Below are 59,891 nucleotides of genomic sequence, written 5' to 3'. Positions count from 1 at the left end.
CAAAAATTTGAGAGAGGAGGTTAACAAGATGTCCCAATAGAAAATTCTGAATGGGGGATAAAATATCTCAGTCTTTGTTCTATGAAATACGAGATGGCTGTAACTCTTCTATGAAAGCTGCTACAGCAGAGCAGCTGGTATACAAACTAGAAAGTGCCAAGTTAAAAAAATGTCTTTGCCAGGAATTCAGTAGGCTAGTTAGGGTTCCTACTTTTGGCCCAAAAACACCAAGCCCACTGACCATTATGAGGAAGAGCAGCATCAAGTGGTGGTGAATCTGAGACTTGGGACCACTTACACACGGTTTACTCCACAAACAAAATTCACCATACAGATTTGTCTCCTGCTCTCAAGTTAGAATGTAACAAGTTCAGGCATTTGTTAACATCTTCAGAACTGGCAAAAAGATTCATTTTCCACCCTCTTGAGAATAGTTGGGGGGGGAGAGAATGGCGGATTCTGTTGGGAAATAGAAATTTTTGCCAGCTCTAAAGAAGTGGGAAATGCCTAAACTTGTTACCCTCTGGTCCTGCAGCACGTTTAGCCTGTATATTTTTCGGCACAGATAGGAGTCATTGGAACACGACCTGTAAATTTGGTTTTCTGAAACCGATGGCGAAACTGTTAGTTCCCAAAAAAGCATTGTGGGATTAGTAATACAGTGCATGGGGTTACTGAAAGTATTACAAAGTTGAGCCTGCACTTACAAATAATAAAAACGGGAATTTGGCTGTCTCCCTTTTCTATTTGGATTTGCACTTGAAGCTAAGCCAACAATTTTTTATTATCCCCACAACACTGTATACGGGATAATTCTTCTTTAGGGCAAAAACTCTTTCTATTGCATGAAACCTAAATGAGCATGTTTTTTTTTCTTCCTCTAGTCCATGGGTAAGCAACCTCGGCTCTTTTATGACTCATGGACTTCAACTCCCAGAATTCCTGAGCCAGCTATGTTGAGGGGAATGGGAGAGGTTTCCAAGCTGAGCCATGCTGGCTCAGGAATTCTGGGAGTTGAAGTCCATGAGTCATAAAAGAGCCAAGGTTGCCTACCCCTGCTCTAGTCTATACACTATTTTAATCCCACAACACCTTGAATATAAAAGTCTACAGTTATCCTTTCATAGATTTCCATACTTTCTAATCTAGTAAGATATATTCCCCGTTTCTGCCTATTATAGTACCGTACCTTTCTCTCTTAAAAACTGGATGGTACTGAAATAACATAAACTTGAATGTAACATAAACCTGAATATTCTCCAAAAAGAACATTTACATTTGATCAAAACAGCTTGCTTCCATCAGCCAGATATTTTTGGTAATAAAATCATGAGACTGAAGAAAATATATCTTCAGAAATATATATATCTGGGATATTAGGTTACTTTTAACATAATGTTTTCTGTTTTACCCAAAATTCATTCTTTCAAAATAAAAATGCCTTCCAATCATTCTCAGCCACCAACATCCACTGAGCAAAAATTGCAACGGCGCATTTATTCGTTGTCCAAAACATGATGATCAGTAATAAGGAGCACCACCACTCTTATAATTTGAGACTGAAGCAAAAATGCATTCAGAAAAGATGGGGAAAAGTTTGGAAAATTACAGAGGATAAGAGGAAAACAGGAAAATGGACGGTAAATAAATGTACACATCTGAATTAAAATTGGATGTGTGCATGAAAGGCACAGTACAGATGGTGATAACAAGAATATGATAGTGGACACATGGCACTGGAACCCAGAACACCCATCCTGTTATATTAAGAAATTGAATTATGTCACTTAGCTCCAAAGAGTTTCAAGGTTATTACATAAAGCTTTATTAAAGTTGCAAACCAAAACATGTGTCTTTAGATACAAGCCCCAATAAAATCAGTGAGGTTTACTCCTCAATAAATGTGTTTCAAGAATAAACACATGTAGAAGTTGAACCGTTTGTTAAATATAACGTACCTCTTTATAGGACAGGGCTAGACATTTTCTTTCCTTCTTTTTAAAAATTCTTTCTCAACTTTGGAACTCTTTCTTTTTTCTTCTTCCGCACAGGAAAGTTGGAAAAGAAAGGCAGATCACCATTATAGGGGTCTTCATTGTTTTCCTTCAGAGTGATTTTAATACTAAGGGAAATTTGCCTCCTTTTATTTGACATTAAACTTGACAGAAGTTATATATTAGCAGAGTTAGGAGAAACTTATGACTTCAAGGAAAAATGAGCAAGAGTTACCTAATTTACAGGTTACAGATTATTCCACAAATGTGGATAATTGGATACAAAAAGTGGGGTTCAATTTATCATTCCCTTGGGCAGTTTTTTTTTAAATCCGGTAGAGGATCTCAGTAATGGAGATAAGAGGCAGTGACCAGCAGATATGAACCTGCCTCCCTACTTCTCTTTTGACAATTTACCTTATCTAAGCAACTAGTCAAGAAAAATTGCAAATTACCATCTCTTTAGTATCCTTAAGCTTCATTAGCTAGGACCTCACATTGTGGATGAGTAACATTTTTGGCTGGGCTAAGAGCCACATTGGATGGAACCCATTTCACCGGGTTGTGGGGAAAATAGGAGAAGGAAGGCATATTGGATATGTTCACCATCTTATTTGTAAAAATAATAAAGGCAAGATGCAAAATAAATAAACATGATGCAAAGTAGGGGAAGCCACACATAGGTGGAATTGGGATTTTCCATTTTTTTCTGGGTTTCATAGTACTTAACTTTTATTTTAAAATAAGCCTGTTTCACGATGCACACTATAATTTTGTTATTAACCAAAATTGTGAGAAACTATACGGCTAATTTTTGGAAATCATGGACAGGAGATTCTGAAGGATGATGGAATGATGGATTCAAGTTGCAGATGGCCCGGCCATAGGAAGATGATTTAGAGATAGGGTGGAGATCAAAGGGGAATAGGAGGAAAGTAAAGGCAAAGCAAAAAGTACTTGTAGGGAATGTGTACTTTGAATATGCACGGCAACATGGGAAGAGTATTTGTTAAAGAGATAGCATAAACTATTTTAATGAAATTGTGCTGTACGCTTAGAGTAAAGGAAAAAAAATCCAAAGAGGTTTTGGGTAGTTTCCTTTCCGTGAACTAAGTCTCTCCCTGCTTAGTTTTTCAGGATTCAAGGTCACTGAACTGGTAAGATACAAGTAGATTATTGGAGTTTCATTGGATTTGAAAATTGTGAATTCAGGACTTGCCTTATAAACCTCTGACATCATATGGACATTTTATTCATGATTTGAAGAATCACTATTTTGCCTTTTTTTTTTGAATTTTTAAAAATCATTATGATTACCATGAATGGGTTCTCCCACAGTTCAGCCATTTTACAACGGCACCCAACAATACCTTTTCAAAATTCCAAATATGCCATCTAATGTAAAACAGTTGGAGCTGTCACACACATGAAATCAGGAGCCAAGGCGGTTCAGATGAATACAGGCTTAATGCACATTAACACTTTCCACAAGAATCTGAACTACTAATGGTGAAAGCAAATTGGTGGTAGAGAAGAGTCAATGGAATTCAAGATGGGCTGGACTTAGATCTCTTGTGGGATTCTAAATTGATGATGTGCTTGACACCTCCCTCAGGCTCAGCCTGGTCATCTTCTACAGGACCATCTTCATTTAAAACTCTGCCATTCTCTCTCCAAATTAATAATTAGTCTTAAGGAGAAAAGAAGGATATTTTGTGTGATTGCTACTCAAGGAAAGGAGTGAAATTCTAATGTACATAAAATAAAGGGAGCAGTAGTGTAGGACAATAATCACCGACTTAGTGATTTCCAATCTTGTTCTTAAAGTACTTTATAGCAGTGCAAATCCCACAGTAGCCATTAATTAAGAGACAAAGATAAAGAAATTCTGTGTCCTTTGTCTTTAGCCAGTTTTTATGGAGAAACTTTGAAACATAAGTAGTTCCAAAAAGTTCTATTATTTATTTATTTATTTATTTATTATCAGTTTTCCTCAGTTCTTTCATGGAAATGTTCACATCCACAGACTTAATAAATCCAGGTTTAGATTTTGAACCTTTTCCCCCAATGTATGGACTCTTCAAAATGTAGTTTAGAAATCTAGTTCCCTAAGAACGATCAGGAATTTCTAACAATTGAAAAGGGAGAGCATCTTTATAGACAAATATCCTTTTTTTTCCTCCAGGAATGAGAGAAGTTGTAATGTGTATCTGTTCCACTATCACTTTCCTTTAGGCAGTCAAGCTCTTCTCAGCAAAATCTTGAACCTATCAACGTTGATGAAGCCGCCTGCTTTTGCTGGATAATTGCTCTAGGAGGAAGTGATACAACACAGCCTCTGAGCTGCAATTACACAATTTTGCTCACATCTTTGATCCTCTGTACCACTGTTCATTATTTGAACATACCAACTATCTAACTTAAATATCACTTGTTCCAGTGTGGGAGTTCAGTATATAGCAGTGATGGCGAACCTTTTAGAGACCGAATGCCCAAACTGCAACCCAAAACCCACTTATGTATGGTCGGGTGCCGGGTGGGCGTGGCCCATTGGGTGGGTTTGGCCAGTTGGGTGGGCATGGCTGCAGTGGTAACGGCAGACTGGGTGGGACTAAAAAGTTCAATCCATCAATTGGAGATCTTTTTTTTCCCCGTGAGAAGTTGAAATTGATTGACTGATTGAACCTTTTCTCTTTTTTTTTTTGCACACAGCAACGCAGGCCTAAAGCGAAAAAGTTTTATAAAACCCACCTGAAAGCCTAGGACTGGGGCGGCAGGGAATTAAAGATGCAGCTAACCACCTGTAACATTTGTACAAGAGGAAATTCTGAAACTGGACTGAGGACGATGATTCTTCTGGGGGGAAAAAATGTGAAGCCCCACCATCTGTGGTCTTCTGTGTCTAATTTAACTTCGACCGGGTGTGTGTTCAAAAACCTTCCTCACCTGAAAGTGTGAATAGTAGCCAGAGTTATGCTGCCAGGCTCCAAAAATTCCAGGATGGATAGGAGGAGGAGGAGGAGGAGGAGGAGGAGAAAAAGGAGAAGAAAAAGGAGGAAGGGAGAAAGAAGAAGAAGGGAGAAGGGAGAGAAGGAGGAGGAGGAGGAGAAGGAGGAGAAGAAGGAGAAGGAGAAGGAGAAGAAGAAGAAGAACAAGAAGAAGAAGAACAAGAACAAGAAGAAGAAGAAGAAGAAGAAGAAGAAGAAGAAGAACAAGAAGAAGAAGAACAAGAACAAGAAAAAGAAGAAGAAGAATTTAATTTAATTATTATATTTGTATACCGCCCTTCTCCCGAAGGACTCAGGGCGATGAACAGGGCACATATAAAAATACAGAGTACAAAAATTAAAAAAGAATTAAATAGGAGCCCGAGCTAAAACAATAGATAGTAATATAAAAATCCACAAAAAAAGAAGAAGAAGAAGAAGAAGAAGAAGAAGAAGAAGAAGAAGAAGAAGAAGAAGAAGAAGAAGAAGAAGAAGAAGAAGAAGAAGAAGAAGAAGAAGAAGAAGAAGAAGAAGAAGGCTTCTTTATCGGATTTCAGACCACCCGGTTAATCCTACAGAGGCACCTGGCCTCGTCTACTGTAAAACATCAAACTAAATGGGGAAGGGCGGCTATGTCTCGCCTTGGCTCTCTTCCCACCATCCTAGTCTGGCTTCGGGACCAACGGGAAAAGCTCAGTCCTACCGGTATCCAGAGGAGAAAAGGACCAAGGACCCGGACCTTAACGAGTCTGACAAAAGAAAGGGAGCCAGAAAAAAGGAGCCTTTTTTTTCCCCTCGGGCTCTTCAGCCGCCGGCTCTTTCTCCGCTCCCGCTGAGCGGTTTTCCACTTCCTCTCCGCGGGAGAGGAAAGAAGAGGAGGGCGGCTGGGTTGGGCTGGAGGAGAAGGTGGCGGCGGCGCTGTTATTTGCCAAAGACTCTCTCTCTTTCTCTCTCTCTCTCTCTCTCTCTCCTTCCCGGCGGTGTCTCTCTGTCTATTTGTCTGTCTGTGGGCGAGCGCGCGCGCGCGAATGGCGCGGGGAGGGGACTAGGCGAAAGAGGAGGCCGCCGCTGTCGTGGTCGAGCGGGGTGGGTGGGTGGGGGGGGAGGCGGCGCTTAGAAGCTGGCCTGGGGCTGAGCGAGCTTACGAAGTCACCGTGTCACGGCGGCGGCACCCGCCCGCTCGCCTGCCTCATTGCTGCTGCTGCTGCTGCTGCTAGGGAAGGGGGGGGGGAGGAGGAGGAGGAAACTGCCGCCGCCGCCGCCGCTTCTCTTACCCGGAAAGGCCTCTCCGCTCTGCTACCGCCACCATCACCAACCTTCGCTTCAGCCGCTGCCGCCACCGGAACCGAGTCTCCTCCCTCCACACACACACACACACACCCGCGCCCCCCCCCGGCCCGGCTCGCCCTCCCGAGCCGTGCACAGCAGAGGGGTCGACTTGGGGGCCCAGGCTAGGCCAAGACGGGCCGGGCCCAAGCTGCAAGAGCGGGCGCCGAGCAGCCAAGAGAGAGCCGGGGGGTGGGTGGGGGGGTGGGAGGGAAGAAGGGTGAACTGGAGCCCGGGACGGGCCTGGGCTGGGCCGGGACAGGCCGCTGCCGCCGTCTTCTCCTCTGAACTAGGATGTCCCGACATGAAGGTGAGTGCGAAGCCGGAGCGGGCCGGGAAAAGGAGGGGTGGTGTGTGTGTGGAGGAAAGAGGAGCGAGGCGGAGGTTGGCTCATCATGGCGCCGCCGACGCTGCACTAGGAGTGGTGATGGGAGTAGTTCGAGTCGGCTGGGAAGGAGCCGGCAATCGAGGCCGTCCGAGAGGGCGAGCCGCAGCGGCGGAAGGGCGGGCCGGCCCCGCTTTGCATTGTCATGGGGCCTAGGGCCGTTACGGCTCCTCTTTCGCCCCGATCCACGGGTGGCCTGAGGTGCGGCCTAAAATAAAACAAAAACCACAACAACGAGGCAAGGCCGTTCCGGGAGCCTCGGGGCCGGGCCTGGCCCTGGCCCCACCCTAGGGGGGAAAAAAAAATAGTTTCTGAGCGAAAGTTTCCCCGCTTCCCGGGACGATCTCTGCGTTTTTCGGGGGTGGGCGTCCTTGAGAGAGGAGGGAAAGGGGACCTCTGAACCGGCCAGAGCCAGATGGCAAGAGGGGTAAGGAAACGGGCCAGGATGGACTTCGGGATGGTTGGCGTGTCGGACCGAGTTGGAGGGTTGTTCTGCGGCACATGGGAATGAGGCGCTGACATTTGAAGGGTTAACGGCGTAAAAGTGTGGCCGAATGAAAATCGGAGGGGGTTTGATTGGGAGAGCTGGGTAGGCCACATAAGAGGGGGAAAAGTTTCCCGGGCAAATGTGAATCTGTGTGAAAGGACAGACGTTGGGGGAAAGGTGTGGAGGGGCTGAGGCACTTAGCTGGCGTTGTATTTGCCGGAGAGGAAGGGATAACCGGGAATCCACCGTAGCCGGTTAAAGGTGTGGTTGGGTTGGGCGAAGGAGGACGAGCTGAGGTGGAGAACGACTCGCAGCAGGGCCGCTGGAAATGCCTTTCAGGAAGGGAGGTTAACGGTCGGAGATCGTAGGCCCGAAAAAGCGGGGCATGTACCTTGTGTAACTTAGGGGAAAGTGTATTCAGAGGTAGTTGTACTGAGGTTAGGTGCGTGTATACAGGAAAATGGGAGATTTGAAGAGGAAGTTGGTATTGAACTTGGATCAAGTTCACACGTTGCAGAGAATGCAGGCTTCCTTGAATTCCAGGAAAGCATAGTGCCAGAGAAAAGTGGAAAATAATTTCAAATGGATTCCAGGAAAGCATAGTGCCAGAGAAAAGTGGAAAATAATTTCAAATACATGAGAGACCGATCAAGTGGCATATTTAGCTATCGATGGATGGGTGTGTGGTATGTGCAGTTGGTTGTGAAAGTGTTGCGTTTTTAAATGGTTTCCAGCAAATTTAAAGTTTTATAGTCTTTTTGTCCAGTAATGAGTAAAATAGTCACTGTTTAGGTACTTCTCTCATCAGGCATGCTTGTATCTTGTGGTACTTTATAGATATTGGAAGTATTTTTTTTAATGAAAATAGTTCCTTGAGAAAATCTTTTTGTTGACAGAATATAATAGGAACTCTTGCTTTACTTACAAAAGTAATAATTCAGCTTTCTCTGCATTTTCATTCTTGAAATAAGGAGAATTTGGAAGAGAATATCCTTAAGAAAGAAAATTAAATGCAGGACTGATGGATCATTCTTTCTCCTTCTATTTTGAAGATGTTAATAATCAGAAGTTATTTGTTTAAACAACTTTTGTCTAAATTTGTACAAATTTAGTACCAGGGAAAGCAAACTACAGGGTTAATTATCGGTGGGCCTTACATATTCTTATTGAAATGCATGACAGGCATTTGGGGTACTCTGTAATGAAGAAGCTATGACAAAACAGCACTTTAATGTTTAAAGGTAATTGAAGAAGTTAACTATGTATTTGAACAAAGATTTTCAATCTTTGCTCTTGGTTGTTGTCTTTTATAATTGAAATTCCATCAGTTGATGGGATTTATCAGAAAATAGCTATCTTTATAGTTTAAATAGCTTAATAAGGGAATTCATGAAAGGTAGCTCATAATTATTAGCTATTATAGGTTAATGCAGGGGACTTCAAACTTGGCCCTTTTATAACTTGTGGACTTCAACTCCCAGAATTTGTCAGCCAGGCACACTGGCTGAGGAATTCTGGGAGTTGAAGTCCACAAGTCATAAAAGGGCCAAGTTTGAAGACCCCTGGGTTATTGGATCTTTCAAGTTTGTAGGCAGAATGACATTGGATAAAATTAGTTAAAGACTAGTTAAATTTTTGGTTTGTTTCAGGAAAGCTGTAAAACTGCATATTTTACTACTGTTGTCTTTTTGAGGAATGAATGGTTTTTAAATTGTTTTTAAGGGCTGCAATCAAGTTGTATGGAAATTTAAAGGATGTTAGCAGAATAAAGTACCATTATAGTTCTGCTGATTAAAATTATAAAGGAGAGATGCCAAGTACTTGTGAGGTTTGTAAATATCCTGTTGATACCAATACTTCAACATCTGAGTGCTTTCCATATAAATAGCAATAATAGTGATTTTTCTTTTTAAAGCTCAATAGATCTCGGAAAGATTGTAAGCATATACAGTAAAATGGAAAAACAATTTCAGATTGCTTTTGTAATTTGTAAATGTCTTTAGTTTTACAGCTGAATCCTATGCTTATTAACTGAGAGGTGCCAAGTCAGCGTTCAAGAGACTGCACTCTGAAAGTATTACCTTCAATAGATTTTAGTGATGAAGAAAGTTATTCTGAACAATTTTACAAAGTATTGATATTTTCCTCAGTTTTCTATATAAATTATTTTGACTAAATTCATAAGAGAAGCAATATTGAATACAAAATGCAAGTATAACTCTGCCACTACTTTCAGTGTATTTAACAATAGTAGAGAATCAACAAAATTCTCTTAGACTGCTGATTTCCTTAAGTAGAAGTCTGGTTCTTATGTTTTGGACAGGTGTCATCAGCAAGCAAGTAATAATGTCTCTTTAAAAGTTTATTGTTTTGTTGTTTGACAATTAACATGGGGAATTGGAGCCAGAGAACCAACAGTTGATATGGCTATCAGGGCCATATTGTTCATTATTTACAAGCAGCAAGGCATTTGAATTGTACATTAGAGCAGGCCTTGATATTTTTTTAGGGAGCCAGTTTACTGCTGATACAGTTAATGTTGCACTAGTATAACAACCTCTTTTATATACTGGCTGCTGGGATCCTTTGCTGAAGTTTATCTAGATGCAGCTTTTATGCTGCAACTGACTTTATTCTTTTCTCAGGAAAACTGATAAAGGTCAATGTGCCTTACCTCTATTGGCAACTCTTTTTTTGTACTTGGTTAATAGTTCTAATACTGAGCCAAGATCTGATGAACTTCTTATTTAGGTTTTACTAAGTTCTGTGTTATCAGTTCCTTTCACTATGAACAATTCTCTATCCCCCTAAAAATTTAAATATTAATCTTCAGTGATGAAAGTTTGAGCTAGAAATAGCTTTTGCATATCTGAATTCTACACTTTAGCTCTTTAGTGTTTAGCTCAAAGTTTTCAAAACAGTAGTGTACAATACAGACTTAGAGATAAGCAAGTTAAAAATACAGTACACTTAACAGAGATTACTCTGGGGTGGAAAGATACACCAGTATGTAAATAAAAGCTGGTATGTAAATAAAAGCTGAATTGTTGAAGTGTGATACTGCTTTTTTGTATATTGTTCCAGTTGTATTCATTATGTCTTCCTTCAGTATTTGCTACACATCCTGAATACATCCTTACACAACCAGTCAGTGTCCATCTAATTCAGCAATTTGTTTTGAATAGCACCTAATGTGATGACCTTGGGGAATTCATATACAACATGATGGACATGTGTCTCTTACAGTACTCAAAGGCTTATTATCTTGAGTTACCAAATTCCATTTTTAATTCTCTGATTAAACATTGAAAGACACTTGTTCCTTGTTCCTTCTAGTAAGCCTGTTTTTAATGTCATTAACCTTTTAAGTATCATATCTTGAAGCAATACATTTCTTCTGCTCAGCTAACTTTAAATTCTTTTTCACTAAAAGAATACAGCTTAAGCCCATTAGGAATTGTGCATAACGGCTTACTTCTGTTATGATCTGATCCTAATAAACATCCAGTAGCTACGGTACAGAATATAGTAAGCCATAATGTTGTTTGGTTTAGAAGTTTGTAACTAGTATTGTGATTTGTAAACTGGTTTAGTATATTTTCTGAACTCAGGCACTTGTGACTGACTTAATAAACAATTTTGTGGCTTATTTTTATGAACATAAGAATGCTGTTTCAAATAATAGGAAATGTATGTTACTAATATACATATTGTATATTTAAACTATTGTCTTATAATGTGTTAAATCAAGAGCTTGCAGCGTATCACAGAATGGAGAGAAGATGAAGACTTTACAAAATTTATGATTTATTACAGACACATGGTGAAATGTAAGGAGTAAATATTATACCAAAGTTTTCACAGGAAGAATTTCAAAGGAGAAACTTTAAACAATGTTGTGGAAAGCATAAGCAGTAGCATAAATCAATTTAGGAAAACAGTTTTGTTGTGCTGGGGTAGTACTTCATAAAGGTAAGGGACAGAAATACATAAATATATAAGAATTTTATATCCTTGCATTAATATTTATGAGCAGCTACATAGATGAGAAAGTTATAGATAACTTTACTGTATTTATATTAATCCCAGTGTAAACAAAAATATCTTGATTTAAAGGACACTTGTGTTCAGAAATGCTTCCCTTTGCAATTCTCTTCTTCCACTTAGTTGAGGATTGTATCTCAGTGAAGAAAAGAAATATGCCAGAGAATGAATTATATCTTTGTTAAAGCACCCAACCTGGAAAATATGGGTGTATGTAATTTGGAGTTGAGCTCATGTTCAGGAGACTTTTATTGGCACTTTAATTTGAATCAGGGAGCAAATAGGAAAACGGTGCATACGAGATGTTGTGTATATATAGATCCAAGATTGCCAGCTAGCAATCTGGCAACAGTATTTTCAAATGATTAAAACTCTAGCTAAAAAAATGATCCACATACAAGACATTGTCCCAACCTGGAAGTAACTAGTGCATGAATAATCAACTCCATTTTCTTTCGAAAGTTCTTTCAGTTAGTCAGCTAAAGTTGGTAAAAGATATGCCAATTGACAATCTTTCTTTCCCAAAGAAAGTAATGAGCCTGAAATCTCTGATCAGCAATGTCTCTATCTTACCTGGATTGTTAAATAGTTCACCCTTGTCAGCTCCTAAACTGATTATAAGCACTTAGGAATTTTATCCTTTGCTTTTTGGAAACTATGAACATTAAAAAAATATGAACCAATAAGATGGAACCCTATTAAAAAGGTAAAGGTTCCCCCGCACATGCGTGCTAGTCGTTTCTGACTCGGGGCCGGTGCTCATCTCCGTTTCAAAGCCGAAGAGTCAGTGTTTGTCCGAGGACGTCTCCGTGGTCATGTGGCCGGCATGACTAGACGCCAAAGGCGCACAGAACGCTGTTACCTTCCCACCGTAGTGGTCCCTATTTTTCTACTTGCATTTTTACATGCTTTTGAACAGCTAATACCACATTTTCCCAGCATCTTCCTCCAGAAATGAGCATGATTATTTCATTATAGTGTGCATGTATATTTATCTCCCATCATGTCTTGAAAGGATACCATAGTTGAAAATTCCAGGAGAGATTTGGGAAGGGGGCAGATTTGATGGGAAGCCTCTCATCTCAGTAATATGCCTGTGCCTTTTCCCAGAAATATGTAATTCTGAATTGTGGGCATTTGGGTGAACAAGATTTGAGTTGTATGTCCAGTGCTTTCTGTAGGGATCTTTCTGTCCTTTTACATAACGTGTCTGCATTAGATTAGTTTCAACCCAGTGTAATTTCTTCATGTTGACAGGGTGCGTAGGTAAATCATGGTATACAAGTAGTCCTTGTCTTAGAACCACAATTGAGCCCAAAATTTCTGTTACGCGAGACATTCGTTAAGTGAGTTTTGCCCCATTTTACCACCTTTATTGACACCGTTGTTAAGTCAATCACTGCAGTTGATAAGTTGCTGTAGTAACCTGGTTGTTACGTGACTGGCTTCCCCATTGACTTTGCTTATCAGAAGATCCCAGAATATGATCATGTGACCCTTGGACAATCGTCATAAATATGAGTCGGTTGCCAAGCACCTAAATTTTGATGACATGATCATGGGAATGCTGCAACTGTGAAAAACAGTCATAAGTCACATTTTTCAGGGCCGCTGTTACTTTGAAAGGTCACTAAACCAACTTTTGTAAGGAGGACCACCAGTATTTGTTTTTGGCTTCTAACAATGAACTTTTCTCATTAATGTAAAATATTGAGATATTTCTCAGTAGAATTTGTACATATTTCTAAAGAAAATTCCTTTTATTTGGTCTTTCTAAAATGATAATTTCTGTATATATTTAAAGTTTGGGCTTTTTGTTTTGGTTTAAGAATAATGTAAATATCCACCAGTGAAGTATAGATGGGAGCACATATATTATTTTAAAAAGTGTGCATTTAGTTTTTCTTTGTAGTCCCTTTATAGTCACATCCTGATTCTTAAGGTGATTTCTTCTGTTATTAGCTAATAATGGCTTGGTTTCTTCAGAAATTTTTGGTAAGGAATTCTGTTAGGTTTTTTTTTGAAAGCTTGTATTAAATTGCTTTTTAAAAATAAAATAATATCCTTAAAAGGGTTAGGGTTAGCCAGTGACTCACAATGACTGAAGTGGAAGTGACAGTGTAAGTCCGTCATGATCACGTGATTTCTGCTTTGCCATGGAATTTCCAATCCCAATTGTGATCGCTAAGCAATTTACCTGTATTGCTGAAAAATATAACAAGAGAATCTTGTTGGTGATGGCCTTGAAACAGCTTGCTTGTTACTCTAATTTCTAGCACCCAGCAACAATTACTTTTTCTTCTACATTTTAAAGTATTTTATAATTAGTCCCCATGTTAAGAATAACTGACTTACAGACAATTTATACTTAATGGACTTCCTGTTACTAAAAATGCCAGAGGGCAGTCTCCATCTTCAAGCCGATGAACTACTGAAGCTGCGCGATGTTTTCATGAATCCCTTGAATCTGCATGATGTTTTCATGAGTGTCCCAAAGTAGCACATGTCTTTTGTAATATGTTGGGTATGTACCTGTGATGCTCATGAAAACATTGCATGGCTTCAACTGCTTGTCAGCTTGAGGAAGGAGAATATTCCTTACTACATGATTATGTTTAAAAATGTCTATTTGGAAGTATCTCTTTAAGTGTCTTTACATGCATAGAAATGTGAATTAAATATACTAAGAAAAACATTTGACTGACACTAGCCTATTCCAACTTACATACAAATTTGACTTAAAGACAGACTTAGAATCTTGCATCTTCATAAGGAAGAAACTGGGGAGTTAATGAAAACTTTAGATATCAGCTGGACACTCAAGCAGTAGAAATATTTCCAATGGCTGATAATCTGATAGATTACTTGGAATTGACATCCATTAATCAAAATTAAGATATTTATGTTTTAAGCAACTTTTTCAGCACAATTTGTTGCGTTTAGAGATACAGTATATTATTGTTTTAAAAGACACCTGCCACTAAAGTTTGCATTTCAATTAGGATTACATTTCATAAGAATTGCACAGATAAACTGAAAGTTGAGTGAATCTGCAGAACTTTGACCAAGATAAAGTCTGGTCTGGGGTTTTAATATGGATTTTAACTAATGTATTACATCGGGCATAATTATTTAATGTTTTTTAACTTTTGTATTTCGTATTTTGATATTTATTGCCCTGTATACCGCCCTGAGTCCTTCGGGAGAAGGGCGGTATAAAAATTTAATAAATATAAACATATATATAAATATATAAGAGTTCATACATGCTTAATAGCAATTTACTGAATCAATCAAAATTATCCATAAACCACAGATTATATACAGTGGCTGCATTCATGAAACATGCTAAAACCAAATATACCACATTTTGGTTAGCATGACCAGTTAAATTACTTTCTCCTTTCAGAGTAAATGTTTGCTTTGAATATTAAGATGGGACAAATTGCAGCTATCATTATTGGGTAGAATCTCTGTAATTAAGATGAATGTTTTAGCAAAGATGCTTTTTTTCTGTTCAGACTTTACCAATACTTCTAACTGATACTCAATTTTATCAATGGCAGATGGACATTTGTATGGCAAGGGAAAAATCCAAGAATTAAATATAAATTATTGCAAGATGCCAAGGAAAGAGGAGATTTGGTTTACCAGATTTGAAATTATACTTTGATGCCTGTTATTTAGTCTGGCTAAAAGAGTGGTTGGCGCTCCAAAATAAGAGGTTAGTCGAGATAGAGAATAATGTATTAAGGTTTGGATGCCACGGCTATTTATGGTATGATAAGGTTAATATTAATGTTGATTTTAATAATCACATTGTTAGATGTGCCATCCTAAGAGTTGGCATAAATATAAAGTAAGGTTCTTTGCAAAGATGCCTCTTTGGGTGTCTCCCCAGGAAGCTTTTCAGAAAAGAATTGGTGGCAAGGCCAGACTGGTAGACTTATGGTCAAATAATATCTTTCAGCTATGGTAATCCCATCCTCAAATCAAAAAGAGCTAGTAATTAGAAGAAAATGTTTGCCATTGGTTTACATAGTTACAACTGAAAGAAAGATTTAAACTAGACAAAAAGAACTATGGATTTGATTTTGTGAAAAATGAATTGGACATCCTGTTGTGTGGTAATGATGAACATATTGCTAATAACAATTTACAAATTGTTATTGAAATTGACTTGGAGAATGAGTATGCAAAGTATTGTATAATTCAATGAGCAAAGAACTTTGGATATAGTATAATGCTTGAACAACGAGAGAACATACGGACAAAAGTTCTAAAATTCACATTAAATTATAATTTAAAAGGAAACTATAAAATGTTCCATTGGTTATCTGGACAAATTGTCAAGAATGTATAAAGGCACTCAATGAGTGTTGTAAATGTAAAGAAGGAACTTTTTATCATTTATGGTGGACATATGACAAAGCAAAGAAATATTGGAGTAGGATTTATGTCTTAATACAGAAGATTCTTAAAGTGAATATAAAGATAAAAACCAGAGACTCTTCTTTTGAGTTTAATGGAAAAAGGTTTGGAAAAAAATTTGGAACTTTGATTTTATATATGTTGATATGTTAGAGAATACTTTATGCACAAAAATGGAAAGGTACTTTGATTCCCACAATGGATGAATGGCTGCAAAAGTTGGGAGTTAGCACAGATGGCTAAATTGACTGCTTTTATTAAAGAAAAGAATACAGTTAATTTTGTTTTTACTTGGAAATGGCTTTTGAACTTATGCTTGAGGTGGAAAAATTGAAACTTTGATTTTCGATTTTGTTGATTAGATTGGTTTGATATGGAAATGCCTAGTATATAATGATCATATAAAAGTAAAAAAATGAGGTTTTATGTTACTACCTTATTCTATTGCACCAAAAGGAGTTGGAAATCAATGGTTTTCTTCTTTTTTTTCCCTTTTACCCTACACTTTTGTCTCTTACCATTTCCCTCCCTTATTTCCCCCTTATTTTCATTTTTTCTTTGTACTTGTATTTTATATTTTGATAAACTACTAAAATTATTAAAGTCAGACTAAACATTTGCTTTGATTAAATGTATCAATTGTACTAGCTGATGTCTATTTTACTGAATGCCAAAAACAGCTTCTTTAACACAAATTAAGCATTTTAAGTTCTTTTTAAAAAAAAACCTGATATTTTATCATTTCAAGAAATTATTGAAAACAATTAGAATAGGTGGATATAATTTCCATATAAAACCTTTACTAATAGCTATTAACTTGAGTACTTTGTGAGCTGCTACAAGTACTCAGTAGCAGATCTTTTTCTACTGAAGTGGATTTTGATGTTTTCCTTAATCAATTTCCCCTACCAACTTCTAAAATTATATCTTGCTCTCCATATATGTGAATGGGAAGAAATGGGTAGGCTCATGATATATTTAATACTTGCTGAAATAAACATCATTATTTACTTGGCTGTTATATTCTTATGTGACCATCATAGCTAATGCAGCCTTTGAATATTGAACTGTACTAAATCTATGTAAGGAGTGACCAGTTGCCTTTGGGAAGCTTATAACTAAGAGATGATGGCACATAGTTTCTCCTTATTTATCCAAAGCCTCTGTTCATTGAAGTAGGGTACCTGTAGACTGCTCTTCAAATTTTTCCTTTTCCTGGACTTGTAAGGTTGCTGGAAAGGGTGAGAAAAATATGTATTTAAGTTAAGGCAGTTGCATGTTATCAGGGTCTCCGCAACTCTTCCTTAACTTAATCATGTATTTTCCTGACCTTTGTGGAATAATAATACTCTGCATGTAGGTAAATTAAAAAGTTACAAAGTTTTATATATATATATATATATATATATATATATATATATATATATATATATATATATATATATTTATGTGTGTGTGTGTGTGTATGTGTGTATATATATATGTGTGTGTGTGTATGTGTGTATATGTGTGTGTATATATATATATATATATATATATATATATATATATATATATATATATATATATATATATGGATCCTTGGTTTTTCCCCGTGTAGAATTAAAGGTGTAGGCGCAATGTTTCGACGGAATCCCATCCGTCATCATCAGGCTTTAGCTTCCTTCTTCTGGGAGAAGCATGTGGCTGTTTGTTCCTCTTTTTTAAACTGCCAGAGGGGGTGTGTTCTGTGGAGGTGTGCTCTGATTGGGTAGGGGACCAAGTGTGTTCTGATTGGGTGGGAGTGTGTTTTGAATGGTGGGTGTGTTCTGATTGGGTGGGGGGGTGTTCTGAGTGAATGGGCTGGTCTCAGCTGCCAGCTCCAGACCTGAGCTGGTGAGTTGTGCTGCTTTTGTTCGGCTTCACCACCACACAACCATTCAAAAAGCAAATCCGAACCCACAACGATAAAGACACACAACCACAAAACAGAAACCTAACTACAGCTGCAACATCAGCCACTTTAAACCCCTCCAAACCACACAATAAGCAAACTGACACCCACTATAAAAACATGGCACCACCACAAACACGAAGCCGAACAAAAGCAGCACAACTCACCAGCTCAGGTCAGAACACACCCACCATATACATATATATATATATAACTTTATATATATGTATAATAATATAAACTGTTTTTCAAATTAATAAATTCTGGCCAAATATTGATAGGTAGATGTTTTTGGCATCAGTTAGACACTATTCAGTTTGTTCAACTTGATTCTCCATTACTTAAAAATGAATTTGGGGGACAAGTATGTACAGATACTCCTTGACTGACGATCATTTGTTTTAGTGACCATTCAAAGGTACAGTGGCAGCGGGGGGGGGGAACTGACATGTCTGATCCTTGTATTATGACTGTTGCAGTGTCTTTAGATCACATGATCAAAATTTGGGCATTTATGACAGCTGCAGTATTCCAGGATTGTGTGATCCCCATTTGTGAACTTCCCAACTGGCTTTTGACAAGCAAAATCAATGGGGGAAGCTGGATTCCTTCTGTCATCACATGATTCACTTAGCGATTGCAGCCAAAAAAAGCTGTATAATCTAGTATAGACATGTCACGTGACATCGCACAACCTATCGGAGCTTTTTCTCCATTGCCGGCAATGGGGTGGGCACGGTTTTGGGATGATGCGCCTGGCCCACGGGCCGGCAATTTGACACCCCTGCTCTAGTGCAACTCAACTATGTTGCTTGGCAACAGAAGTTCCAGTCCCAATTGTGGTTGCAAGTTGAGGATTACCTGTAACAGAAATTAAAGGAAAGGGGGGGGGGAAGTGCAGTTAAATAAACTCATAAATTAATGTGGAGCCAATGATCTCACAATATTATTCCTCCTTACAATGCCTTAAAATGAATAAGCATATTTTTTGCTTATTGATTTTGTCAGCTGTGTTGTGCTTTTGTTGTAGTTTAGAAACTGCATTGAATATTAGTGTTAGTGAGCAACTCAGCAGTGTTGTGTTTGGCTATTGTTGAGCTTTTAGATTCAAGCATACATTCCTCCAGTTGGTTGAGACAGAGGATTTCAATGGAACAAGTGGCTTCTTTATATACAGAGTTACTATATAGGCTGAGCAAATCCTATTTAATCTGCTTTTCATCCTAAAGATACAATCCCAAAGGTGCTTTTTCATGAGGTAACTGGACTTTCTTGTTTTTCTCTCCTTCATCCAAGAAGCTGAAGAAGCTTCCTGGATGAGAAGTGAAATGTCTTCAAAGAAAAACAAGAAAGTCCAGTTGCCTCATGAAAAAGCACCTTCGGGATAACTATGACCTGGATGACTGAGAATCTCCATAGACTAAAGATATAATGTGACTTAATTTGATCTTATCTGTGGAACTCTGAAAATCTTGCTAGCATACAGTAAGTACTTTTATGGAAGATTAAATTCTATCTTGATTTAGTTTTTCTTTTTTTTTTCTATGTACAACTTTTCTTACCTCTGATACATGCTTTCAGTATCAGAGGGAGCTATATAAAATATGACTATTGGATTTATTAATCAAAGTTAAAAAAATAATTTCCATGGTATATGAGATAGTGTAATTTGTTTTTTCTCTGTCCTGAAAACATTCCATTTTAATTACAGAGGTGGAAGAAGCCATTTGGGCATTCAAATGCAGCCCCTTGCATAGTATAGGAGCCCAAATTGTAGCATCCTAGAGAGGTGCTGTGGCAAGTTCTTAAAGAGATGGGTGTACCAGACCATCTTATTTGTCTCTTGAGAAACCTATATGCGGGCCAAGAAGCAACAGTGAGAACTGGACACGGAACCACTGATTGGTTCAAAATTGGTAAAGGAGTCCGGCAAGGCTGTATACTGTCGCCCTGCCTATTTAACTTATATGCAGAGCACATCATGAGAAAGGCAGGGCTAGATGAATCAAAAGTTGGAATTAAGATTGCCGGAAGAAATATCAACAACCTAAGATATGCACTCTAATGGCAGAAAGTGAAGAGGAACTAAAGAGCCTCTTGTTGCGGGTGAAGAAGGAGAGTGCAAAACTTGGGTTGAAACTTAACATTAAAAAAACCAAGATCATGGCATCCAGCCCCCTCAATTCCTGGCAAATAGATGGGGAAGAAATGGAGGTAGTGACAGATTTTATTTTCCTGGGTTCCAAGATCACTGCAGCTGGGGACTGTAGCCAAGAAATTAAAAGACGCTTGCTCCTCGGGAGGAAAGCCATGGAAAAACTAGACAGCACACTAAAAAGCAGAGACATCACCTTGTCAACAAAAGTGCGTATAGTCAAGGCGATGGTCTTCCCAGTTGCAATGTGTGGCAATGTAAGTTGAACCATAAAAAAGGCTGAGCGCCAAAGAATTGAAGCCTTTGAACTATGGTGCTGGAGAAGACTCCTGCGAGTCCCTTGGACTGCAAGGTGATGAAACCGGTCAGTTCTAGAGGAGATCAACCCTGACTGCTCTTTAGAAGGCCAGATCCTAAAGCTAAACCTCAAATACTTTGGCCACCTAATGAGAAGGAAGGACTCACTGGAGAAGAGCCTAATGCTGGGAAAGATTGAGGGCAAGAGAAGAAGGGGACGACAGAGAATGAGGTGGCTGGATGGAGTCACTGAAGCAGTAGGCGTGAGCTTAAATGGACTCCAGAAGATGGTAGAGGACAGGAAGGCCTGGAGGAACGTTGTCCATAAGGCCGCGATGGGTCGGACATGACTTTGCAGCTAACAACAGAGAGGTGCTTGAACATATTTGATGAAGGGGAGCCTACCAGTTTTCTGGGTTGGTTGTTTCTCTCAAACTGATCAGTCTGTAGTTTTCTGAAAGAGGGAAAAGGAAAATTCATCAGTTACATTATCTCTATTTCAGTTGTATATCGGATAATTCACAAGTTCTCCAGGATTTCTGATGTACCTACCGTATGTCCAATCCATCTAGTTGTCCAGTTGTTTCAGTACTTTGGGATATATTTCATCTAGAGCAGGGGTCAGCAACCTGAAACAGTGAAAGACCCACTTGGAACCGGTTCCCTCACAAAAGGAAAAACTGGGAGCCGCAAAAAAATGTGTGCGCATCGTGTGTATATGCGCGAATGTGCAGAACAGGGTTTGACTGAAGAGTGGAGCCAAGGTGAGATATGTACCTACCCTGCATATTTGAATTGATTGGTTAAACTTTTTTAGTCCCACTTTTTTTTTTTTGGACTGCACATGGCAGAGGACTGGGAGCCGCAGGAGACGGTTAAAAGAGCCGCATGCGGCTCCGGAGCCGCGGATTGCAGACCTGTGATCTAGAGTTTTAAATTCAGTACTGCGATAACATTACAAATAGCATGAGATCCCAGGTGTTTAACTGACCTGCCTTCACTTTCAGAAAATGTATGTATAGCTAGAATATAGTATTTACAGACTTTTTCATTATCAGGAGCATCTAAACAAAACCCAAAGTTACAAAAGCTTACTTTTATTTCTGAGTTGAGTCTCCTGAATTATCTTTGCTCTAATACACCATCATCTGAATGTAAAATGTGTAGCTTTTTTTATACCTGACTTATGATACAGTGTTTTTTATTCAGATAATTCAGTGACACGGGTCCAGGGACATTATAAGCCTCTGCTTCTGCTTCTCACACTCTTTTTTTTCTGATCCTTATTTCTATTTGTTTCTCTCCTTGAGTTTTGGCCATTTAGTTTTGTCCAATAGTAACAGGATTCTACTTGTCCAATGCCATTTTATTTGCAATGTTGGATTTATAAAAAGCCAATTACAGGATTCTTGGAATCAAATAGTATATTTGTTTTGTGATCAGGATAAATTATTGCAGCATGGGTGTTTTGTTTCAAAGTCAAAGTGCACAAAATGGTATCTTCCACTTAAGATATTTCGGTCAACCTTGAGAAATGTAGAACATTTCAACTGCAAAGAATTGACCCCTTTTTAGTATGTTGGGCATACATTTTTGTCCCAAGGATGAAATAAAAATTTGTTTTGTTTCAAGAAACAGAATTGATGCAAGTGAATAGGTGAGTTCCATGAGTTAGATACTGGCTGGGAATGAATATTTATATGCTGTCTGTGTGTTCTCTCCCGTTTGGTAATGTTTATGTTATTTATTCGTGCTGTTAAGAAGCACTAGCAGTCTTGTTTTTCTTTCTTTCACCCACTCTTTTGCACAAGTAGCAGCACTGGGGAAGAATAACCTAGTTCTTTTGCATCTGGCAAACAGGCATCAAAATTTTGACAGCCTAGTCAAAGAAATTAAGAAAGAAAGAAAACCTCATAGGGCTAATGTACCAATTAAAAAGAGTGTTAAATAATTTAACTGTTCTTTTTTGTGTTATTATGTGGTAACTGAGCTACCTGGAAAGTTAATTTTTTTTAAAAAAAAATCATCTTGTCTATTCTTTCAGTAGGGAATAGCCCTAGGATAAAAAACGGGAATGCAGCTGATCCTGAGTTTTCACTGTTGTTCTATGCACTTGAAATATTTTGTGTTTTGTTCCTAGTGTTTTGTTCCAAGGGAATATAGCCAAGTTGAAATGTTTCAACATAATTCATTTGAGTCAGACTGTTTTGTTCTGTACTTGAGATAAAAAATAATTTTCTATTTTGTGTATACTCCTGTGATTCCTAAACCTTATTGAATGTAAGCCATGTAAGACATATCCATATAGAGAGGGAGGTCTGTCTTTTTTTTGTGTCACATCCCTATAATCTCTGATGTATTGTATTAGGAACAAGAAAATGATTTGACGTAGCTTTAGAAATCACTACTGCACAAAGTACTTAGTTAATCAGATTGTTGGTTGTTGGTAAAATTAGATCATTAAGAATGTAATCTGTAACATACATTATCTTGAACTTGAAGTAGAAGGATGTTCCTGTATATTAGGTAAATCATGGTTTAAAACAGAAATGTGAGCAAGCTTTTCTGTCAAATATAGAAATAATAGGGTTAAGGCAAAAAACATCCATGAAATTAATTGCTGCTCCATATCTCTGAGTAACAAAATTTAAATACGATTCATGCATTGCAACAAGCTTCCTGCGGGCCTTCATTGTGAGAAAGCCTTACAATCATGTCCTACCAGAAAAGAAACTTAAATTTGCTTGTAATTATTTTATATTGTCATTTCCTTGTGTATGAAAACTTTATTAAGTTTTTAAAAATGCATATATGGTTAGAAGCACAGCAAAGGTAAGAATATCCTTGGGAAGCAGGATTTTTAAAACCAGGGTGAGCCATTTTATCCTTACTGTTCTACTCTCTAATGTCATAATGTTCAAAAACTGTTTCTTGTTTCTATTGGCATTTCAACTACGTTGGGGAATTAAGCAGGGAGGGCCCAAGAAGGCATAAAATAATGTTAGAAAGTGTTTCCAGCTTTGCAAGTTGGAAAAGCTAATTTTATTTACAACAACATTTTTGTGTACTATAGACTTCTATTAAAATTAAAAGAGCATTAGCTGAAAATGTTGGTATAACTCAGATTGGGAATGCAGTTATATGGAGTTGCCACTAATAGACGTGCATATATCCTTTATCAATTATTTACTAGGTGTAGTTGTGTTGGCATTAAAAACAAGATAAATGATGTCTGTGTATTATAAGTTCTCTGTATAGCAAATATTATATTTCTCAGTGCTTGATCTCTGTGCTACAAGAAAATATTGACATACCTAAACCATTTTTCTAAAATTACTGAAATAATCAATCATGAAAATTAAATATTATGAACTACAATATATTACTATGATTGTGGGATCCTTGGTGCTCTCCAAGGGTGGTGTTTCTCTTACAGACGTTTCATTAGCAAAGTAGGTAACATCATGAGTCCTAGCGGTGCAGTGGTTAAAGAGCCGTATTGCAGGCAAACTCTGCCCGCAGCATGGAGTTCGATCCTGATGGGGCTCAAGGTTGCCTTCCATCCTTCTGAGATCGGTAAAATGAGAATCCAGATTGTTGGGGTCAATATACGATATGTTTCAATGTTTTTTAAACTGTTTTATAAATTTTGAACTGTAAGCTATTCAGACTCACTTTGTTGAGTTGGGTGGCTATAGAAATTGAATAAATAAATAAATCATCTGCTAGGAGGGAGTGGGGTTTGCCCTTATTTTTACACGCTAGTGGCTTGCCTTGTCAGTGTTGCTGGGAGTAGTCGTGGTTCCTTGATTGGGCTGTTGTCTGCTGTTGCCTTGTTTGTCTGTATTGGTAATTCCTTGACTGGGGTACTGTTTACTTCTTGATTGTTGGTCTAGTGTTAATCTTAGTGTTTATCTCTGCTCATGAAGCTGTTGATTGCTGGTGGGATGTTGTTTTTGGTCTTCTTTCTTTTTTGGCTTTTGAATGACATCAAAAGAGACAATCAGATTAAATTAATACCAAGATTAACACTAGAGTCTCTAGACCAACACTGGCAGCACACATGCCATTCCACTGTTAACCAAATTCCACCAGTGGTTAGTCAAGGACATAACCCAATCCAAGATATTCTGAGCTTCCACGTTTGGTTGGGCAGTCTGCCAAGTGTCTGATTTTGATAATGTGACCATGGTAGTGTTGTAATGGCCATAACTTTGAGGACCAACTGTGAGTTACTTTTTTTAGCACTATTGTAACTTCGAACATTCACTGGACAAATAGTCATAAGTCAAGGATTACCTGTATAACATCATTACACAACAGTATTGTAACTTTGTAACATGAATTCAGTGTTAGGTTTTTGACGTATGGGCTTTCCAAGTGACTCTGAGGCATTGTTTACCTTAAAAGTCCTTTATTAGCCTAATACACTGGCAAATGTTTGCTCAAAGGAAGCTGGAATCTGAAATCTCCGCCTCTTGCACAATATATTAAAACACAATTCTCCATCTTTCTAATTTTGTCATTAATCATATTCTCCAATTAATTTAAAGAATCAGTTTCCCTTCCGTTAGAAAACCTGCCAAGGTCTTATCTTCTTTAGTTAGAGATGGCCTTGAAAGTACAATCCTACTCATCCCCCCTCCCAACCTTAAATTCAATCTCTTAAGTAATACACAAGTTTAACTATGAAATGGCTACTTCTTCATCTCTTGTCAAGCAATAACATTCAGTGATAGCAGCGTTGACATCCGGAACATTGGGCAGAGCATTTCAAATATTATAGAATTAGGCTAGTATTTTTTCAGACCTGCCTTGGCTGTCAAGGCAAGACAAAATATTGTAGAATATATTGTCAGGACAGGAAAGCTCAGACAAGCTGATTTATATAGTAGCAAAACGATAAAGCTATTACCAAAATGGTTCCATGATTGCTGTGTATCAAATGTAAATATTATTTATAGCAATCATTATTCTATTTCTTCTTCTTCTACCTATTCTATGTAAAGGTTAGAAGCTAATCTGTTTTGCAAGTGAGGTAGTTTCCATCTTTCGATGTTTTGGCAAAGACCTGATCTGCTATAAAATGTTTTCCACTATGTGAGAATTTCCACACTTTTATTGGAAGCTTCCTATCTTGAACAGTCAAATTTAATAGGAAGAATCCACATTCCTTTTCAGTATCTCTTCTGCTGTCGTGATGGACGAATAACCTAGAGTAGGAGAAAGCAAATGGACTGCAGTTTTTATAAACGTTGACTAATGTATGTTAGCTGTGGTGGAGGTACTTGAGTTGGAGGAAAAAAAGGTTCTGAGGTAATAAACTATTTCTTACAGATAGGCAAACCTTATTAGCCTTTGCAGAACCTAAAATTTATGGATTCTTCATGTTTTATTAAACTAGTATGAAAGAATGAATCCCCTTGGATTGGGCTGCTGTTCTAGTCAGTCTTCTGCCTCTGCCTTTTTACTCAATTGCAGAAGCTTTGATCAAGTAGCAGCAGTCTCCTCTGGCTTGACCTTGCCACAGGAATGGAGTCCTTTTTGATATTTTATCACTGATGATCCTCATCCACAATTTGAGCTCACCTGATTCTGTTCTTTTTCTCAGCTTGCTATCACTTGGCTGTCCTCTCAAGACAGCAGCAATGCCAATCCTCTCATTTTCTGTCAAGTGTTGAAGCAGTGATATTATTAGGCCTACTCTCTCCTAAGGAGGAAAAGAGGAATACAAAACTACTTCAAAAACAAGTGTCTGCACAAGCTTTCTACTTTTGACATTACATTTTCAGGACATAAAAATATCTAACAAAAAAAAATTAAGGCTATTTTATATTTGCTGGTTCTCAATCCTGATTACAATATTGTCTCAACCCAATCTTTGCTGATGAAATCCACATCATAGGGAGCAACTAAACATCTGCATTGCTGGTTTTTATTAAAATTAGGACACATGTAATTTAGTTAGTATTGTGAGTAAACTATTTTAAGCTTCCATCTTAAAGATTAAAAACATAAGAAGCATTGATTTTGTAGAGTGATTCTATTGCACTTTTTTAGATGGAACACCTGATTGAAATGATTGTTAACATTGTAGAACCCACTTGTATGTTGAAACTTGGAAATGCTGGTTTTACTCAGAATCTTCAAATAGTTACATTTTCCCTTTCAATTGACCCCATGATTTATACAAAGTCTTATTGATGAGCCTGTCTCTGTAATTAACATTGCAGATGGATTCAAAGTTTGATCGTGCTTAATAATTATAGTGTATTAAAGATAGTAGTTAACTTCAACATAAGTACAGTTTTGAAAGTACAGATATGGTTCTGCTGAAATTGGTTCCAGAAAATTCTGAATTGAAGACTTTAAACTGATTTTTTTTGCTTTTTGCATCACAATACAATTTTTTATTTATTGCAACTCTAAATAATAGTCTAGAGAAGATTTTTAATTTTGCTAGTATTTTATTTTAAATGCATTGTATACAACATTGTATTCTTTGTTGATTATTTGGCTTAACTACATGAACATTCTGAAATATATGATAAAAAATAAAAACCTCAGTGTTAGCTAAACTAAATAGTGCCACTTAATATAGAAAATTATATTGGAAAAATTGGAAACATTTAAATACAAACCTATCCTGTCTTGCCTTATTAAAACTAAAAATGTATTGAATTAGTATTGAAAATTATATTAATATTTTTTGTGCACAGTATATTGACAGCTGCTTACCTAATGACAGATAGTTAATTAGATTTTTGTAGTATCTATTATTTTATATTATTTGTGCTTTTACAAATTTGGTTATTGTTTTCTGGTTTTAATCGCTTGCCATTCAAATGTGATGTGTGTGATATGTGTATATGTGATGGGCAGCTATATAAAGGTATTAATATTTGAGTTCCTTACTATCTTAAGAGGGACCGTGATAAATGATGCTATGGTAGCATAAATGATGAACAAATTTGAAATTTTAATCCGGTGCAGAATTTTGGTTGGAAAGATGGTACTGTTTGCAAATCAGTGCATAGCTGTTTGTTTTCTTGATCTTCTTCTGAAATTGTATTTGTTAACACAATGACTTCCTTGAGTAGCTGCTATTAACTTCTCAATTTTACAATAGCTTTACTCCAGTACCTGGAGATATTATTGAAATTTTGAAAGCTCATGGGAGACATGATTGGAGTCTTCCAATACTTGAAGGTTTGTCACAGAGATGAGGGCATCGATTTATTCTCCATATTCCTGAGGGCAGGACAAGAAGCAGTGGGCGGAAGCTTCTCAGAGGGTGATTCAACCTGGAAATAAGGTGGAATTTCCTGACAGTGAAGATGATTAATCAATGGAACAGCTAATTTTAGCAATCAGATAAATGGCCTGAAAATAACAGTAATTTTAATAAGGACAAACGTGAAGCTTACCTAGGAAACAAAAATCAAATTTATGGAGTGTAAGATGATAAAGATACTTGTAAAAGAGATCTTTTAGTCAATAGTAGTTGACTAGAAATAAAATATTAGCCAGAAGTGTAGTGTGGCTGCAAAAGGTAAATACAATTTTAGACTGCATCAACAGATGTTTGCAATTCACGGCTTCAGTTGTTCCACTTTATTCTGCTCCTGGGTCCTGTTCTGGGCACTATTCAAGAAGGATCCAGAGATATTTGAACATGTTCAGAGAAAGGCAGTGATGATGATCAAAGGATTAGTCAGTAAGTTGTAAAAGAAAGATTGAAGGAATTGTCTCACTTGGGAAAAGAAAATGGAATGGGAAACAGATAGTACTATTCAAACAACTGGAAGAACGGCCACATAGAAGATCAAGACGGTTCTCTAGTATTCTGGAGTTCAGAACATGGAATACTGTAATGGAATTAAGTTACAGAAAAATAGGACTTGATCAAGTGATTGTTGTCTTTACTAGGTTTTTTTTTATTCACAGAGGTAGTAAGATATTTTCAAGAAGAGGCTGGACATAACAAACAAAACTTTTGTACTTTTTACATTGAATTGGAGGGGGCGGGCTAGTCTGTTTCTAAATGGTCCCGGTTCTTATAATTCCTTGATTCTCTTTTTAAGCATGCTAAGATTGCAGTACTAAGTGGAGCAGTTAAATGCTTTAGAATGAGTATTGTTGAACCCAAATAAACTCACATTGGAAGAAATACATAAGCATGCATATATCAGATTGCAAATCCACTTTTTGCTTTCACTTCTGGTAAAATATTTCAGTTCAGCTGTTTTTGAACAGTGAAAAAGTTTTCAGATTCTTTTTTTTTTAGTAGAAAATAGGATTTGGAAGATTTTGAAATTCAATAACATTTTGGATTTTTTTTAATTTGACATATTTGCAAAGCTAATATGAAGATTTTTGTACATGGTATGATTTTAATATATATTATGCTCTAAATCTGTGCTTGAGATATTTTATCAATGCTTTTCTAGACAACTTTAAACAGTGAGCTTTTAATGGACAAGCCAGTGAAAACTTTAGTCTGTATATAACTAGAACCAACTAGTACAGATTCCTTTCATACCAAAAGTTAGTAGTAATCTCAGACTCTTGTTTTTTTCTTTTCCTTTTTAACTTAAGTAGATATAGTTAAGTTACATTTATTAAACAAGACTATTATGTCAGCATGCCCTGGTCAGAATGAAATGTATTTGGTTTGTATAGAAATGCTTTTATTTTTCTTTGGTAGTGTGAACTACCAAAATAATGGAGTGTAGAAAATCTTTGGACTTTAGGACAAGGATCTCAAGCTCAGATCATCACAAGCCTTTCATAAAGATGGTCAATTAGTTTGAAGTCTGCAACTTTGAAAGCTTTATACATTGACGTAAACACCTGTACTTTTCTGGACAGCAGCTGCTGGTAACGAGAGCTACACCAGTGATGTGGGAATCAGGCAAATGGAAAAAGGGGGGTTGTGGTTCAGTCCTCTGCTCGGCTCTAGTAGTACATCTGTAGGCGGCAAGACATGCGGCCATCTTGCTTGTCCTGTGTGGACACAGATCATTGCTTTTGTTCAGGTGGACAACTGTTGGCTTTAGTTTCTCTGAAAAACCTGCTGAATTCCACAGCCTGGTACATTTCCCTCAGTCTCGTAGTGTTTGCGGGAGGGAGGAGATGGAGAGAGTGAGAGAATTAGGATTAAATTAAATCAAAGATTTGACACTTCCTGTTTTGCTGCAGTCCATGAATGAGGAGGTGCTTTTTATTCTGTGTAGCAGGCAAGCTTGCACTATCTTTTTCTCTTGTCAGTCCACCCCTCTTATCTTACAGTTGTCTCACATGTTACCCCCATTTAAATGGGCTGCAAACAATGCCACCTTCTTTTGAAATAAACTTGTAAGCAGGCCTTGGTGGTCGTACTCTTTGTAAGTATTGTTATGATTCTCACAACTGATCTGGAAGTCCTCATGTTGGCGACTGCTACCTGAGGACGTGAATAGTCAGCATTTTAGTTGATGGTTATAATGTGAGGAGCATGTTCAGGATAATTATGAAATCATGAACATTAATTTTCAACTAAAAATAAGATAATCGATAGTAATTCAGGACAGTGGTATTGCAATGAAATTGCATAGATGCCTATTGTTTATGTAAATAGCTAATGGCTAATGATTCTGTTTATTTTTTTTTTGCAGGTGTCAGCTGCGATGCATGTTTAAAAGGAAATTTTCGAGGTCGCAGATACAAGTGTTTAATTTGCTACGATTACGATCTGTGTGCATCTTGTTATGAAAGTGGTGCAACGACGACAAGGCATACAACTGACCATCCAATGCAGTGCATACTAACAAGGGTAGATTTTGGTAAATGATTCTTGCCTTTTATGTATTTATTTATTTACTTGCTTACTTACTTACTTACTTACTCACTTAGCTACCTACTTAACCGCCTGTATTTCTAGGTCAACAAAAATTACTTCTGCCATTTTATCACAGAACAAAGAGAAAAAAACAAAATAAACATAAAAGAATACAAACACAAAAATCCAATATTGTGTATTTATTAGGTTTTGTACATTGTAACTTTAAAGCTCTATTAAAATAACTTGAGTTTTTGGTAGATGGAAAGATGCCCCACCACAGATTTTTGCTTTTTTTCTTTGACACCCTTGAGGAAAGGATTGGAAGTGAGTCAGGTGAGAATATGTGCGCCATTAAAAAATGTGGTAACTTGTGTTCTTGGGTCAGATGTTGAGTAAATAATGGCAGCATTTGCGTGATGACTCATACTTGAGGGGGGGGGAAGGTTTTACATTGGAGGTTTCTTTAGTGTACCAACAGATAATTTAAGATAATTTTAATTAAAATATTTATTTATTAAATTATTTACTTATTTTAAATCAATTAAAACTAAGGTCCTTCCAGCCAACTTATGCTTTAAAGCCACCATTTCATTTAATTCTATGAGTTAAGAGGTATTTTCTTCTACTGTTTGAATTGTAAATTTGCTTAGGGTTTTTGTGGTTTAAACATTTGAAGGGAAAAAAAGAGAGGACTTAGAACTAATATGGTAGGAGAAACAAATTTGAAAATATATTAGTCAAATGAACATTTAACTAAGATTGCTGTGGGAAAGATTTCATTATTGGCTTTGGTGTTTCTATAGCTTTTACAAACTTTTCATATTTCAAATATCTTCTAGAATTGTAAATATTAAGAGGGATTATAACTGCTGTAAATGTGTTCACATTCTGCTTGATACTTCTCTGCTTCATATTAAAATCAAAACATTTCTATTCATGACATGTGAAAAAAAGTGACATAGATCAAGGTTGTATGGTGTTTTCAATGTCATTATAACTTGAACAGTTGCTAAACAAATGGTTGTAAGTCCAGGAGTACTTATTTGTTTAAATCAGCCAGAGACATTTTATCCTTAACAAATGGCATTTACTTACTCACTGCAAGTTTTCCTTTTCTTTTATCTGTTGATACCTTTTTCTTTTCCTTTTCGGGGAAAACTTTTGTGTAAAAAACGTGTTCAGTTTCACTTTTTATCGGAGTTTTTTTTTATAAATTTTAAAATAGAATGTTGATGTTCAAATAGATTACACTATTTGTGCTTCAGTGACCTATAATAGCTAGAGTAATATAGTCATATTGATTTTTCTTTTAAGTCAAAAGGGCAAAAATGTTACATCATAAACACTAATTTGAAAATGGCTATGAGAATTTGTCTCCTATGAAGAAATAGTTTTTTTGACATTAAGAACTTGTTTTAATAAGAAAATGTGGCCTCCTTTTTAAATGGGGATTTCCTGTATGTGTGTGTGTGTGTGCGCGCACACACACACACACACACACACACACACACATATACAACACATACATATTTGTGTGTTTTATGTACCTGTGTGCAAGTGCGCCTTTTAAGCCAGTCTTGGCTCCTATCAACTACACAAAAAAGTCCTTGCAGTTTTCTTGACAAGATTTTCTGAAGTGGTTTGTCCTTGCCTCCTACCTAGGGTTCAGACAGAGGAACTGGCCCAGAGTCACCAGCTGGACTTGAGCCTAAGGTGGGATTGGAACTCACACTCTAACCTGGTGTCTTAACCACTACACTAAATGGCTCTCACATATATGATAATAATGTTATCCATTCAGTCATGTCTGAGTCTTGGGGATTCTATGGACCAGGTCTCTCCACATCTTATGATCTTGCACTACATCTTTTGAGTTGTTCTATGCTGTGGCTGGTGCCAGTTTTCATCCAGCCATCCCCGAACTCTTCCCAGCATAGTTGCCTTCTCCAGTGAATTCCACTGCAGGAATAGCCAAAATACGTGAGACCTTACATCCATACAATTACAAAACAAACTAAAAGTAGAAATAAAATATCTAAAACTGATTAAATCAGTGAGAAGTACGGACTTATGGGCAAATGCTAGATAAGGGAAGACTGACTGCTCTTCCCTATTTTCCCCTGTAACAACAACCTGGTGGGATAACTGGGGTAAGAGAATGTGACTTGCTCCAAGTCACTCAGCGAGCATAAAAGTAGCTTTTCTTTTCATTTTCCACATGAAGAACGCAGTGGGAAATGGCAACGAGAACTGGAAGGTCTTGTTACAAAGCAGAACAAAACGAATACCTATCATTTTAAATTTGATACAGAAAAGTTTGCAGTTGCCCAACCTGAAAGCCTTTGAGGCATATGCAGAGCATGGCAACTCATAGATTAGTGTGACGCTTAATTCTGTGAATGTCTTCAGTCTCTAATATTTTATCAGAAAACTGCGTTAGGAATGTCCGTCTGGATTTTTCTTACCACAGATGAAATGAGTTTATTTTTATACTGGTTTTGAACTATAGTAAAAATTAACATAAGTACAGGAAAGATTTGAGTGATTGAAAAATCCAGTTCCTAGATGCCAGCAAAAAAATGAATTGAGACTATTGTATCATAGTGCTCTGGGAGGAAAACAATATACATTACATAATGCTTTGCTTATATTATGTTTTCCCGAAAGAAGACCTACCCCGAAATGAAGCCCTAGCTTGCTTTTTGGGGGGTAGGGCCCTAATATAAGCCCTACCCCCCAAAATAAGCCCTAGTTTTGGGGCGAGGTGCACACCTAAAAATCAAGCTAGGATGGGGGTGGGAGGGTGGAGCTTACCATTGCAGCCAGGCCTCCCGTGGATTGACACTTGCTTCATCGGCCTACTCCTTCTGCGGCCGAAGGAGCAACTCCATTCTGTAGCTGAGAATGGAACTCCGACTGGCATTTCGCAATCGGAGGCCTTTCCAGAAGGCCTCCTTCGGCCGCAGAAGAAGTGAGCTGGCTGGCTGGGGCTGTCGGTGCCGCTGCTGCAAGGTGAGTGAAAAAGACACACACACACCCCCCAAAAAATAAAACCTGGTGTCTCTTGGAGGCAAGATACCTAAGCCCTGAGTCTTCGGAGAAGGGCGGGATATAAATGTAATAAATAAATAAATAAATTAAATAAATAAAAATAAATAAAGAAAGAAAGAAAGAAAGAAAGACTTGGTTTTATTTTGGGGAAAACACAGTACATGCTTTTTCCCAGTTCTTTCATCTGAACAATAAAGTATACAGTAAAAGCATTTTAGAAGTAGTGAGAGGATTTTGTGAATTGTTTACCTTCCTGCTTTTCTTATCTTTCCACGTTTCTTCTTCCTATTTTTCCTTTCTTCCATGTTTTTCTCTTTATTGGGTTACTTTGATCTTGCATCAACTACCTCAGGTTTTCAGGGTTGTTGTTTTTTTTTTGCTTAGGAGAGTGTGCACGTGTGTGCCTATATTTTCATTGTCATTATGTATGTTCCATTGTCTCGGTACATATTCCCTGTGATATGTATTCCCTCTTCCTAAATTTGCCATCAGCATTTTGATTAGCCCTTCCACTGTTACTGTTTACAAACAGGAAAATAAATGACAAAATCACACCAATTTTGAACAGATGGGTCACAGACCTTTTCCCTGCAAATGATTTTTTTTGGGGGGGGGTTGCTGGAAGATTGAGAAACAACCGCAGAAACCCTGGCAGTGACATTGAAAGGGGCAGGCAAGAACATTTTGCCTATACAAAAATATTCAAAAGTTTGCTGCTACAGTATCCTGGCATACAGAGATCTTTTTCATAGCTCTGCTATTTCCTTAGAGGAGATAGTAGCGGTGCTTCTATGTGAGAAATGGAAGACAAATATTTTTTTTCCTTTAAAGCCCTGTAGGCTGGGATGACCGCAATTTAGGCAGTGATTCTGAAGAGACTAAATATTAGCATTTTGCAGCTTTTATTACACTCTTTCCAACCTAGACTAGAAAGATTGAAATTAATGTATTCAATTATATTTGAGCATTACCGTTATTATATTTTTATCTTGCGTATGTGTGTGTTGTGTGTGTGTGTGTTCATTGTCATCTCAAGACAGCTAACATATTTGGTATTTTTGCCTTCTATTTTTCCTGCAACAACACCCTGTGGTGGGGTGTATTTGACTGAAAGGGAAGTGACTTGCTCAGAGTCACCCAGCCAGCTCTGCCTAAGGGAGGACTAGCATTCACAATCTCCTGCTTTTTAGGTTAGCACTCGAACCACTACACCATACTAGCTGTCATAATCAATTGTCCTCAACCTACAGTCACTTGATCAGAGATGACTCCAAGTTAGAAAGGTGTGGTTACAACTGATCCTTGGAGTTTCGGCTGTTCCTGCACCCTCATGGTCGTGTGATCCCAATCCGGGTGCCTGGCAACACTCTTGAGTTTACGATTGGTTGCCAAGTGCAGTTACATGATTGTGATTTTCAACCTTCCCTGTTGACTTCCCCAGAAAGACAATTGGGGGGGGGGGGGGAGGCCAACAGGTTAACCTGGCTGCCAGCCTAGGACATACAACTTCCTGATTGCTTCCCCACTGAGTTTGGTCATGGAAGCCAGCAGGAAGTTGCCTCACCTAACAACTATGGGATTCAATTAACAACAGCAAATGGGACTGTAGGGATTTGCCATCACTAAGTCATGGAATCTTGCTTTACAATCACGTTGCTTAGCAATGGAAATTCTGGTCTCGATTGTTGTTGTAAGTCGAGGACTACCCGTACCTTTGCCAGCAAAATAGTGAAAGACTACTTCTCAGATGCTTGCAATGAACTCAACTGATGACCTGTGTGATGCTTTTGAAGATAAGACAGTACAGGTAGTCCTTGTTTAGCAGCCACAATTGAGACTGGCAACTTGGTTGTTAAATGAAGTTGGTCACTGAGTGAAATGGCAACTGTGTTTTTGATGTTACTTCAGCTTTCCTTTGCTTTGCACATCTGCAAAGGCTGTTAAATATATGGACTAGTTGCAAAGTTACTTTTTCATTACCATCGTAATTGCAAAGGGTTGCTAAAAGAGGCAGTAGCTAAACTAGAAGACCTGTTAAATGGGCTTAGAGCATCCCTCCCTCTGTTGTGTATATAGTATTCCATAGTGATGGCTTTATTCTCTATAATTAAATAACTAACGATAAACTCATCTGCTCCTTCCATCTGGGTGAATTTATCTTCATCTTTAAATAGTACAGTAGATGGTTTTTAAAAATGGGGTAAGAGGTGTTGAATTAAGAGAGTATAAACTATAAACTATAAGTAAGTGAAATGTTTAACTCTAACCCAAAAAGAACCAGATGGTGGTTAACAGTTAACAGTTAACGTCGTAATATTAATCACCTGGGTTGAAGTATATCAAAAATAGACAATGCAATATTCATTGGCCTTTATTTTGGATGATTTCTCTTAGTGTAGTATTTTTTTTAAGTTAATGTCTAAAATAATTTCATATTGAGCACTGATATTGAGAGTGTGGAGTGTTAGGGGAAAAAATGGAAAGAATGGCCATTTTGATTATTGCTCTCTCCTTGAATAATGGCAGGACTTTTTTCTTTGAGTCAATTTCATGTTGTTTTCTTAGCCACATTTTTGGAAGTGCTTTACTACTGCCTCCTTTCTAGGCCTGAGACAGAGCGATGGGCTAACATTGTCCATTTGTTTGTGCTTAAAGCAGGACTGCTAACTCGTGTTTCTCAATTTACGGTGTTTTAACCATTGATTATACAAACTCTTCGTTAACTTTTTTTTTCCATTCCATCTTGATTTTACGTAACTAGATCCATAATTAGATTTTTAAATTATTTCCAGTCCTTTGTAATAACGTCTAATCCAGCTACTATGTAGAATCTATCCAGTTCAATTTGTAATCACATAGCCACTGTTCCTGTAAAAGAAAACCCTTCTAGAAATCACATTACTACAGGGCAGGTAGTCCAGAATAAACACCAAGTTGAGTTGGTAAGCCATGTTTGTAAAGAAAGTAAAGGATTAAAAAAAAAAGAAAACAAACACCAAGAAAGAAGGGAGGAGGCAGAAAGGCGTTTCTAGCAGCAACCCAGATTTCCTTCAGAAGGCGACGTGGCTTAAAGGCATTGAGTTTGTGGAGCAGAAATCAGGCACAATTACAGAAAAGATAAGCAACCAGACCATCTGCCAGGATGACATTCAGCCAGCCGTAGCATATTACCTGGCCGAGTCAATGAAGGAATAGCTGCACATACCCGTGGAGCCCTGGGCAGCCTGCCAGGAGTTGACTGCATTTCCTTAAGGGCTGGTATTATACCATCAACTAGCATATCAAGGAAGAGACTGTAATTGGTGATGGGTAACCTTTTTGGCATCTCATCACTCTGATTGACATGCTTTTAGTGGAGCAATTCATGCTGTCATCTCAATTGTTTTACGCTGTTTTAATTTTTCATCTAGCTTTCTCTTGAAATCTGCATTTGTTCAGCACACCTCCTCAACTCCAATAGAATGTGTTGTGTTGTGTTGTTCTTTCAGTGCAGCTCATAACCATAAGTGTCACTGTGCAGTCCATATACAATGCTCCTATCACAATACAGCAGCTGGGTCTGCCTAGCTTGGGTGCTTCTCAATTCTGTCGACCACTTCACTATACGTGAAAGGAGCTTTGTGGCAGTTTTGATAGCATGAACCAAAGGCAAACTTTAAAACTCATTAGGCATGTTATACAGCAAAACTTTATATATATTCCAGCTTCTTTATATATATATTTATTACATATTATTTAAAATATTTAAAAACTTTGGACAAGGTGTTGACCGTCTGACATCATTTTTGTGTTTTATATACATTTTATATACATATCATTTATAGAACAACAATATCTTTACTGAATTTAAAAAATGTGGATAGAGGACATGCTTTTGGTCCTCTAGTCTGTTCAATGCTCCAGTCATACCAGCAACTCTTTTTTTCATGCTATATGTAAAGAGAGCTGTTACCTTACTATTACACAGGTATCATAGTTTACTACTATTAATATACTTACCTAGGCTGTTTGTTGTAATTTACACCAGGTTTGTCAGTTCAGCATTCAATAAATGTTAGCGATGTGAAGATACAAAGCTTAATGTTTTGCTTCTGATGGTTTCTGGGAAAGCCAAAATAATGGTGCACTTCTGTTAAATGGGAAATTGTTGAATTAATTCTGGAAGAAAGGCTGATTGTATTTTTTTTAAATAGCCCATTTCTTTCTAACTTCAGTCTTTCTTGTAGGCACTTTGTGAACACTTTTCAACATCGTGAAAAGATTTCATCTGTGGGCAGGTAGAAATACAATCAGCTGTTTTTGATTTAGCATCTATGAAGCCATAGCAAAATCAAATCTTAATTTATTATTTGGCAAAATAGTGTAGCTTGAAACCACAATTTACTTTTTTTTAATGATGGTGTATTAACACTAACCTGCCACTAGATAATTGTGCACAGTACGCCTTGGCTTTGGCTAATCATGAGACACCCAGGCAAATGATTCAGAGAGACAGGCCACTGTTGATAATAGTTTCCATCTATTTCTGTCTCCCACCACCTGTGACATCCCAGAAACATGGTTGACCTGCAGGGGATTGTAAAAAATAAAAATAGGCAGATGGCTTGCTTGAGACCAGAGCCATTGTACATGGGTGAGTGTGAGGGAGATGGCTAATCAGAATTGGGAGCAGTGGAAAAACTGGGCAAAGATTGATTTTATTTTGGATCTGCTCCTAATGTCCAGCAGCAGGAAGTAGGAGTTAATATATTTTTTTAATTTCATAACTTGGATAGCACATAGAACAGGGGTGTCAAACTGCTGACCCGCAAGCCGGATGCATCATGGTGAAACTGTACCCACCCCATTGCTGTCAATGGGGGAAAAGTCATGATACGTTGCGACACGTCACGTGATGTTGTGAGTTTGACACCCCTGACATAGAACAATGACTTTTTAAGCCACGATTCCTGGCTGTGGTTGCTACAAGGAATCTTAACTACAGTGTTGGGTCTAAGGAGGGTTAGATGGCCGACTTAATGTAAGTCTGGTAAGATACAATGTATATGCTGTATGAATTTTAACTTATTCAGGTACTGGTGAAACAAATGAAGATCCGGTGGCAAGCCATGATTAATATGTCTATCTGCAAGAATGATTTTTTTCAATAAAGCTTTATTGAAATAATCCCTGTTTTGCGGAAAGGCAGTCAATGCTTCTTCCCTGCTAAAAGTGGCCAGCTCTCTTAACTGCATCTTGATAATAGCAAATATTCAGGTAGTCCTCTACTTACAACCATTTATTCAGCAACTGTTTAAAAGGACAACAGCACTGGAAAAAGTGACTTCCCCATGGTCACATGATCAGAATTCAGGTGCTTGGCAAACAGCATGTATTTAAGATAGTTGCAGCATCCTGGTGTCATGGGATCGCAGTTTTATGACCTTCCCAGCCAGCTTCCAACAAGCAAAGTCAATAGGGGAAGCCAGGTTTCCTTGATGTTCATGTGATTCACTTAACAACTGTGGCAAAAAAAGGTTATAAAATTTGGTGTAACTCACTTAACAATTGCCTTGCTTTGCAGGTGGAGATTGCGCTCCCAGTTGTAGTTGGGATAGTCAAGGACTATCTCTACTGTTGGTTTTAAATATTAGTTGATCAGAGTTATTGTTGTTCCTTAACTGTGATTTAATATTTTGCTAACAGACTGCTTTGGCACAGTTTTAAGTAATGAGAAACGAGCAAGCATTTGCTCTGGGGGAAAAAGCAGGTATCCACCTGAGCTCATACAGTTATTTCAGTTGAGGGTTAGGCCATGTGAGTATTCAGGCACTAAATATATAGCTGATACAAGAAAGCTATTGTGGTTAGGAAGTTTTTTGGCCACATAGCTAGCCAAAGAGCTTACGTATGTTCTCTCATGGATAGCAGTCATGTTGCAGATCCGGGAAACTTAACAGCTTGGATAATGAAAAAGGTATTTGGAGATTTATTTGGAGCAGTTCTGTGGTCTGTAAAAATAAGATTTAGTTATTGCAGAAGGTTGACAAGGCCCAGAGTGCTCACTGGCGCCATATGTTATTTTCAGTGTGTCATTTGTCGGGGGGGCACATAGCAAATAATTCCACTTGGATTTGGATTGAAAAGTTTTTATATATGCCCAGGGTATTTTAAGAAGAGTTTTACAATTGGGATTAAAACTTCCATTACTAAGGGATACTGTCAAACTGCATCCCTTAGCAATGGCTGCCCTGGTTGCTATCATAACCCCAGGACCATATCAGTCATTAACCAGGAAGAGACTGGAATTCCAGCCCGGGGGGGCAGGTGCTCCAGTGGGTGGGTGGGAGGTGCTACAGGCAGGTGCTACAGAGCACAGATAGGTGAAAATTGGCTGGGGTAACTTCGAACTTCCTGCCGGTTTCCCCATTGACTTGCTTGAGGGAAGCCAGCAAGAAATCACAATCACATTGGAAGTTGCAATCGTTGAGACTCTGGAAGGAGTACAGAGAAGAGCAACAAAGGTGATTAGAGGACTGGAGGCTAAAACATATAAGGAACAGTTGCTGGAATTGGGTATGTCTAGTTTAATGAAGAGAAGGGTGAGGGGGGACATGATAGCAGTCTTCCAATATCTCGGGTGTTGCCACAAAGAAGAGGGAGTCAAGCTATTCTCCAAAGCGCCTAAAAGCAAGACAAGAAGCAACGGATGGAAACTAACCAAGGAGAGAAGCAACCTAGAACTAATGAGAAACTTCCTGACAGTTAGAACAATTAACCAGTGGAACAACCTGCCTCCAGAAGCTGTGATTGCTCCAACACTGGAAGTTTTTAAGAAGAGACTGGACAGCCATTTGTCCGAAATGTTATAGGGTTTCCTGCCTGAGCAGGGGGTTGGGCTAGATTATTTATTATTTATTGTTATCATAATAATAAGTTGTTATTTATTATTATCATAATTGCAAGCCTGGCACCAAGTACCTGAATTGCAACTTCCATTGGGAAGCTGCAACTTCGAGGACAGGTCATAATTACTACTCATTCAGCATCACCGTAACTTTGAACAGTCATTGAACAAGTGGTTATATCTTGTAGACTATGGTATTTCAGTTTGAACAAAGGTGAAGAATGGCCATTTATATTTCAGTTTGAAATTTTCTCTTTATTTGTTTAGTTATGAACCTTCCCTATGAGTCCAACTGTCTAAATGCTGTAAGATTTTGAGGAAATAGTGACGCATATCGTTACTTCAAAATAATAATTGCTGGCATTCATGTTCTCTCAATATAGGAAGCAAAGAGAAAATAGATGCCACCAGTATTCAGTAGTCTTGGGTTTATTTGTGTTATAAATTCATGTTATGGATAACATTACCCTTGATTCTTACAGTTTAAAGTAATATGATTATAACATATAATCACAGTGAAGAATAAAATAGGACAATATAAATGTTGGCTAGTTGAGGTTATATGTGGTTTAGTTCCCTTTTCTTTTTGAATATTATATATTAATAATTTATATTCAGAAGGTTCAGTCCAGTAAATTGTATGTTGAGCTAAATAGTTTTTAAAAACTATTTTAAAAAAAGAATATTTTCTATATTTCCAAGATGATAATTGGTTTTGGCTGCAATTATCATGTACTTTATTCTTTCAGATTTATACTATGGTGGAGAAGCTTTCTCTGTAGAGCAGCCACAGTCTTTTACTTGTCCATATTGTGGAAAAATGGGTTATACGGAAACATCTCTTCAAGAACACGTTACTTCAGAACACGCAGAAACATCAACAGAAGTGGTAATTATAATAGCCATACTCCTGAATTAATAACAGAAATTAATATTTGTTGTTGTGAGGTGCCCAGATTTCTTTCCACAGTTTGTGAGATATAAATGCCTTAAAATAACCGTATATACTTGAGTATAAGCCGACTCGAGTATAAGCCGAGACCCCCAATTTCACCCCCAAAAACTGGGAAAAGTTGTTGACTCGAGTATAAGCCGATCCGCCGTTCTGCAAGCCTCCGCCGCCGGCGGAGGCTGGATCCGCGCTCTGCAAGCCTCTGCCGCCAGCAGAGGCTCGATCCGCGATTTTGCAAGCCTGAATACACAGGAATACCCTGTGTGGCCGTGGCTCTCGGGGAAGCCCTGGCTGTCCGCTTCCTCACTCCACGCTGCCATTCGGGGCCCGCGCGTTCCCCGGGCAAATCGCGGCACCCAGCAGGCGAGGAAACACACCCGTTCCAGTCGCCCCCCCTTCCCTCAGGAGACGCGAAGCAAGTGACCGCCCGGAGCTTACCGAGGACTTGCGCGCGGCCGAGGCTTCGGTGCTTCCAGGATCGCGCGCACCTCTCCCAAGCCGCCGCCGTCCGGAGACCTGCCGATGTTTGGGGAGGTTTGGGCGCCTCCCCAAACCTCCCCAGGTCTCCGTTCCTCCGCGCAGACCTGCCGACGTTTGGGGAGGTTTGGGTGCCTCCCCAAACCTCCCCAAACCTCCCCAGGTCTCCGTTCCTCCTGCCGAAGTTTGGTGAGGTTTGGGCGCCTCCCCAAACCTCCCCAGGTCTCCGTTCCTCCGCGCAGACCTGCCGACGTTTGGGGAGGTTTGGGCGCCTCCCCAAACCTCCCGAGGTCTCCGTTCCTCCTGCCGAAGTTTGGGGAGGTTTGGGCGCCTCCCCAAACCTCCCCAGGTCTCCGTTCCTCCGCGCAGACCTGCCGAAGTTTGGGGAGGTTTGGGCACCTCCCCAAACCTCCCCAGGTCTCCGTTCCTCCTGCCGAAGTTTGGGGAGGTTTGGGTGCCTCCCCAAACCTCCCCAGGTCTCCGTTCCTCCGCGCAGACCTGCCGACGTTTGGGGAGGTTTGGGCGCCTCCCCAAACCTCCCCAGGTCTCCGTTCCTCCTGCCGAAGTTTGGGGAGGTCTGCGCGGAGGAACGGAGACCTGGGGAGGTTTGGGGAGGCGCCCAAACCTCCCCAAACGTCGGCAGGAGGAACGGAGACCTGCCGACGTTTGGGGAGGTTTGGGGAGGTGCACGCGCACCTCCCCAAACTTCGGCAGGTCTCGGACGGCGGTGGCTTGGGAGAGGTGCGCGCGATCCCGGAAGCACCGAAGCCTCGGCCGCGCACAAGTCCTCGGTAAGTTTTTTTGTTGACTGGAGTATAAGCCGAAGTGGAATTTTTCAGCCCAAAAAGTGGGCTGAAAAATTCGGCTTATACTCAAGTATATACGGTACTTCTCATGTTGTCCTGTTAGAGGAAAAACAATAGGTAACAGAATCGTTACATTTAAAATTCACTGATTTGTCTCCAAATATAGATGGTGCAATCTGTTGTTTTTACATGGGAAAATATAAATGAAGGTAAAGGCTTGCGATTCAGTAAACAGTGTATGATTATGAGACATAGGTTTATCATTAGAGTAAAGCAGAGTCAGTGAAAAATGCAGACTTGCACTTTGAAAAGCAGTAGCAAAAGCCCTGGAAAAGATACTTCCACGACATGTTTTTATGTACAGATGCTAGAATCGTGCAGACAATTATTTTTCCCTTTGGCCCTCTATGGAAACAAAAGTTGGATTTGAGACATAAATGACTAGTCTCATATTTGGACACATGTGAAGACCCAGCTCACTTGAGAAATAAATAATGCTTAGAAAAGTGGAAGGAAAGAGAAGAGGACAGCCGGCGGTGAATGTACCTTTTGGGGACCTCGAGGGATCATTCTAGAGATGTATCTATGTGGTCACTTCAGAGTCAACACCAGTCAGTCAATTATTTCACTTAACGTTATTGCACACATTCCTGTTATCCTACCCTTGTCTACGCTGTTGTATTTAGACTCCTCATGTTTCACTGAGTGCTTTATGGGATTCAGAAAAATAGTGCACATATATGATGGTTCTGATAATTTGAGTGGTGATTTTTTTGAGTGGGGCACCCAGAAAAAAAAATGGGTTCGCTAATTTGGTTTACATTAACATCCATATAGTTTCTTTGTTCCAGTATAAGCAAGAGTTTAAAAGAACATTGGTTACTTTTACTTTCTTAAGGCTGATGAAATAATAGCAGGTATTAGTGTTACACATGTTAGAATCTATTTGCACGTAAACAGCTTAGTAATAAGAGAACAAAGTCTTTATAAGTAAGTGCTGAGATACACATTTCAAATAAACATTTGGTGTTGGATTTGAGTGGCAGTCAATTAAAGAAACTTCCTTGCATGACCTCTTCCCCTTCAGTTACATATAACTTTGTTTATTATGAAAATAACATACTTTATTAGAAAACGAAACTCTTTCTTATAGGAGCAGCTCAAATGAACTGAATTAGCTCAAAGGCCATCCAGTCTAAAATGTTGTACATACTGTGCCAACTTGCCTGCTTCGTTAAAGCCCACAAACAGGATATGAAACAAGTAGCATTCTTCCACACGGGAAATTGCATTCTGAGATGAAGTTTTAAAAGCTGTTTTGACTTACTTGTTTGTAGCTTTTATTGTCTTGTGATTTTGTCTAATCCTTCTAGAAAGTCATCCTAGCTGATGGGTAAATTAGGTTTAGGATTGCCTGTCTTCCGATCATTTCCATGACCAGCTATTGTATATCTCAGTTGTTAGGTGTATATAGAAAGTTACGTTCTTGTTGTATCTCAAACGTGCATTTAATGCATCGGCATGAATAAAGTTTTAGGCTGTTTACAGTGTGGTCCAGTGTACAGAATTACAGGAATATGTTAAGGTAGCATTATTTCTACCTGCAGAGCTGCCATCAGAGAATGCCAATGAAAAATTTACAGTTGCAAGAAAAAGTATGTGAACCCTTTGGGATTACGTGGAGTTTTGCATGAATGGGCCATAAAATGCGCTCGAAACGTCATGTAAGTCACAACAATAGAAAAACACAGTCTGCTTAAAATAATACTACACAAACATTAGCTGTTGTCATGTTTTAATTGAACATAAGATGGAAACATTCACAGTGTAGGGTGGAAAAAGTATGTGAACCTTTGGACTTAATAACTGGTTGACCCTCCTTTGGCAGCAATAACCTCAACCGAACGTTTCCTGTAGTTGCAGATCAGACCTGCACAACGATCTGGAGTAATTTTGGACCACTCCTCTGCACAAAACTCTTTCAGTGTAGCAATATTCTTGGGATGTCTGGTGTGAATCGCTCTCTTAAGGTCATGCCACAGCATTGCAATCGGGTTGAGGTCAGGACTGACTGGGCCACTCCAGAAGGTGTATTCTGTTCTGTTGAAGCCATTGTTTTGTTGAATTACTTGTATGCTTTGGGTCATTGTCCTGTTGCATCACTCATCCTCTGCGGAGCTTCAGTTGGCGGACAGATGGTCGTACGTTTTCCTGCAAAATGTCCTGATAAACTCTGGAATTCATTTTCCCATCAATGACAACAATCCATCCAGGCCCTGAGGCAGCAAAATAGCCCCAAACCATGATGCTCCCTCCACCGTGTTTTACAGTGGGGATGAGGTTTTGATGTTGGTGTGCTGTGCCTTTTTTTCTCCACCCATAGTGTTGTGTGTTTTTCCCAAACAACTCAATTTTGGTTTCATCTGTCCACAGTATATTTTGCCAGTAGTGCTGTGGAACATCCAGGTGCTCTTTTGCAAACTTCAAACGTGCTGCAATATTTTTTTTGGACAGCAACGGCTTCCTCCGTGGTGTCCTCCCATGTACTCCATTCTTGTTTAATGTTTTCCTTATTGTAGATGTGTCAACAAAAATGTTTGCATGTGCCAGAGATTTCTGTAGGTCTTTAGCTGACACTCTAGGATTCTTCTTTACCTCATTAAGCATTATGCACTGTGCTCTTGCAGTCATTTTTACAGGACGACCACGCCTAGGGAGAGTAGCAACAGTGCTAAACTTTCTCCATTTGTAGACACTGTCTTACCGTGGACACATGAACATCAAGGCTTTTGGAGATACTTTTGTAACCTTCTCCAGCTTCATGCAAGTCAACAATTCTTGATCGTAGGTCTTCTGAGAGCTCTTTTCTGCGAGGCATGATTCACATCAGACAGTGCTTCTTGAGACCAGTAAACCCAAAACAGGTGTGTGTTTTTAAAGGGCAGGACAGCTGTCAGCAACACATCCAATATCATCACACTGATTGGAGTCAAGGTTGGCTCACTCCTGGCTCCAATTAGCTCTTGGAGAAGTCATTAGGCTAGGGGTTCACATACTTTTTCCACCCTGCACTGTGAATGTTTACATGTTATGTTCAATTAAAACATGACAATAGCTAATGTTTGTGTAGTATTATTTTAAGCAGACTGTGTTTTCCTATTGTTGTGACTTACATGACGTTTAGAGCGCATTTTATGACCAATTCATGAAAAACTCCACGTAATCCCAAAGGGTTCACATACTTTTTCTTGCAACTGTATATTTTGGCCCAAAGTGCTTGATCTAATAGTTTCCCCTTGCTGCTTATATCTACATAAAGACATTGGGAACAATTATCCAGAAATTTGGAGTGTTGTCTTACCAGTATACTGGTGGCATTGAACTCTACTTCTCCTTTCCATATGAACCACAAAAAGATTCTACAGAGGCTTGAAAGTTGCCAGGAGCCAGTGGTGGATCAGATAAGGGCAAAACCCCTGAACCTAGATAAGATAGAAATAATGTGGATAGGAATCTTAAATCAGGAAATTCGGAAAATGCTCTGTTAACAAGATTGGGCTTCTCCTGAAGCAACAGATCTGTCACTCTCCTTGATTCAAGCCTTATTGTTAAAGGCAGAAATGGCCTGAATGGCATGTCCCAACCTTAGGCTGGCGTGCCATTTTCCACCCTATCTATATTGGGATGTGCTTAGTTTCAGTAACACCTTAATATTTACCATTTCTTAATTAGTTTACTAAAATGCCCCAAAGTACCGAAAACAGCTACTCAGTTATTATACTGGATGCTAAAATGGCTTATAGGGCCCTGTTTAAGGGTATGATACTTTTAGGCCCTAAACAGTTTCAGAGTCGGGCAGTTTAAAACCTGCCTCCATAGCATACACCTATGCCAGGGGACTTCAAACCTGGCCCTTTTATGACTTGTGGACTTCAACTTCCGGAATTCCTCATCCAGTGAGCCTGGCTGAGGAATTCCGGGAGTTGATGTCCACAAGTCATAAAAGGGCCAAGTTTGAAGACCCCTGCCCTCGGCAGTAAGATCAGTTTGAACAATAGTTTTAGCTCAAGGTATAATGGCCAGGAATAGAGCCTTCTCAATAGTGGCGGACCAGTCATGGAACTCTCTCATAAGGAACGTGTATTCTAGAACAAGCTGTTGGCTTATTGTTTTTCTGTTGAAGTAACCTTGATTTTAATTTTTGTATTCACATTTTTAAGCACTGCAATTTTATTCTGATAGTGGTTTTTTATTATTATTCTTGGAACAGATATTAAATCACAATGAACTAAAAATGTTGAACTTTCCATTTTTGTAATGTTACCTTTGATTATTTTTCTGATTAATTCTTTATTGTAAGAGCATTAATGCTGCTTTAAGGGCTGATACTGTCATACATAATGATTATAAGGAGGAATTTTTAATACTATACTTGAGATCTCTAGGGCAAAGTCTGCATGCATGGCAACTTCTACAGACACTCCTTTTGGCAGGCACAAAGGCCCTTCTTCCAATTTGATTTTTTTTATCTATTTACTTTAAATTAGAAGGGTGGGCACATTGGAAGGTCCACTCATTTTCTGGAATACTTCTGAGGCATATGCAAACATAGAAATCCTGAAGAATGAAAATGTAGAAAGTAGTGTAGGCTTTTATTTTGTAATATGCCCTGGAAATAAAGAATAACAAAGAAAGTACACAATAAATACAGCAAACTGGTATCAGTAATGTTTTGTTTGGCTTCATAGTGAATGGATGCATAGAACCTTAACACAAAATTACCCCCCCCCCCAAAAAAAAGCTAGAACCATTAATATTTAAAAAATACAAGTGCTTTTTGGGTGCCCCACCTATTTCATCATCTTTAATTTATCAGTTTATGCAGTTGCAGCTTTCAAGAGCTTTAGTTGACGGTGGCAGTAATGTTTCATAGCTACTGAATGTTATAGAAATCTGCATGATGATGTCAAAGCATAATCATACTGAAATATCTAATTCAAGTGCTCGATTCTCCTTTAGAAATTCACATACTCCTAAATAAATACATAAGAATGGAGCCCAATTGGAAATGGGCTCATTCCAGAAATCATCAGAGGCAGCTGCCACATTTTCCCACAGCCATCTAGAATCCTCTGTCTCTGCAAAACTGACAGTCTTGTTTATAAATGATGACTGATGGACCCTCCCCCCCCCGCCCACACCCATGTTATAAACGTTTGTTCCATAATGCTTTGGCAAAGTCACTTTGGAAATCAGGAGTGGCAAAGTTGTTAGATCCTTGCTTAAAAAAATCAGAATTGGATCACAGTTTCTTACAGTTATGTATCAGATTTGATGTATAGATTGGCAGTGCTGTAAGATGGATGAAATATTTAGTCTTGTGTGCATACATTTTTGATCTTTCTTGTGGCAGCTCCTGCTAGAGATTTCTTGTTGTTGAAGACCATAATGCAAGTAGGCTTTCTAAACTTTTGTCATTTTCAGATTTGTCCAATATGTGCAGCATTACCTGGAGGAGATCCCAATCACGTAACAGATGACTTTGCAGCTCATCTTACACTGGAACACAGAGCTCCTAGAGATTTAATATCCTTTCCTAAATTAAGAAGGAACAACAGGATAATTATTGTTGAATGTATTAAAGAAGTTAATTTTGAACTAAATTATTCTATTAACATACAGTGTAGGCATTGTCCAAGTGAATAAGATTGGAGTTGCTGGCTATGTCCAAGAAGCTGTGGTTGATCACTTTGTGCCAAATGGAGTCCAATGGTTAACTATAGAATAAGTTTATTATTTTCGCGGGCCACATGAAACCATTTCACGGGCTGGATCCGGGCCCCGGGCCTTGTGTTTGACATGTCTGTCCTAGAAGAAAGATGGAATATACATGTACAGGTAGTCCTTGACTTATGACCATTTACGATGTTTGTTAAGTGAGTTTTGCCTCATTTTATGACCTTTCTTGTCAGAGTTAAGTGAATCACCGCAGTTAATAAGTTAGTAACGTGGTTGTGGAGTGAATCTGGCTTCCCCATTGACTTTGCTTGACAGAAGGTCGCAAAAGGTGATCACATGACCCCAGGACATGTGCAGCCGTCACAAATATGAGTCAGTGTGAATTTTGATCACATGATTTTGGGATGCTACAAGAGTCATACGTATGAAAAACGATCATAAGGCCCTTTTTTAGTGCTGTTGAAACTTTGAGCAGTCACTGCCTGTACCAATAAATTCTTATTTGAAGTATTGTTCCTAGGGAACTATTTAGGTCAGGGTTTCCCAACCAGGGCTGCTCGCATCCCTTGAGGGTACAAGATGATATTCCAGGGGTTTTTCAAAATTATAGTGTATATGCATAATTCGTTGCCATTATTTTGAACTTTTGTAAGGGGTGCGAGAATATATCAGAAACGTTCTAGGAGTGCGGGGTATAGAAAAGGTTGGGAACCACTGATTTAGGTGAATAGTTTTCAGTCCAGTAATTGGTGTTGCAAGTTAGTTATAATTATCTAAACTTAGGTGTTCTATAATATATCTCCATTGTTAACATGCTTTCGGTATAGGAAGCAACAATGAACTGACTGCTGTGATTTAATTTACCAAATATTGTTTAAGCACACAGAGCACATTGTTTAATCAAGAGCTCTTCAGATAGAAAGGGCTAGTTTTTCAACTACAAGGATAACTTTATGGTTTTGTTGTTGATGAGAGTGTTTTTTAGCTACATTTCAAGGTACTTAAGAGCACAATACAGCAGAATGTTAGATCCAAATCGTTATTTAGATGTGAGGATGCCCTGATGGAGGTGGTTACTCTTTGAGAGCCGTAGGCAGCGAGATCTCATTTTAATGTATGCTAATTAGTGTATGTTTAAAATGACAATAAAGTTGTTATTCTATTCTATTCTAAGACGTAACTAGGGCTATTTTATATGGGCATTTCAAATCATTGCCCATGAAATCGTTTTAAGTATTGTAAACCCTCAAGGTGGGGCTCTCTCTTGTGTTTTGCCTCATGATGATGATTTATTGTATAGCTTTGCCTTAGTAGTCTAAGAAGGTTTCTTCTAGTTGTATAACTTTAAATTAAAATTGAATCCATGAAGTAGCATTTAACTAAATAGCTTTTCTCTTGGTCTTTACAGTTCTTTGGCGAGGGTGGGGGAGCACTAAGGTGTTCTTTGTTTGCAACTCTGTGTTGACGCTTTTTCGTTAACCCCTTGGTGACGATGAATCCAGCGGTGTTCGGCATGTACGTAGAATGTTTCACCCAGGTCGAGGATTGGGTGGCCCCCGCGCACGTAGATCAAACATGCACTTTACTAGCAGTTCCACTGGTGGATTTTCATCATCACAGAGTTCGTATTCTCCAAGCAATAGAGAAGCCATGGATCCTATAGCTGGTAAGGGTTTTATGATTACTTGCGTCTTTTCCTTGCACATTGCCATCTTCTGAATAAAGCAAAACTAATTTCTAAAAACCAAAGATTTGATGACCATGTGAAACAGTCCTGTTTCAATATTGTTAGTTGGAATTATCATTTACCAAGAGTGCCCGTGTCTTAGAAGTTTTGTTTTTGTTTTGTTTAATCCCATTTATATCCCGCCCTTCTCCGAAGACTCAGGGCGGCTTACAATTTAAAGCACAAACCAATGTGCTTAGCAATAGCCTTCATTCTATGTATATGCCTGATTATTAGGGCTTTTGGGGCCCCCCAAGCGGCATTATTACAAAGTCAGCTTATTGCCCCCGACAATCTGGGTCCTCATTTTACCTACCTCGGAAGGATGGAAGGCTGAGGTTGTCAGTATTTAGGATTATTTAGGATTACGGTGGCAGTAAAATCTACAAGTTAAGGAGTAAAATCTAAAGTTAAGGAGTTTTCTGGGTACTGGCCAAGGCCTTGGTTTTGTTAGAATAGATTTTAGTCTCTTTTCTCTTTTTCTGTTGGCAGAGCTTTTATCTCAGCTGTCTGGTGTAAGGCGGTCTGCAGGGGGACAGCTCAATTCCTCTGGCCCTTCGGCGTCTCAGTTACAGCAGCTGCAGATGCAGCTGCAGTTAGAAAGACAACATGCACAGGCAGCAAGGCAACAACTGGAGACTGCACGCAATGCAACGAGGCGTACGAATACTAGCAGTGTCACCACCACTGTTACACAATCTACAGCAACAACCAACACATCTAACGCAGAAAATAATCAGCAGGCTATCCAGAACTCTCAATTTCTCCTTACCAGGTAATGCATTCTAGTGAGATGGCCATGATTATTCTGTTTTGCTCCATACATGCAAAGTTGCCTTTGTGTATTGTGATCTTATCCTTTCCCCCTGAAGCTTGGTTTTTGTTCAGCGTGGAATATCCAGCTAACATTGAGAGTGTGCTTTTTCTATGACTAATTGCACGTATTAGGGAGATACTGTATGCTTATATTCCAGAGAGCAGCAATTGGCTTATAGTAAAGTAGAACACTAGAGGCTGAACATATGTCTTGAAAACTATTCAACAGTCTGAAGACTGTTTATATATGAAAGGTTTGGCAGTTGTGTGAAGCTGAAGTTTAAATTTTGTTCAACTTGGTTTTGTGTGTGTATAATTTTTGTTGATTAAAATTTACCCAATAAGCCCCCACACAAATGCATTAATTCTTTATCATGGATATATAATTACAAGTAAATATGAATAATTTGTTTTCTGTAGCATGTTTTTTAAGAATTGTTACATTCCTTGATATTAGCATCAACATAATAAATTTTGAAGTCATTATGTATTTTTTTAAAAATCTAGAAAAAGGAAAAGAACCACATAGACACAAATACACCCATACACACCAATATATATTTAGCATTTAAAACATCTTTACAGAGTAAACTTCATGAATTAGAGTTCAATACGTGCACATATGTGTTTAGAGAACTGTTTTAAATAGTTGAGCCAAATAATAATATATAGTCCTCACTTAATGACAGATCACTTAATTTAAGTCACAATGGACCTCAGAAAAGTTATCTCAACACCAGTTTTTCACACACACACACACACACACACACACACACACCGTAGTCATGTGATTTCCACTTCAGGCGTTTGGCAGCCAGCTCCATTCACAACCAGTTGTAGCATTCAGTGGTCATGTGACCATGATTTACATTATTTTGCCACAAAAACCACCCATTTCAGAAAGTGTACCATGTCATTCAATTAACAACCATGGTAAGTTGCTTTAGGGCCATTGTAAAAATGGTCATAAAGTCAAGTCAGGTCAGGTGATGATCCGCTTAATGACTGCAACAATTTACGATGAAAATTCTGGGCTCAGTTGCAGTTGTTAAGTGAGGACTACCTGTTAAAAAAAAGCATGTGACAACAAAGGCTTAGATGGGTTTTTTTAATCACCCTGTAAACCGCCCTGAGTCCTTCGGGAAAGGGCGGTATATAAATGTAATAAAATAAATAAATAAATAAATTTCTATCTACAGTCACGATAATACAGTCATAATCTATATAGAATGCATCATATTCTTCAGCAAATCTCTATGTGAAAACTGTCCTTTATCTATTTGGACAGCAACTTTACAGGATTTAACAGCATCAAGGGCCCAAATGATACCGCCAATTTGGCAATACCTGTATTTTTTGGTAAAAAATTTGAAGAACCAAATGTAATATCACAAATTACATCATAAAGAAGCAAGTAGGAAAATATTTCCTTTTTAAACATCACTACTATTAATCTAAAAGTATTTTTCAATGAAAGAATATCAAATGTAGAAGCTAATATAATATGTAGACTTACAACACAAACATATCATCTTAAATTTACAAGTAGAACTATTGGGATCTCTACCTATTTATTTTATCTTGTGCCCAATCATATTAGTTATAATGTTTCTATCACTTATGTTATTAGGAAATATTACCTGAAGTTCCCCCCAAACCCAAAGGGATTCCATATAGTGTAACGGCAGTCGGTCCTCAGTAGCAGTTGCGTTAGTAGCCCCTCTTAGTTTTCTTGGGCCTCAACAGAATCACCGGTCACATCATCTAGAATATCCTCAGAGCATTCAGGATTTCCTGACTGTCTGGCTCAGATCACCCAGATGGATCCACTGTTTCTCCAGGATTTAGGCTCAATCAACTCAAACCTCACTAGGGAATGATCTGTCAGTGACAGTGGAGTATCTCACTTTACCTTCTCCCCACTACCAGCATCTCGCTCCCAATCTGCTCTGACTTCCAACCCAAGTCAAGACGTGATCTGTAATTCTTGTTGGGCCCATACTGATGAAACTAGTCCCACAATGGTCACTATAGTAATGAAGTCAGAGCTATTATTTAATAAGAAACAACAAGACTCTTGTTCTGTTTAATGGTCATCTGTGCTTTCACACACATGGCTTTGCTCCATGCAAAGGATTTTGGGAAACTATTTAAGCTGAGCTTCTTGGCAGGACACTGTTGCCCTCCTCATGTATATTTACAGTCCTTGGCTTTGCTAAATTCCTCAGTTCCTAGATTTCCACTGCTGCCACATTCAGTGATGGTAAGAGGTATCTACAGTGGTATAGGCGGATGGGTTCTATGAATATAGAGATGTTCAGTGGAAGAGCTACAGTTAAAGCGACACAGTTTGTGGTTATCCATTATCAAATTTATGGTAGCTTTGTATAGCTTTATGAGGAAGGGCAGATTGCATTATGTTAAAACAACAGCAAAACTATAAGCATCTGCTCTGACTTGGATATCTAGCTGATAATGTTTCACAAACATGGAAGGTGTGGACAATCCAGCAACTCTACATATGTTGGGAAGAAGCCCTCCTCAAGCAAATGCAGTCAGAAGTTGCTGTAGCTCTGGTGAAGTGACCATGAACAGCTGATGGAGCAGGTAAGTTTGTCAGCTGATAATAAAACAGTGCCAGGAGCCAATAAGACAATAATTGCTAAGGGACAGGTAAGAAATTCCTAAGAAGTAGATTTTGAATTTTGAATTATTATTTTTTTTAAAAAAATATTATTTTTACTAACTAGAGCAGAGATAGATCAATCATGTCTCAGAGGCAACTATAATTGATACTGGTTCAAGAAAATGTGGTCTCTGAATTGAAGATGATAATGTTGCTGGCAAGAAAACAGTGGAAGTCTCCAATACTGATTGTAGGTTTGGTATTTCAAGACTACAACCGTAGAGGCCAGGCGTTGGCGAATTGGAATCACTAGATGATTTGACTAGAAATGTAGCCACAGTATGTACTCCCAAAGAGGACTTCTCAATTGGGACCGTGGATTTCAGAAAGCCTGGAAGGTCAGAAGCCTACATTGCTGATACTTCAGACAAATATTTCCCCTCTCCAGAACGATAAGCAGTGAGAAGGATCATAGGTAGAGGAGAGTTTATCTGGTATTTTGGAAAAAGTAGATGAAATCTTAGCTGGCTTTTCCTAAGTGAGCAAACATGCTGAGAAAAATGGATAGGACAACGAGATAGATGAAGGATAGCATAGAAGAATTAGAGAAGGAATCTAAAAGGAAATAAAAATCCATGAAAATAAGCCGGTTTGGGGTCAGAAAGATGAGAGAACGCCTCTCTGAAGTGGTGCCAAAGCAGCAGTTAGAAAGGATATAATGGAGTTTAGCCAAGGCAAGAAGGAAGCAGCATTTTCACCAAACGCTCAGCTGGGGCTCTTTCCAGGATGATGCTTTGTGCAGGCACAAACCCATGAGTGATACACAGAGACCACAAAGAATAACCATTTTCTCTACTCAGGCCCAAAGTAATCGTACTTCTCAATAAACTTCAGTTAACCCCCACTATACATATTGTATGTAATCTTGAATGTTTGATTTTTTTTTTCTTCTTCAAATGTGTGTTTTCTATGTCTGTGTGTGTTTGTGTGTGTGCCACAGTAAATTCTAGTTGTGAAGGCTTGTGTACTCTTAAGGTGCTCACGCCTCTTTGTTTGCATTGTTGTATCTCACATTCCCTCAAGGAACCTATGATGCATAGGTTCCTGGTAGGATGTCTTCAGCCCAACAGTAGTCAACCTGTGAGTTGACTTGAATTGAGCAGGAATAAATTAAACTTATCTGGGAGTTCCATACTTGAACTGCAACTTGACTAGTCTAGCATTTCCCCACTAAACTCAATATCTCTTTGTTTTTCAGGGTGCAAAGTGATTTGCAAGTTTTAATTGTATTTTATTATGTTTAACAAAAACATTCAGTTGAACATTCTTTTAAGTACTGCATGCAGTCTGGAATAAATGTATATACAAAATGTTTTGCAAAAAGCAATTAAACCATAAGCATCTCCATAAGAAAGGAGTCCCAGAGATAGGGGACCAGCAGTGAGAAAGCCTTCTGCTACCCAACAGCCTGAAAGGTTAGATCATCTCAGATAAGGGAAAGATCACCTTCCTCAGATAGAAGGAAACCAAAATAAATATCTTAAAATTGTCCCTTCAAAGTATTAAACAGTAAGGGGCAAAGAGTCTTCCCTCCTCCTCCTTGCTAAAAAAAAAAATACATCTTCTCCAGATCTTCCTCAACTCTTGGTGTCACAATTGTTGAGCGGTAGTGACCTTACAGCAGGGGTCTTCCAACTTGGCCCTTTTATGACTTGTGGACTTCCAACTCCCAGAATTCCTCAGTCAGCATGGCTGGCTGAGGAATTCTGGGAGTTGAAGTCCACAAGTCATAAAAGGGCCAAGTTGGAAGACCCCTGGCTTACAGGATCAAAAGGTAGAAGCTCTGGTTGTTAGCCATAAACCACAGGAAACTATTGACTACTGTTGTTCCCTTTCCCTTTCCTTTATGGAAATAATACGCAAGCGAAGCCTAGAGACAAACTTTGGATTTGTTTTTTTTCTTCTTCTTGACGTCCCCATCCCCCATCATTTATTTAAAAGACTTGTGTGGCTGCCTGCATTGGAACAGCAACTCTGGCCAGCTTATCGACGTACATATTAAATGCAAAGCTTCTGCAATTCTAATCTCCCTCCCCAGAGCCTGACGTGGGTTTTTTTAGGGCTATTAGTCCTGCAACGAAGCGCACACGATCCTTTTCAGCTATATCCCGTTCCATCTTTTTTATACAGGTTGAACGATCCCAAGATGTCTGAAGTAGAGCGTCAGTCAATGGAGAGTGAGCGGGCTGACCGCAGCCTGTTTGTTCAAGAGCTCCTATTGTCCACTTTGATGCGGGAAGAAAGCTCATCCTCTGACGAGGATGAACGTGGGGAGGTTGCCGATTTTGGTGCTATGGGCTGTGTAGATATTATGCCTTTAGATGTTGCTTTAGAAAATCTAAATTTAAAAGAGAGTAATAAAGGAAATGAGCCTCCTCCACCTCCTCTTTGATGACATCCCACTTCGCAGACAATGTCCTCTGTGCTGTATTTGCCAATGAAAGTGGACAACAACTATCTTGGGTTTGTTTTGGTGATTGTAATTTCAGGTCTGTCACTCTTGTTACATTGTGTACATTCAAAGGAAGAGAGAAAAAAAGATATATATGATAATCATTTCCACTTAAAATAATTTTTACTTCTAGCAGGTAAATGTAGGTTTCGGCGCAGAGGGGAACCCTCTGTGCTCTGTACTTTTGACATGCAAAAGGCTCTCCTAATACTCCACATTCAAACTGAAGAGGAAAAAAAAAAAGAAATCTCTAATGAAGCTGCTGTGTGTATTTATGAATATTAATGAATAAAAACTGCTTGGATGGTTTACCTTTACTGCATGAGGTTTTTTGCAGCGTGCATGAGTTTTAGTGACCTTGTCATTTAAAAACACTTTTAAATACAAGGAGTAAAACTACAAACGACTCCCTCCCCCCAAAGCTTTCCTATTATTCAAAGGTTACAAGACGAAGACGTTAGTGCTCATTTAGTGACGTGTGACCATCAAGTAGCTTTTGAATAATGTATATCGGAACCACCTTTTTTTTTTTTCGTGTGCTGTTGGCACATCACACAAGCTCTGCAGTGGGACTGCTTGTTGTTTTTCAAGGTGTGGCATTTCGCTCAGTGTGTCTTTTAATGTTGCCCTCTTTAACCATCAGACTTAACGTGTGGAACAAATCAGCCTAGTTTTTATGCATCACCGGGAAACACAAAAGTAAGTCCACTGCCAAGCTTGGCAACAGGAACTTTTGTGTACCTTGGAATCAACATACTTGTTCAGCTTTGTTTAAAGGAGGTTTTTTCCCCTTCTTTTTATGGTTGTTTTTTTTTAAAAAAAAAATCAAACTGTTAACACATGTTTTATTCAGGTGTAGAGATGGTTCATTTATTCACTGTCTTAAAGTAAAAGTTAACCTGAATCATAATTGTTTTCTTTTAAAACGTTCACAGTCTTGGTCATATGCCTAGTTATTTATGTATTTGCTTCCTAGTTGCAGAGACTTGTCAGTATAAGGAGAGCTTAAGATGATTCCCAGACTTTTGTCAATATATTGCAACTGCATTCTAAATGCTAATTCCAGCACCTTTTAATTTATTGTTTCATTTTTTTTCTGGCATAAAACTTTTTTTTTTTTTTAAAAAAAAAAGGCTTTTAATGGAATCATGCCACCTACATGCCTATACTATTAATCCTGTATGTATAAAATGTACAGTGTTTTGTGCATAGACTTTCATAATAACCCCAAGGCAGGGACAGGCGGGGGTATTGTGGTTAGGGAGGGATGGAGGGTGGGGTTGTGGGAAAGGGAATGTAAAGTTAGACAATAAAGACAAAATTGCACACCGCTTCTGGTTAAATCTAAACTAGGCTTAGATCACAATCATGTTTCTGCCTGGTTCTCTCACTTTCTTCGCCCCTCGTTTGCCTGTATATTCTTCCACTTCTGCCACGTTACAAGCTTTTTAAAATAAAATAAAAAAATCCAGATTCAAATAGCAGGATAGAGTCTTGACATGGATGCTACTCTAAAATGGTAAAATCTGTTGACAGCTGTCAATTTTGACTCCAATTATTTCTTTATAAAATAAGTACTACTTTTGTTTTTCTCTTTACTCTTTGAAACTGAATGTTCTAAAGGGGGAATTCTATAGCTGCCCTCTGGTTAACTGGGGTGTTTACCCTGGTAGGTTTTTTAAAAAAAAAAAAAACTGTTGAGGATTTTAAAAACCAGTTTTCAAGCTGTCTTTTCAAACACACCTGCACATTACAGTAAGACCCACAGTTCAATAAAGCATTTTCAAGACTGTTTGTTCAGTTGATTCTTTGATGTTGCTGTGTTAACGAAACAAGTTGATTCTAGGCAGGTCTCTACAATGATGCTTTAAGTAGGCTTACACTGGAGAAAGTCTTGGTTCTCTCACTCTCCCTGAACACACAACTTTGTTTTTAAACTTTGGACACAGATTGGAAAATACATAAAAAGACTGTAGGTGATTTGTTGAGGCTTGCTTGCTGACTATACAAGATGTGGCGTTCTGTTCTGACCACCAATGTTTCATTCTTTCACCAGATACACCGAAATTAAGATGCTACATTAACATCATGTGCTCATTTAAAGTATTTCTATGTTGTAGGAGCTTAAGTGACCAGGGACTGTCAAATGTTTTGGGGATTTTACTTCATGTAATTTTGTTAATGAGTTCGTGTTCTGCTTCAGAATTCTGTTAACGTCAGTTTCTTTAAAAAGCATGAAATGGAGGCAATAAAAGCTCCGCAAAAGCATAAAATTGGATCTTATTGGAAATTTTGGAATATGAAGCAACTCACCTCACAAAGTTGTGGCGAAAATAGGAAGAGTATTATACACCACCTTGAGTTATTTAGAAAAATAATACAGGCGAGGTAAAAAATAAATACGTAAATAAAGTCCTTAAGTATCAACCTAAGGTAATGCTCCCCAAGGAGCATTTCCAGACATGAGCTACACTTAAAAAGCCATCAGTCAATATTGTCTAACTTCAAATTGTGAATGGGAAGATTCATGGCACTGAAAGTTTCTACTCTAAAATGAACTCCATACTGTTCTAATTTGAATTGGCTGAAAGAGCCATTCAACGAATTCTAGAGTGTCACAAGACACAAAAGATCTACTGACTTGTACCAGGTTGGTTATTACGTTATTTTTAATTTCAGTTTGCTGTTAAGAAATTGGGCAAGTGAAATTCTCATATTCTCTCTTGACAAAAACTGAAAAAGCTCAGCTTCTCATTTTTAATTATTAGGAATACATTTAATTTAACACATTCTTAGATTACGTACTGGGTCTTTGGTTGGTTCTGTTGTCTTATTCCCATGAATAACTCCCATTTTTGACAGTTCAACACAATATTGTCAGTTGCCTCATTTCAGACTGATAACGATATTTGACAGTTAAAATATTTAATTGATTTAAAATCTTACACAGAAGGTTGCCAAAATTATTATGACTTTTCAGAGTTTGTGTAATCATTCGATTTGAAAGTACAGCTATTTATTTTTACCTGTATCAGGGTAGCCTTGACCGTGGATTACTTTTTAAGATAAATGTTATTTACAAAATGATTCAGAAATGTTAGTTTGCATCAGATAAAACCAAAAGACCATTTTTTTCATTTAATGCAAACAGTATTTTCCTCTTGTCAGCTTCAATGTTTAGCTTATTGGCACAGGAGAGAGCATATGTGAATTAAACTCCTACGTGATGGTTTTCAACAGGATTCAGTTACAACCAAACTTTTAAGTTTTTGTTTTGTATGTCTCACAGCAGTAGTGTCTCACTAAAGCAACATGTTTAACTTTGGATGATTTACTGTATACATATGGAAAATAGAGAAAAATCTTATCTATACTTTGTGATTGTATAGTGCTGTTTCAGTAATTTAGATCAAATATTTTTAAAGATGCATCTGTAGTTTCTCACACCACTGCATTTTGCACCAGCTGAAGCTTTCAAATACTGTCAAAGGCAGCTCCATGTAGAGCTTGTTGCAGTAGTCTAATTGGGAAGTGACCACGGCATGTGTGACTAAGCAGGGCTTCCTGGTCTAGGAATGGTGCACATGTAACTGCAACCTCATCCAGAACTCAAGATGGAAGGTCTAAAGAGATTGGAGGGGGCGGGGGTGTGTGTGTCCTAAAACCAAGTTACTCCATTCTGCTTGGATTGCGTTGAAGCCTGTTCCCCATCACTTCCCCTGTAACTTCCTGAGAATGATTCTTCCGTGGCATCAAATAGCTTTTCATCTTCACAGTAGGCTATCATACTGACACCTCGCAGAGTTTATTAATCAGACTTGTATAGCCTCGCATCTCACCAGGAGCAACTCTGGTGTTTGTGTTGATGTTAGAAATAGGAGATGAAAGTACCAAGCCTTGTGGTACCCCATGCAGAGACTGTGGCCTAGGCATTCCTGAATTCTGTCAGCATCCAGCATTTTTTAAACGAAGTGCTTTTTGATGTGGATTTGCGTTGGTAATTTTCATGACTTGGTAAGAAGGGAGATGGAGTGGATTTTAGTTTTGTAGATAACAAAACATTGGATAACACTGAGAATTCACTTGGAGCAGTTTTGCTGCCTCTGCTTACTGGTTTTTCTAAGCTGCTGTCAGAGCTAGCTGGTGAGTTTGGCCCCCTTGTCACTGCCAGGAATTGGGTTGTGTTGCCAACTTCAGTGTTAGGAAAGGCAACAGAAGCAGGGTGGCACAGTAAGATCTACTGTATTTTATCAGAGATGGCCCAGCTACGTACGGTACAAGACACTTGGTATCTTGGTGTCCACTCCTACTTTTTATTTGAGTCAGTACCTTTTAAGCATCAGCTTTGCATATATTCATTGTGGGGAATCTTCAGTCTGCCCTAATTGCAAAACACAATAGCAGGACCAGTCTTAAGGCACCACTGATAATGGTAAGA

The 59,891-nt window shown here is 38.5% G+C and overlaps 1 protein-coding gene and 1 long non-coding RNA gene across 4 annotated transcripts; one reads left to right on the top strand and one right to left on the bottom strand.

Annotated features, from left to right (window-relative positions):
- Positions 1-3,978: 3,978 nt before the first annotated feature.
- On the bottom strand, positions 3,979-6,382 carry LOC310635127. Its single transcript, XR_014491335.1, has 3 exons — positions 6,256-6,382; positions 4,746-4,940; positions 3,979-4,305 (listed from the first exon to the last, which is right to left on the bottom strand). It is a non-coding gene; the product is annotated as an uncharacterized lncRNA (long non-coding RNA).
- Positions 6,383-6,526: 144 nt separating this feature from the next.
- Positions 6,527-58,824, top strand: KCMF1 (potassium channel modulatory factor 1). 3 transcript variants are annotated; one of them, XM_083353758.1, is made up of 8 exons: positions 6,531-6,617; positions 29,696-29,863; positions 40,549-40,688; positions 47,519-47,620; positions 49,265-49,439; positions 49,992-50,274; positions 52,811-52,922; positions 55,132-55,267. In XM_083353758.1, exons 1-7 carry the CDS (start codon positions 6,602-6,604, stop codon positions 52,884-52,886), a joined length of 960 nt encoding a protein of 319 aa, XP_083209884.1. In that variant the 5' UTR covers positions 6,531-6,601; the 3' UTR covers positions 52,887-52,922; positions 55,132-55,267. The 3 variants fall into 3 exon arrangements, with proteins under 3 accessions (XP_083209882.1, XP_083209884.1, XP_083209883.1); XM_083353756.1 differs by lacking the exon at positions 52,811-52,922 and having other exon boundaries at positions 6,527-6,617; positions 55,132-58,824; XM_083353757.1 differs by lacking the exons at positions 6,531-6,617; positions 52,811-52,922 and adding an exon at positions 28,950-29,425 and having other exon boundaries at positions 55,132-58,824.
- Positions 58,825-59,891: the final 1,067 nt, after the last annotated feature.

The sequence above is a fragment of the Vipera ursinii genome (genome assembly GCF_947247035.1).
Source record: "Vipera ursinii genome assembly, chromosome: 2".
Lineage (NCBI taxonomy): Eukaryota > Metazoa > Chordata > Lepidosauria > Squamata > Viperidae > Vipera > Vipera ursinii.
The sequence above is the reverse complement of the archived record's forward strand: the minus strand, read 5'-3'. Positions and strand labels throughout refer to the sequence as shown.

Bases quoted from the DNA above. Each gene is read 5' to 3' on its own strand.
- KCMF1 (XM_083353756.1), top strand. The intron at 40,689-47,518 runs GTAATTATAATA...TGTCATTTTCAG, and splicing joins CAGAAACATCAACAGAAGTG to ATTTGTCCAATATGTGCAGC. The intron at 47,621-49,264 runs ATATCCTTTCCT...CCCCTTGGTGAC, and splicing joins ACAGAGCTCCTAGAGATTTA to GATGAATCCAGCGGTGTTCG.